At 35.3% G+C, this 60,948-nt stretch overlaps 3 protein-coding genes and 1 long non-coding RNA gene across 5 annotated transcripts; 1 reads left to right on the forward strand and 3 right to left on the reverse strand.

Moving 5' to 3' along the window:
- The first annotated feature begins 7,684 nt into the window (after positions 1-7,684).
- LOC127876138 (uncharacterized) lies at positions 7,685-21,950 on the forward strand. Its single transcript, XR_008047674.1, has 6 exons — positions 7,685-8,143; positions 10,159-10,333; positions 10,727-13,660; positions 13,832-13,929; positions 16,358-16,532; positions 16,713-21,950. It is a non-coding gene; the product is annotated as an uncharacterized LOC127876138 (long non-coding RNA).
- A 29-nt stretch (positions 21,951-21,979) lies between these two features.
- Positions 21,980-31,309, reverse strand: LOC127876088 (uncharacterized). Its single transcript, XM_052421003.1, has 13 exons — positions 31,134-31,309; positions 30,427-30,569; positions 29,240-29,380; positions 28,779-28,879; positions 28,476-28,525; positions 27,700-27,923; positions 27,421-27,456; positions 27,029-27,086; positions 26,302-26,504; positions 25,808-26,063; positions 25,141-25,268; positions 24,448-24,593; positions 21,980-22,952 (listed from the first exon to the last, which is right to left on the reverse strand). Exons 1-13 carry the CDS (start codon positions 31,192-31,194, stop codon positions 22,850-22,852), a joined length of 1,650 nt encoding a protein of 549 aa, XP_052276963.1. The 5' UTR covers positions 31,195-31,309; the 3' UTR covers positions 21,980-22,849.
- Positions 31,310-36,447: 5,138 nt separating this feature from the next.
- On the reverse strand, positions 36,448-41,093 carry LOC127876091 (uncharacterized). Its single transcript, XM_052421011.1, has 7 exons — positions 40,294-41,093; positions 39,354-39,550; positions 38,853-39,034; positions 38,377-38,496; positions 37,906-38,085; positions 37,537-37,725; positions 36,448-37,373 (listed from the first exon to the last, which is right to left on the reverse strand). Exons 1-7 carry the CDS (start codon positions 40,519-40,521, stop codon positions 36,952-36,954), a joined length of 1,518 nt encoding a protein of 505 aa, XP_052276971.1. The 5' UTR covers positions 40,522-41,093; the 3' UTR covers positions 36,448-36,951.
- Positions 41,094-52,063: 10,970 nt separating this feature from the next.
- LOC127876094 (uncharacterized) lies at positions 52,064-57,346 on the reverse strand. 2 transcript variants are annotated; one of them, XM_052421014.1, is made up of 7 exons: positions 57,049-57,346; positions 55,535-55,734; positions 55,052-55,215; positions 54,673-54,792; positions 54,225-54,371; positions 53,894-54,067; positions 52,064-53,450 (listed from the first exon to the last, which is right to left on the reverse strand). In XM_052421014.1, the coding sequence occupies exons 1-7, from the start codon at positions 57,238-57,240 to the stop codon at positions 53,008-53,010; spliced, it is 1,440 nt and encodes a 479-aa protein (XP_052276974.1). In that variant the 5' UTR covers positions 57,241-57,346; the 3' UTR covers positions 52,064-53,007. The 2 variants fall into 2 exon arrangements, with proteins under 2 accessions (XP_052276974.1, XP_052276975.1); XM_052421015.1 differs by lacking the exon at positions 57,049-57,346 and adding an exon at positions 55,831-55,923.
- Between the last annotated feature and the right edge of the window lie 3,602 nt (positions 57,347-60,948).

A 60,948-nucleotide genomic window follows, 5' to 3' on the forward strand; every position in this document is an offset into this window, starting at 1 on the left:
AACAAACTGGTACGTTGAGATTTGTTATGTGTTTTCACAGCTCTTCTCCTAGTCATGATCCGAGTACCTTATACTTGTCCATGATTTTGATGGTCGCTGAACAACCTCTAACATCTATATGTACAAGAGCTTTATCATCCCTAGCTATTACACATCCAGTTCCACTAAATTCCTTGAGAGCAAGCTGTAGGTCACGCATAGTTAATAGATGTACGTTTATTCAATTCTCTTGTTGATTTTCTGAGACTTGTATCTGGATTAATATTCATTCCTTAATGGTGTCTCTTTGCTTGGTGTGATTTTGATCTGTAATTTTCAGTGTAAGTACATGCAGATGAAAGTGAAATAGAAATTCTAAAAGTTTGTTGTAAGACTGAAACAGCACGTGGCATATCCATCCATGCATTTTCTTTAACAAACAATGTTTTACATATCAAACGCAGATGAGACTCTAATCCCTGTCCACTACTGTCAATCAGCATCTGTCAAGATCTGCAATTTCTTTCTGCTTACATTGATACTGGAGATCATACTTGTGAAAGGGATCAACCATTGCTGTATCAAAATGGATTTCCTTGTGCTTTATTTTTATCATTTATCATTTTATTTTTTGTCGCCCTGATAATTTCCAATTGAGCTGTTTGATTCCATCAATTAATTTCATTGACTTGCCCTGATTCACCAATTTGAGGGATTCTTCATTTCTAAATGTGTAGTATTCTTGGCGAAAGGTAGGCTGTTTATCAAGGAATTCACCCTCATAGACCTTGATGCCCCTTGCTATTAGTGGTTGATACCTGCAATCATAAAAATAATCATTGAAATAAAATTTCACGTCATTCTGACGTATGGTGACAACAAGAGCATCGCAAATAGGTGCCAAAGCTCGGCTGCAGGTGCTGTTTCGTATTTATATACACTAAGAGACTTAAAAAACGCTCCAGATGTACCTCTCACCTCTCGAACGATGCACTCTAACAAGTCCATCACAGTTCTGAACATTGAACTTGGATTCATCTGAAAAGAGAACTGTACCCCTTTGTCGTCGGGTCCACGGATGATGTATACGTACCCAAGAAATTCTCGCAGCTTTGTGTCTATCGGTCAAAATGTATCCCTTTTTAGATTTGGGACGGTTCGGGCATGGATTGGTCGCCTGAAAAATAAAAGTGACTGAACAGTCTCTAATTTCCGTGGATTGTCAAATATTGTACAGGCATCATAAAATGATGAAATATGGTGCACAACTTACCCACGGATACCAATTGTTTGTCTGGCACTCTGGGTGGCAGACCGAAAGCGGTAATGTCTGTGAACGCGTCGAAGGTTGGCGTCCTGTCTAGGCGTTGTTATCTTGGGCTGACCCGGGTGTGTACGGTCTTTTACACTTCCAGTGACGTTGTATCTTTCCTAAAGGCAATTAACCGTGGATCTCGCGCAATTAAACTGACGTGCGACGTCGGTTATGCCACTTTCGGCTCTCTGCATACCAATAGTCTCTGAACGCTCATGTTCTAGTAAGTGTGGCATGCCAGCGAACACGTTTTTAAACTATATTTTGTGTTTTTCTTGTGTGCGTCAATTACATACACATACAACAGGTTTAGATTTTATTTCGTAGATATAATCGTGAAGCACGTGCAAAATACGTGTTAATAGCGTATGCGTAGCCAGTTGTTTGTGACGTTCATCTTCCTGGTGGATTTAAGCGGGTATAAATTGTTTTACTTGTAAATATCATATTATTTTTAATAAAAAAAATCTAAATTATTTTTTAATCATGAAAAAATGTTTTTATAAAGTGGAGCGTTTTCAAAGTCCCTCAATTTTTGTAAAATTGTGATTTTCAATGTTAAGGGTGTTACCCCTTGATTTGTGATATTTCCTTTAATTGTTATAATTTTTCAATAAAATTTTCAGAAGTTGCTTGTAACATACCTTTGCTCATTATTGACAAATATCATACAATAAGAAGAATTGATACTTTACCATTTCGTTATTTTCACAACTGGAGCGTTTTTAAAGTCTCTCAGTGTATGGCAAAAAGTGGTAGTGGCATGTAGAAGTCATCTAGGGGCATCTACATGTGAAGTTTCAAAGTTTTTGATGGAAGCACTTTGATTTTAAAGGAAATGTTATAGTGTGTTTTTTTAAGGCACAATGACCTTTGACCTAGTGACCTCAAAGTGCATGTGGTGGGTAGAACTCTTCAAGGTGTATCTACATATGACGCAGATTTTGTTTCTATATCTCTTAGTCCCAATACCCATAATGTGCCATTAGAGTCTGCTGCATCATATCCCATGTACTTTGATGAAAACTTTGATGTTTCCTCAGTCAACAGTACTGTACTTGTGTCTTTAGAGAACACTTCACATAACTGTACATGAGCAATGTATAGTCTCTGAAGACTCATCTCCAACACTGTAGACCTACAAGGTAATTTATTTGCTGTCAAATCAACTAAACTTAACACAGTTTTAATAACAGAAGACACTTTTGATGCACTGACTTGTAGTTGTAACATCTCGTATACACACTGTTTCAGTTTATTTGTGTATGTTTTACTATGTTCATCAAATAATTCAACCTGGCAATTGTTTAGTTTATTGTCATTGAGTAAGTCCTGTAAATACTGAACACTTTCATGCAAATCAGCAATATCCTTTTCATGCACCTGGTTTTCTAAAAATGCTATTCTATTTCTACTTTCAGCACAACATTCTCCATTTGCATTTGTCTCTAAAATTCTACCTTTTGTTGCGTTATATTTTTCTCGTGCAGCAGTTCTTTTAAATTGCTTTTTACAAGCATGCACCTTTTGTTCATTTACATTTAACTTAACCTCGGTACCTTCTACTTTGTCTTTTAGGTGACTCACTTCATGTACCAGCTGTTGTTTTTCAATGCACAGTTAAAGTGATTTTCTCTTAATTTCTCTGATAGAACAGTTTTTGTCTAAATTTTCTGAGCTAGTCACTTTAAGGATGCATTTTCGGCTATTAGGCTTAGGGAAAACATAGCACTCATTCAAAAATTTGGAATCTGGAATCACCTGATCTGATGGCAGACCTCTTGACATTTTAGGCCTCTACAGCCTGTTTCTGAACAAATAATTCATATGCTCAATATGATTGTTGTTCATTACACAGTTTATTGGACTCAATCAAAAATTCAACACACTTACCTTACCATGCGTTTTATGAAAGTTTAACACATCCTGATTAGTAACTGTGTTGCCATTTTCACTTGTTGCTTGGAAGTAAGTAAGTGTGTAAGTTAGTTTAAGGTAGTAAGAAGTCTATGTAAATGAATCGCGTGCAAGGTAAGTAGTGGTTACATCATCATCAGTATTCTGGTTATCCTGATTTTTAGCTCGGCTGTTTTCGAGAAAACCCGAGGTCTGCCGGCGTCATGCTAAAACTTTATCATTTTGCTTTAAAATCAAAGTGCTTCCATCCACAACTTTGAAACTAAAAAATCTGACAAGGATTCTTTTATTTAAAAATGCACTTGCAGTTGAGCGTTGGCACCCGTTATGCGGTGCTCCTGTTATATTCAACAACACGTTCAGTAGTGGCCGAGATCACGTTTCCTATGAATACATTTGCTAACAGGGTATGGCTACACTGTGTCTCAGCTGCCTTTCAAAATCCACCACTTTAAGTGGTCTGAGTATCTCTGTATATGAGCAGAGGTGATGTCTCTTCAACTAGTGTGTTTTCAAGAAAAAAGGAATAGCAGATGGATAAGGGTACACGAGAAAGAGTCTTGTTAAAAAATTGAAGTGTACTTTTTTCCTTCACAAGTGTGCATTCTGTCTGTGTAGTGATGCTTCTAGCTATCTCGATGACCTGCAACAACTAAGTATTCTAAGAAGCATGCAAAACGATCTATCTAAGCACTGCCATACAGTCATTGGAATCTTTTATATATACTGTGCTGTACACAACATGTCTCCATTTGAGTGGAATATGCTATCCTTTATATTTTAATTTTGGCTTCAATGTCCAAAAGTATACAATAACCAAACAATAATTTGAGAGAAATTTCCAATGACTGTATGAATGGGTGTTTAGGAGAAAGAATAAAAAGCGGGGATATTAGAAGTAAAAGCAGTGATGCTACTACAAAGATTGATCTACCACAACACCAAGAATCAGTTATTTTATACGACACACAATGCTGGAATAGGTTCTCTGGTTATATATATATATATGCAGTATTATACACAAGCAGAAACACACTACTGGTTATTTTATACGACACAGAATGATATAATAGGTTCTCTGGTTATATATATGCAGTATTATACGCAAGCAGACACTATTAGCACTTGAACCTTGAAACTTACACACATGGTAGCTATGAGCATATGTGTGACGGTGCACTATTCGGAATTTTGATCTGACTCCTGGGTCAAAAGTTATGGGGTAAAATGAAGACCTTTTTCACTCATTTTACTGACAACATGCGACGCACATGCTACTAATTAAGAACTTCTTAACTGTAGTGTAATTATCCCCCGCCATAGGCGGAGGGATATTGTTTTGGCGTTGTCCGTCTGTCCGGCACTTTTTTGTCCGGAGCCATATCTTGAATGTGCTTTTGCAGATTTCATTGAAACTTGGTATGAGTATATATATGGATAAGAGGATGATGCAAGCCAAATGGCATTGTACACCATCGAATAATAACGGAGTTATGGCCCTTTGTATTTTGAAAAAATGCTCTTTTTTGTGTCCAGAAGTATAATGGCGGGGATATCAATTCAACAAATTTGCTTGTTTTTATTGGTACGTACTGCCTTGTAAACTTAACTGTAATGTTATGCCGTGTAAACAACCGTAACAAGTTTAAGTTTAACTCCTTTGTACACATAATAATTTTTTGGCACAAATATTTAATACAGAGCTATTTCTGATTGAATATTACTGTGTCAATATGTATCTACAGACTACAGTTAAAATTAAAATCGTAAGAATATCAAAATTGTAAAAGTAAGTTGAACATACAATGTCAATGGCACAATTAACCTAACATTATTTTTCAAAATGGATTAGCTCATACAAGTACTCTTATATGCATAAATTATAAACATGGTATTTTTATGTAATCATGGTATGTAATGTTGTTACATTTAACATAATAATATTGCTACCTTTCTAATGGCTTTCATTGGACATTTTCACTTTAAAACATACTACTTTCAAGTGATTAAATCTCACATCAGGAAATTTATGGTTCTTTTATGTCATAGTTATTTATTAATTATTTTCAGGCATTTTGTCAACAGCTCGCTAAAGTATTGTCAATAGTTTGTCCATTCATTCCATTTTGGCATTATGATGATCCTCTACTTTATTCAATGCCTCCTCTTGTCGTTCATCAAGTTTCTCTATGCGCTTTAGGAGCTTATCATTGTGAGATGTTTTACAGTTTGTTCTTTTACATTTTGCCGGACCAGGCAAATCTGAACCAACAGTGCTGTCTGTCACTGTTGTTTTCCTGACATTTCTCCTTCTCTGTTTCAACAAGTTTCATTTTATTTCCAGAATCAATGATAACTGTTGGTCTAGTAGACTGTTTATGACCAAATATTTCATCAAATGCATCCAAGTGCTTCCAATTAATGGGATTTGAGCCAGATTTTAAATTATTGTCCTTAACTTCTTTGTAGTTTTTGCTCATGTTTTTCCATTTCTTCATGACTTGCAGTTTTGTTACTTTAATATATGTTTCAATTGTTTTAGACACTATTTCTTCCCAAAGAACAACATAGTTTCTTGATTGAGCGAACTCGAAGTTCAAAGTGCCTCTCAGGTTTAGTAAAAGCTTCTCTTCATTCTCGGTAAAATTGTGAATCTGAATTAACAATTGTTTTTAACTTCTGAGCTAAGATGCTACTATTAAATTCCTGAGGTACTGACATTGTTTGAGATATTCTTATTAAGTTTTCGCGAAAGTCAAAAAATGGAATAGATCAGACACTGCAACATAAATGATCAGATTTCGATTCATTGTTGTCTTGAGTCTAAATAATGGTCAAGGCAAACAGTTGTTTCACAGGAGTTGCAGAGTAAGAAATCTATCTTATTTTCTCCAATGTCTTTCAAAATCTCACAATCCTTTGTCTAACTGACCTTGATGAACAATAAAGCTTAGTAAGATCTGGACCATTTGCTGACTTCCTTATTTCCCTTGTCAAAAAAATAACCCACTTTCATACCAAAATACACTTAAACCAACATAAAACTGTGTTTTTTCTGAGTTTTTCTCAGTGGAAGCTGGTTTTTGCTATTAAAAGCGAGTTTTATGTGCGCTAAACTGTGCTTAACTGAGTTTAAAGTTGGTTATTTTAAGAAGATGTGTGTTTAAGCGAGTTTTTTTCTGTAAGGAGTCAGTTTTTTGTGTGTCAAAAGTGAGCCTTTTTATTTATGAGTTGGTTTATGTGTGTTTAAGTGTGTCTTTTTGTTTTATAAGCGAGTCTTTTACAACAGAAGTTGATCCTTTTTAAACAGAAGTGGGTTTAAGCGAGTTTAAATGATTCACCGTTTAAATTGGTCTTTTTGTAAATAATTTGAGAGCTGAAACCAGGCTAAAAGACTCACTTTAACACACTTTTCAATAAGTTGGTCTTTTGTTTATAAATAATACTCATCAATAAAACAATAATTCTTCAAATAGTTCTTTGTTTCATGTTTATAGCCATATATAATACAAGTCAATTGTAAAGGGGCTTTTTTACAGTTTGTTTGCCATTGTCCCTATTGTAAATGTGTGTGCTCCCCATAATTTTTTAGTGAATATTGGATGAAAATGGCTCTTTTAGAACATCACAGGTTCACAGATGGACAACAAGTATCACTGCCAAAAACTATAAAAATGATAAAACTTAGTTTTATACCTGAAAATGAAAGAGTTTGTGTTTTCGCTTTGATTTTTTTCTTTATATTTGTTTTTATTATAAACAATATCTTATGATTGCTTTATGTCTTAAAATTATTTTTTTTTTTTTTAATTTTCAAACAATCTTATATGATTGTTTATATTTGTTTAAAACAGTATTTACTTGTTAAATCTGCATATTTAAATAATTATGGTATTGGAAACATTATTTTGGAAATAATCTATTAATTTGTGTTCATAAGTTATGCACGATTTTGATATTTTCATATGATACCATTATATCCATTTTCTTAATTTGCAATAAAATAATAAGATGCCAAACATGACCTGTGTTACATAAACAGTCAACAAAATAACAAGACAATACCTAAAAACACCCCTTTTCACACCACCAACAATAAACAGATAACAATCTGTCAGGCATTCAGAGCTAAACAGGGTACTGATTATCAGGGGCAGATAAGGCTACTGATAGGGTTTGCCCAGACATAAGGCTGGAATGAGGTATAAGACTTCTGATTGGTTCAATTTTTTGCACAGGAAATTATTTGAAAACAACAACTTTTGAAAAACAAGCTGGTGTCAGCAATTGAATTGAGCTAAATTAAATTAACATTAAGACTTATAATTGTTCTGTAAAATGTATTGAAATACTGTCAGCATGAAGTATTGTGTGATGAAAACAATGTGTATTTTACTACAATATGGAAATCAACAATAAGTTTGTTGGAAAAGAAGTTCAACTGGTTTTTTTTTTGGAATACTGAAGAACAGTTTTAACAGGTTTGTATTGTCATTTCTTCATCCTTTTTTATTAACTTTACTGAATTAATTATATTATATTTATGTATTGTCACTGGGAAATGTAAATTGATAAGTTAATGTATTGCAACTTAAAGGAAAAACAACACAATTTGATGCAAAAATAGATGAACATACACATGACAAAGTGTAAATGTTGTGTACAGTGAATTATTGTGGTTGTGTTTTATGATTATTGTCATCTTTATTGTTATTTATAGATATTTCTGGTTATTACTGAACAGATTTCTTTCCCTCATATTTGAATTTTGAAGGTTAAACTCTTGCCCCAAGAGCAAAGGGGTAATCATACTACCTGATGTATGGACTTTTACACCAGGCTTTTACCCTGCAAGAGCTGGCCAACTTGAGGGGAACTGAAGTGGGCAAACCTCGCCCTGTCCTTGAACAAGAAAGCTGGATTTGTTGAGAGGTAAAACTATACAGATTATTGCATTTCAATTCTGACCAATGTGACAAATATTTTTAGAGTTTGAAATGTGATCAAAGTAAATTACAAGCTTTGGAAAATTACCAATTGTAAATATTTTGTCAAAACTCCTTTTCTTTTTTTGGTTCCAGGGGTGCTGGAGGTTTCGGTAAATGACAAGTTCGGTAAATTGATTTATAGAGTAAAAGCCATGGAGGTTTCGGTAAATTGATTTTATAGAAGAAGTATACCTACAAGGAGGTGTTAATGACACCTATTATCGGCTTACAATAACATTGGGGGCATTTATTTGCAAACTGTGGATTACTTTTGAGTTGAGTAATTAATGCTGTGCCTAAGGTAAAGAATTAAGGGAAATGAATGAGCTACCTCTGAAAAACGAATTCTGTTAGGAAATATTTCTAGTTAATTTTACGATTTAAATAACGCAATACTGTTGTTTGTTTTTTAAATTGGTGCTTTTATTTAAATAACATAATAGTAACATAATAGTAATAAGAAATAATGATTTATGGCGGAATCAATGTAAGCTCTTCAATTAAGTTTAATGCTATTTTAAAAAGTTTCTTATGATTTAATAAAAATGATTTCATGTTGAATTTTATATTTATTTATATGTTTTATTATTTCTTTCTGGTTGAGAAAAACACAAGAAAAAACAATATATAAAATTTAATACGTGTACTTAATTAATAAAAAGTAATATAATGATACGCGTTATGTTTTATAATTATGTTAAGTGCGCGTGTCATTGAACGTTGAGTTAAGCGAAGAGATACACATAATTGAAAACTGATAAAAATGACATCTAACACAACGTCAGCCAAATGAATACACTGTGTAATAGCAAGCTGCCGTGATGATCATTATATTATCAAATTAATACACAGGCACTTGGCTACTGTACTGGAACAATGGGTTTTACGGCCAAAATAACTGATATCATTTTTTGCCTAAACAAATCGGTTCAATAAAAAAATAATAACTGATTTACTTTGTAATCCGTTTTATTTACCATATATTATAAATAAGCAACAACTAAACCTTGGATGCAATATATATATTTGAATATTTCATGTCATTTAAAAAAAAATGAGGGAGTAATCACATATTAATTAGATACATTTTTGACGCACTACAATATTAATAAGACACATTATTATCATTCAGATTTTCTAATACAAATGAGATACATGTACGACACTGTTCAATTTAATGTTACATTTCAACCATATTAGTCGTTCATCGTTCAAGACTCGTCGTCGTCGAGCATGTGGTGGACCGCTGCGGATGGCCCAAGGGCATTGATGAGGCTGATGATCCTCAGAAGTTCAGTGGTTGTCAGCTTCTCCTCTTCGTAGTCATCCCATGCTTGATGTAGTCTGCCGTGTATCGTAACATACTTCTTCCGTCTGATCTTCGTGAGAAGGTGCTGGCTCACCAGCCGTATATGTAGATCAACTGTCTCAGATTCCTCTCTGAGAAGGTTGGCCAACTTGTAAAGACCAAGGTTGGCTGAACACGCTCGTGCGTTGATGCGTCTATGCCATCCTGTGGAGGCCACCTCTTGTAAGAGCCACATTATTATATTTTTTTTAACTAATACTCTTTTATTAAGGTTTTTATCAACTAATTGTTTAAAAACATATATAAATTACAAAACGATCATGACCTTAATATATAATTTACCTCCATCGATTAGAATATTAATAGGTTGCAAGCCTGGATAATTAATAATAACACTTTGCAAACATCGTACATTTAAACATATAATTTAATTAGTGCCAAACAACTCAATTAATGTACATCAAAATTAATTCACAGTTTGCAAATAAATGCCCCTAATGTTATTGTAAGCCGATAATAGGTGTCATTAACACCTCGTTGTAGGTATACCTCCTCTATAAATTCAATTTACCGAAACCTCCACGGCTTTTACTCTATAAATCAATTTACCGAACTTGTCATTTACCGAAACCTCCATAACCCGGTTCCAGAGTATCATTTAAGCTGAAATCCAGCATGAAACCAGGGAGGTGATGGCCATCGCACAGGCCATGTGCCAACTATTCACTTTCCACCAGCTTGTGACTTGCTCCATGAAGGGAGCAACAACTACAACTGCATCACCAAGACCAAGCCTCCCCGCTGCTGAGAGAAATGCAATCATTGGTATTTTCTTCATCATAAAAATTTGAAGTACCAGTTATCCATATAGAAATTCAATACGCATTCTACAAATATTTTTCAGATCACTTACTGTTTACAGTCGCATAAATGATCATTATATTACATCATTAAATTTTGTGAAAAGGGGGAGTTTTTATAATCCAAGTGACAGTTAACAATAGTTTGTTTTTTTATTCATGAAGACAGGGATTGAAAAACTTTGTCCGTGTCTCTAGTCACTGTCTCCAGGACAATCAGTAATAAACTTCATTTGTGTTGACTTCCTTAATATGCAAATATTTAACCTCTTTTCTGGCTAGAGTATTTTCTATTTAAGATTAGATTTTGTTTTTTTTTGCATGATTTTAAAATGAATAGTCTATTATATTTTTTCAGATGTCATAGCCAAAACCTTTGACAAGCCTCTGGTTGAAGAAAAGATGAGAGGTTGTTTAAGGCATCTGCGGCTGATGCACAACTAGACTGAAGACTTTGTAAATAAAATGTGCTGTTAAAATGATTATTTAACCATTGTTTTCACTTTGTTCTATAGATTTGCACCTGTTTCAACAACATTAACTTATTTTTCTGCCCCCGGTAGGGTCTCATATAGCAGTTGAACTGTCCGTCTGTCTGTCTATCCGTCCGAAAACTTAGCATTGGTCATAACTTTTGCAATATTGAAGAAAGCAACTTGATATTTAGCATGCATGTGTATCTCATTGAGCTGCACATTTTGAGTGGTGCAAGGTCACGTTCATCCTTGGTCAGAGGTCAAAATCCAATGTAAGTAATAAGCAAAGAGAGATAATTTCTATACCTGCCAAAGAAATAGAAATTTTATTTCAAAGCGGCGCAGTAGAGGGCATTGTGTTTCTGACCAACACATCTCTTGTTTGTATTTATTCCATACAATCTTACTTTTTTCAGTTCTTTCTTTGTGTTCAATGTTATGTTATAACACTATTATATTTTATTATAACAATGCCATGTCTGTCAAAATAGTTTTATCATGTTGTATATATGGATATATATGTAAAGTTTTATGTTTTAGCGTTTAAAAAAGTAATTAGAATTTAATGTATGATATTTTTGTTCTTATCATAAAAAAGTTTTTCAGTTTTCAAGTGGGTGAAAAGTGGGTTTTTACTGAGCATTTAACAGGTTTTAAAGGTAGTTTTAACTGCGTTTAATCTGTGAAAAGCACACATTTAGCTCACTTAATGCTCAAATAAAAACCCACTTTAAACTCGCTTACAACAGGAAAAACCGACTTGATGTGTAGAAGCGGGTGTAAAAGCCAACATAAAGAAGGAAAACACACTAACTTTTAACCAACTTAAGTTGGTAAAACTCGGTTTTAAAGCGTGTTTTAACTGCGTTTAATCTGAGTTAAGCACACATTTAGCTCACTTAACACTCAAACAAAAACCCACTTTTAACTCGCTTAAGAACGGGAAAAACCGACTTGATATGAAGAAGCGGGTTTAAAAGCCAACATAAAGAAGGAAAACACACTCACTTTAACCAACTTAAGTTGGTATAAGACTGTTTTAAAGTAAGTTTAAACTGCGCTTAATCTGTGAAAAGCACACATTTAGCTCACTTAACGCTCAAACAAAAACCCACTTTTCACTCGCTTTAGAACAGGAAAAACCGACTTGATGTGTAGAAGCGGGTTTAAAAGCCAACAAAGAGAAGGAAAACACACTCACTTTTAACCCACTTAAGTTGGTTTAAGTTAGTTTTAGTTGGTTTAAGTTGGTATAAGAAGGTATAAGCGTGTTGGTTTATGTGAGTGAAATCCAGGTTTTACCTACAAAAAACCAAGTCGGTAAGCAAAAAGTGTGTTTAAAAGACACGCTTTAACCCGGTGCCAATACCGCAGGGTTTAACACGGTTTTAACACGGATTAAAACTGGGTTTTGCCCACTTTTTTGACAAGGGTTGGACCTTTTCACTTGAGGTTTCTTTTTGTCACTATCTTCACTACTTGACTTTCTTTAAAGTTCCATTTTGTCACTATCTTCACTATTTTCTTGACTTGCAGATGACATCGTTTTCATAGGCTGTATGACAGGATCTTTGGCAAAAATCTCAAATGCTGTTTCAAACTTGCAAGTCTTCAGACTGCTTCCAGATTTAGCATCATAGGCTTTACTTTTTGTAAGCCCTTGTTAGTGTATTCCACCTACCGGTGACTTGCTCTGGTGAAAACTTTTTTTCTTATTTCTTCAGCAATCTTTTCCTACGTGCTTTTTTCCGAAGTTTTCCCTGCGCAACTTTTCCCTCAAGCAAGCCATTAAAACTACCAAGCAGTTGTGTTTGCGCCTTGTTACATACCTGATTTATGTTATAGTCTTTAGCTTCATCCGAAAGAACAAACTTTCTGCAAACTTCTCTGATATGATACACAGGCATGGTTTTTGAACACTTCCATATCTGTGAAAAACTTTCACAATCCTTGCATTGAAACATGGTCTTCAAACTGTCTGTGAATTCAAACTCTTGAATACACTTGCCTAAAGAGAGACAATAAGGATGACAACCATAGGTTTGGGAACAATCAAGACAATATGAGAATAATAGGCCCCATAGAGCTTGTATTGCTCTACTGGCTCATGTAGTGCAAGTTTAACCATGTTTTTACCTAGTTGCTGGCCTGGCGTGAACCAATTTTCAAATGAACTCACTGTTAACCGCAACCAACATGAGCATGTTTGGTGGATTTTGGATAGAAAGGTGGGTTCTGTTGAGTTAACATGGTTTTTCATTGATTAGCCCCTATGACCTAGTGTTTGACCCAACATGACCCATTTTTAAAGGAATAAAAAAATCAATGATTAAAATCAATGTTATAAACATTCTGAGCACATTTGATGAAAAATGTGGCATCTATATTGTTCACAAGGTATTTCATTGATTTCACTTGGTGACCTAGTTTTGACAAAACATGACCAATTTTGAAAGCAACCTTAAGGTCAAGTGCAACTTTGGTGAAAATTGGATGAAGCATGTGGCATCTACAGTGTTCACAAGGTTTGTCGTTGACTTAACTTGGTGACCTAGTTTTTTACCCAAATGACCCATTATCAAAAAGCACCACCAGATTAATGGTGTAAACATTCTGAGCAAGGGATCAGAAATGTAGCCTGTACACTGTTCCCAAGCAATTGTTTACTGGCTGTTCTGTCTCAAACACAGGTTCTTCCTCCAGCCTAGGTCCTGCCTCAAGCCCAGGTTCAGTTTCTTCCTCAAGCCAAGGTCATGCCAGTCCAAACATCAATTCCATTCAAGAGGGATTATTCAGGGATGCAACAACTTCAACATGTGAGCTACCTTTAAATGCTGAGCGGCTATAAGAATATAATTTTTGGGAACATAAGATATATTAAAAATGTGATGGTGAATATTGAGTTGTGTTGTAATGGCATGATAAACACATTGAATATTGATTGGTTATACATGTGATGATTTGAATATTTCAATCTTCAATTTCAGACTGATGGGTCAATCAATGATTTTGCTGTCCAACATGCCATTCATGCTGAGAAACTGTGCGAAGATTGGAGGCAACAGTATCGGATCTTCTACTTAAGGTAACGCTTGTTATGATAGAATACATTCTGGAACACATTATTATACCCCCACAATTGAAGTTTAGGGGGGGGGGTATATAGGAGTGAGCTTGTCTGTCTGTCTGTCGGTCGGTCGGTCGGTCGATCGATCCGTATTAAGTGTCCGCTCTCTAATTCAAGTTGTTTTCATCCGATCTTCACCAAACTTGGTCAGATGTTGTATCTAGATGATGTGTAGGTAAAGTTCGAATATGGGTCATGCCAGGTCAAAAACTAGGTCTCGGGGTCATTTAGTGCGTTTTAAACATTAAGCATGATGTCCACTCTTAAATTCAATAATTTTCATCTGATCTTCACCAAACTTGGTCAGAAGTTGTATCTAAATGATGTCTAGGTCAAGTATTAATATGGGTCATGCGGGGTCAAAAACTAGGTCACGGGGTCACTTAGTGCGTTTTTTAACATTCAGTATGGTGTCCGCTCTCTAATTATCCCCCGCGGATGGATATTGTTTTGGCGTTGCCCATCCATCTGTCCGTCTGTCGTTCCGTCCTTCCGTCTGTCCGGCACTTTCGTGTCCGGAGTCATATCTTGCAACTGCTTTGGGGGATTTCCTTGAAACTTGGTATGAGTATATATATGGATAAGAGGATGATGCACACCAAATGGCATTGTACTCCATCGGATAATAACGGAGTTATGGCCCTTTGTATCTTGAAACAAGACCTGTCACCATAGGATGACTTATGCCCCCTATAAACGCTTGATAAAAGTTATGAGCTTTTTTTCGAAACTTAAACGCAGATTTCGAAACCTAAATGCCGACTCTAAGTTCAAGGTCAAGGTCACAGGGGTCAAAATTTGTGTGCCTATGGAAAGGCCTTGTCCATATACACATGCTTGCCAAATATGAAATTGCTATCTGAAGCTACAAAGAAGTTATGAGCATTTTTCGAAACCTAAACACAAAGTGTGACGGACGGACAGACAGTCCGATCACTATAATGCCCTCCTTTTGGGGCATAAAAATGCTTTTTGTGTGTCAGGAGCCATATCTTGGAAGTGCTTTGACGGATTTCATTGAAACTTGGTGTGAGTATATATATGGATAAGAGGATGATGCACGTTGGTGTTGTCCATCCGTCCAGAAAACATTTGTGTCCAGAAGTATAATGGCGGGGGATATCAATTCAACAAATTTGCTTGTTCAAGTAGTTTTCATCCGATCTTCACCAAATTTGGTCAGAAGTTTTTTCTAGATAATCTTAAGGCCAAGTTCGAACATGGGCCATGCCAGATCAAAAACTAGGTCACGGGGTCACTTAGTACGTTTTGCACATTCAGCATGGTGTCCGCTCTCTTATTCAAGTAGTTTTCATCCGATCTTCACCACACTTGGTCAGAAGTTGTATCTAGATGATGTGTTGGTCAAGTTCCAACATGGGCCATGCTGGGTAAAAAACTAGGTGACAGGGTCACTGAGGGCGTTTTAAACATTGAGCATGGTTTCCACTGTTTTTTGTGAAGACAATATGCAAAATATTCTGTATCATTGCGGCATGTGGGGGTATTCGTCACGTCTGTGACAAAGCTCTAGTTTATTTATGTTTCATTCGACATGGCTTCAAAGATTATGTATCCATAGATTTAGGATTTTATTTTGATTACTGACTTCAACACTTGTATCCTTGAATTTTTGTCTAAATTGCTATGGCTCTAAAGACATCGGGAGTTTTACACTCAAGGTCATATCTGTATGTTAATGACATAAATTATGTACTTTTGCCATTTGTTCATTAACCCTTTCCCACTCTAAGACAAAGTGAAAATGGCTAGGTGCAAACAACATAAAACCAGAACAGCCTGCGAGTATTAATTATTTGAATCTGATAAGAAAGATCTTTAATTAAATTAAACTTTTTAAGGGACTACAAACACGTCAAAATACGTATCTAAGTGATAAAGGGTTAAAACATTTACAGTTAACCTAGCAAATGGTTTGTCATATTTTTTTTAATCAACTCAAACTTTAACACACAGGTGTGTGCCAATATTTATGTACCACAGCTTTGAGCCAATTGTGAATTACATATGGTTGGTTAAAGATAAGTAAAACCTGCACATGTGTCATGCACACTTTAGTGTTTTATTCAGCTTTTTCCCTGAAAAACATAGCTAATTTGTGAATGATATTTTGTATCCCAAAAGTATTTATGTAATGTAATTGCAGGTAAGCTTGAAAGAAGGGCAAGAAAGAACAGGCCAACACCACGATTTAACTTGATCAATGACCCATATACAAGTATATTTTGTGACAATTCAGTTTTCTCCTTTTATTTTAGGAAATTACGCATTTTATTTACAATAAATAAATGTTAATTGACATGACCACAGTATAGTCTGATTGTAGAACATAATATTTTGATCATGGATTTTTTATGGATTTCAGGACGCAATCAATGCCCCAATACAACATGAAACAGGGAGGCAAAAGCTAAAATGAGGGCCATGAAGGCAGTCTTTACGCTACAACAACTAATGGACTGCTCAATGAAGGGAGCTGCTACCTTCCGCCATGGGATTCCTTGTCCTTGCCTTCCCAAAGCAGAGTCAGGGCATAGTTGGTATGTTTATGGCTATCAAAGTGTGATGATGTACTTACATGTATATTATGCTGATCGTATGATTACAAACATAACCTTTAACCATTAATGAGATATTTATGAATTCTGATCATCAAACGTATTTTAAGATTGATTGAAAAGTACACAAATCAGCATATATCAGTCAATACTTCATTACAGTGATAGTTGCAAACGCATTTCACTGGTCTGTGCCAGAGGTAGAGAGAAAAATGAGAGCCACGCTCCGTCGCTGTAAAGACCAGATGCACAGACTATATTGAGTTCTTCGATGTCTTTTTTATGTATATAGATTATTCAACATGATTTTACATTTTTCCTGTGAACTAGTATATACTGTTATTATTAGTATGGTTTCATGTTTAATTCACTAAAAGCAAAGTTTTCGACCACATAAAGGGCACATTTTGACACAGTCATAAGCATACTTTTTCTAATCTAGTGAAAAACGCACTTTTACCCATGTAAAGCGCACATTGGAAGCAGTTTCTTGTTTGTTTTTATGTCCCCCACCACTATAGTGGGGGACATATTGTTTTTGCCCTGTCTGTTGGTTTGTGTGTTTGTTTGTTTGCTTGTTTGCCCCAATTTTAACATTTGCAATAACTTTTGCAATATTGAAGATAGCAACTTGATATTTGGCATGCATGTGTATCTCATGGAGCTGCACATTTTGAGTGGTGAAAGGTCAAGGTCATCCTTCAAGGTCAAAGTCAAATATATAGCTTCAAAGCGGCGCAAAAGGGGACATAGTGTTTCTGACAAACACGTGCCATATCTTGTTGGTAAAAAGAAATTACTTGGTAAGAAAAAATGCACTCAAAACGCAGTGCCAATACCGCCACGTTAAATGCACGCAAAACCTACTTTAAACACTTTCAAGAAGGGATTTGTTAGTTTTTAGATTATGAATTTCTTCAATCTTCTATTTGCAACAATTTCACTGCAAAAATTTATCTAGTTACAAAAATGATAATACTGCTTGTATAAAAAAGTTCTAACAATGACACTGTTTACCGCTTCAAAGCTACTGATGGATAGTATTGCTTTAAAGCTACAGATGGATGGTATTGATTCGTAATTGCGTGAATTTGTGTGTCAATATTTTCTATGTGTGTTATCTTGTCTGTATTAAAATTATGTATGTATGTGTTAATACCAATCCTTAACATTTGCATGTTCGTTACATTTGTCATGTAATATTTAATATGCATTATTTTTATGCCCCCCTTCGAAGAAGAGGTGGTATATTGCTTTGCACATGTCGGTCGGTCGGTCTGTCCACCAGGTGGTTTCTGGATGATAACTCAAGAACGCTTGGGGCTAGGATCATGAAACTTCATAGGTACATTGATCATGACTTGCAGATGACCCCTATTGATTTTGAGGTCACTAGGTCAAAGGTCAAGGTCATGGTGACCCGAAATAGTAAAATGGTTTCCGGATGATAACTCAAGAACGCATATGCCTAGGATCATGAAACTTCATGGGTAGATTGATCATGACTCGCAGATGACTCCTATTGATTTTGAGGTCACTAGGTCAAAGGTCACGGTGACCCGAAATAGTAAAATGGTTTCCGGATGATAACTCAAGAACGCATATGCCTAGGATCATGAAACTTCATGGGCAGATTGATCATGACTCGCAGATGACCCCTATTGATTTTGAGGTCACTAGGTCGAAGGTCAAGGTCACGGTGACTCGAAATAGTAAAATTATTTTCGGATGATAACTCAAGAACGCTTTTCCTAGTTAAGTGTTATGTTCCTGTCTTATGTGCACAAGTTTTCCATGTTTAGATGTTGTTAAAAATAATCTGTCATACATGTTTTTAGCTCAAATGAGAACAACGTGCTCATAGTGAGTTTTTGTGACGCCGTTTGTCCTTTGTGCTCTGTGTGTTGTCAACATTTACCTTGTTAAAACTCCAGAGGTCACAATGGTTAACGTCCTGTGGCACCTTGGGCCTAAGACCCTCTTGTTTTCATATTTTTGAAAGCTTTTACATTTCTTTCTTATATTTTCTATAAATATTTTGATTTTTAATATGATTCTAAATTCCACATGTCAAAGTCGTGTTATATAGTTCATCACAACACTATGTTATTGGTATTTCAGGAAGTATTCAGTTTCTTCAGAATGTATAAAATATGCTCCGAGTTAGTATTTGGACAAACTTAAGTTAAATGTCACTTTACACATCAAACAGGTCGCAATTGTGTAGTGGATATTGTGTCTGTCTATTGACCACAAGGTCACAGTTTAATTTCCCTTGTCGAAGCGTTCTTTAGATCATTACGATAGTTACCACGTACTGGTTCTACCTAGGAAACGGACTCAATAGCATTTTAATACGCCTTAGACTTTGGAATCAATCAATATAATAAATATTGGTTGAAACAAAATAATTATAACCAGCAATGAATACAAACTGGACTGTTTCTTGAAATAAGATTGCATCTACCTTGTGTATACTTTATCATACATTATAGCACTTGCAGTACGGTACATTTGTATAAGCATCCAATCACTGCTTTACTTAACCTTTATATACTCTTCACCTGCTGTTTACTCAAAAACACTTGTTCCAGCAAATTAAATTAAATTGCTTATGGCAAACAGGTTCCTCATCATAGTAAATTTTCATTCATATAGGAAGAAGGCAATTCATGTTTCAAAACAAGTTCATTGACGGTTGTTCAGTTTTATTCCTCAATAATTGCAATGCTTATTGCATGAACAATTTTTTACATCTTTGTCTTTTTTAAGTATGCCCATTACGTATTCATCATAAATCAAATCTAAAATTACACGCCTTACCATTTGCATGTTTGTAATGTTTGTCAAATCATATTGAATGTGCCTTCCCTTTGCAATGTCCATGGTCATGGTCATGTCTTGTGTTGATATGCTTTCAATATCAAGACAGTTATGCAAAATATTTATGTTCAACATGTTTTTTTATATGTATGATATCCTTTTCATTGTTTTCATAGATTTCTTATGATTATTATGATGTGTTTCTGATTTTCACATTGTTTTCATATAAATGCAATGATTATATACATGTGTTTTTTTTAAATTTAACATTACACATCTATTGCCATATTCATAACAACCATGTATTATTTGTATTTCCACTATTTTAAATGTTCTATATTATGCTTAAATATTTTGTATCAATAAATACAAAGTTTTATATCACAGTACAGTTCATTTATACTAACTAAGTACCCTTTCATTTCAGTTATGTGTAGTCTACTTTCAAAACAGCTGATTACACAATTGTGTTAATAATACTTGATTATTGTGTCTTCTGTAACAAAATACTAAACCCATGTCTTTATCAACAACCATAATCCTTCCATAACATTATGTTAAACCTAGTCTAATATCATATCGTTCTTTTTAGCTCACCTGAGCAGGGTGTTCTCATGGTGAGCTTTTGGAATCACCTTTTGTCTGTCTTGTGTTTACCGTCGTGCATCATCATCGTTTTGACTTGTTCAGACTCAAGAAGCCACATTTATCTTCTGATCTTCATGAAACTTGGTCAGAAGATTTATCCCAATGATATTTTGGTCGACTTGGAAAATGAGTCATGTGAGGTCAAAAACTAGGTCAAATTAAAGAACATGTTTGTAAACACTCTAGAAGTCACATTTATAGTCCAGTCTTCTTGAAACTTGGTCAGCACATTTGTTCTTTTAATAGCTCAGCTGAGTTCAAAAATGGTCCTGATCCGTTGAAGCGGCCGCCAGTGGTAGGGCAGTTTTCCTTATATTGATTTAGTAAAACCTTAACACAGTAGAAGTCACATTTATAGTCAAATCAACATAAAACTTAATTTGGTCAGAACATTTTTTCTAATGATATCACTGCTGAGTTCATAAATGGTTACAGTTCGTAGGATTACATGGCCACCAGGGGTCGCTGCAGTTTTTCTTATTAAGTTGTATTAAAACATTGTTATCACTCTAGATGTAATCAGGATGAGGTTTCACAATGGTGATGATGATAATGATGATGAGGATGACGATGATGATTATGGTGACGATGATGATGATGCTTATACAGGTAATGGATTCAGAGCCCTTAATAACAAGCCATATATCTAATTATATAGCCATAACTTAAGATTATTATCTATATTTTTCCGAAAATCACATTTTACTAAAACCAGGAAAACAACTAAAATTGTTCATAAGATTTTTTTTACCTATCATATCACCTATCCTTTCCTCTTGCCCTAAACTTATTTATACATTATTGTATTGAATGACCTTCTTCAATGGCCATCTGATGATTGTGTAACAGGGGTACAGCTCAAACTCTCTGGTATTTTGCCATAATTAACTGGACACCTAAATCAAAGGAATTTGATTGATAAGATAAGATAGATAACAGCTTGCAAATGTTTTTTGCATATTGTTTATTGATGAGATCAAATGCAAAGATTTGTGTTTTTAGGTTTTTATTGTTGTTTAGAATGGAAATATTATTGCAAGGTTAGGCTAAGAAACATCTCGTGTCGGATGTTTGGTTCCTTAATAGAAGATCTATTTTGAATTTCTAGAAGATTTGACCATACGCATTTACTTCTTTATAAACATCTTTGATATATTATAACAATTCAACATGGTATTCATTTATGCCAAAACTATTTCATAAACACACAGTCACAATCTTATGAAAAATTAAATTGTTTTTCGTATCTAAAGCTGTTGTTATGCACCCACATTACATAATGATTAATCAATAATTTTATTAAAGTTAAAATATTATTTAGTTATAATATTTAAGTGTTATATAGTTTTAGCTTAAAGGTTTTTTGTTAATACAAAATGTTTTAACTGCTAAGTTAAAATATAATTTAGTTTCAATTTAAAAGTAAAATAGTTGCATTTGCTGTGTTATTAAAAACTAATTAAGCCAATTTAAATAATATTGTTACATCGATCATATCCAGTCATCTCAACTTGAAGCCTTTAGCCTTAAGCAAACAATGAGAGCTTATGTTACATAATATTATTTCATATTACCCAAGCAGCCTATTTAATTGTCACCTTTTATCATAAAATTGACATTTCTGATTGCATTTAATTGTTAAGATTAATCATTTGTCTAGACAACTGTTAAGAAATATGGGTATATAACTGAAGATTATTGAACATGAAAAATAGATAGAATTTAGCCTTTCTTAGTGACATTAGACTTTGTGATTTTCTGTGTGATATAAATTTACTTTGTGAACGTTATAGGAAAATATTTATTATAAGCAAACATTACATTAACATAACAAGTTAAACTCTGTGTCAGAACTGTGTGATATATGGACTATTGTTATCATTGCTGTTGAACAAAATACTTTGTGAAAATAAACACTAAAATTATTAACACTTTGTGAGTTGCCTTTGCGTGTCTTTCCAAACAACGTGGAACTGTGTTTCAAACACTAAATCATCGCAGCTGCATAAAACTGTTCTTGCAAAAACATGTTGTAACTAGTTCTACCGAATAACATCCAAGGATGCTGAGAAGCTTATCTCAATATGTTGCTTATGTTCAAATAACCGGCCTTTGTGTAATTGATAAATCATTGGACATTCACAATTCGCACTTTGACTTAAACCAATTGCCTAATTTTACTGAGCAACGCCACTAAACAAATTGTTGTTTATTTCGAGACGCGTATAGAGATTTTGAGACCGAAATTAATTTGAACATAAAGTGCACTTAATTGTGTGCGTTATTATAAGGGAAAACGTGAATACTATATAGCAGCATGTAGTTACCTATCTACAAACCTATACAACTCGAATACTGAGATTAAAGTTATTGCGAATAGTTTATGTTGTTATTTTTACTGCTTTTAAATATACATTTATGTAAACACTACAATAAATTAAAACATGATATACTTCTCAAAATTTGCTAAGTACCACTTTTTATAGTATGTGTAATTTGAAGTTCACCCCTAGCTAGATTCAGCCAGCGTCACGAACCAATGATAAATCAATACATAAAAATAAAATCAAAAACACATATCATACCAAAACCTGCAAAATAACAATTTAAATTAAATTCCATAAATTGAAGATTATGTGAAACTAAAAAGTGACCCTTAGGAAATTTTGAGTAGTATATAAACTTACGAGTCAAATAAAGTATCACGAAGTATTGGTAATATCGGTAAGCAGTCAATAGGAGTTACATTGTGAAAATTTAAGAAGCTCCGCTCAAATCATGACGTTATAAAATCCTTAAATATATCTAGTTTTAAGTAGACTATATGATCATTCTCTGTCCTGAGATGTTTGGTGGTGGTAGAAGCTATTGGCGTACCGATAGTAGTCCTCGCTAAGATAGAAACACTTATCCAAGCTGCCAAGCGTCCTCCTGTAAAAATAATATCACAGAACGTCTGAGGCACGCTGAAAATCTCTTAAAGTTCGAATCCGAGACCTCTTGAAGAAAAATGCAACTAGGCTTTAATATTGTGATGGTAACTCAAACACTTTTTGTGCGAAATAATCGATTAAATGCGTTAGAAACAATTTATTTGTATTTCTTTGTATTACTATAAATGAACGAAGATATTTTTAACATTGTATAGTTAAGATTTTTATTTTGGGTGTTTGATTTAAATGCGTACCTTCTTTTACGAATATATGACCTTTTTTTCGAAATATGTCATTTTGCGAAAGTGTAAACAAGTCCTTTAAAAGGCAAAAGACACACTTTACCAGCATAATTTGCATACTTATGATGTTAGTATTATATATACTATTGAACGTATGTAGTTTTGTTATAAAATACAATTGGAAAATGAACCAACATTACCATTTGAAAAAAGCGTTTATCTGTCTTAAAATATATCAGAATTTTTCTAAAGACATATAATAAGACAATGAATTGTAAAAGGGTCGCGTTTGTAATTATTTATAATTTTTTAAAAACAAGGCATGGAACACGGATTCACCCCACCCCACATTCCACTATCGTCTTATAACTTAAATAATCTGTATGAAAAAGATGTTGTATGACATAAGTTGAACTTTGACATCTAAGTGGGATCGTAACCTTTAAGACAGGGAGACGGTGATAAACGTGTAAGTCTTTATGGTAGTCATAAGTGGTACAATGCAAGATGAATGACAAATATAAAGTCAAGGCAACCAAGTTGTTGTATTGACAAATATGATCTTTTTCCTCCAAGTGTGACATTGGCCTTTGAAAGAGGAAAACGGGTGTTACACGCGACACGTGATACTATGATGTTTGACGTTTGTGCCTAATTATGTTAAAATGCATCAATACATTGCAAAGTGAAAGCTTAGACAAGAATGTTCAATCTGTTTTGTTGCCAGATTTTACCGTTGATGTCTAAGTCTGACCTTCACCTTTGAAGAAGGGTACGAGTGTTTCACGCGACACGTCGTCCTGTGATGGTGGTGGTTTTACAATCCATCAATTTATGGCAAAGTTTGTCAGAGTCACGACTCTTCAAGCATTTTACATTTATGTGTGACCTTGACCTTTAAGGTAGGGGACAGGTATTACAAGCGACACGTCGTCTTGTGATGAATGTAATTTGTGGATATTTATTAAAAATCCATCAATATAGGTAAAGTTTATGGCTGGGACAAGACTGTTTTAGCTGTTTATGGCAAAATTTGCTCTTTGACCAAAGTGTGACATTGACCTTTGACGGTATGGAGACAGTTGTTTCACATATGTCTTGGTATGGTGATGTAAACTTGTGCCAAACTATTTCAGAATGCACCAATCACGAAATTACTTATCCCTGCGACATAAAGCTTCTCAGAGAAATACATACGTACAGTGCAACCGCTATATGACGTCTTCTTTGGAGGGTCAATAAATAACTTACACAGTCCCATCGCAGAATGTGAGCGAGTACAATGACGTATTTGTTTCTTGGTTGTCTTCAGTTCGTTGAGATATGTGCTTATGGACCTCTGCGGCAAGGTAACGTGTACATTGCTCATCTTTGGGTCCAAGAACATAGCGGCAGGTCTGCAAAAATAAATTCCGATATCATACATCAATATCAATACCATGGACTGTTTAGGCGTATTGAAAGAAAAATCATGTATTCTAATAATGGGCTTTCAGTATTACCATTTCATTATTATGTACCAAAGTTGTTTTGTTAACTCTCGAGAGTGGATGCATTCTAAAGTAAACACTATTTCCCCATATATTTCACCTTGAAGGATGATCTTGATCTTAACCTTTCCCCGCTTAAAATGTGCAGCTCCATGAGATACACATGCATGCCAAATATCAAGTTGCTATCTTCACTATTGCAAAAGTTATGGCATATGTTGAAGTTTGCGCAAACAAACAAACCAACAGACAGGGCAAAAACAATATGTCCCCCCACTATAGTGGCGGGGGACATAAAAAATAAATTAATGATAATGCGCTTTGCGATTGTTACACGAAAACACTTCTATGTATGGCATTTTAACTTCGTATTTTAAACTACATTGATCAGATTTTCATATCTTTTTACGGTTGATGGTTAATATGAAATTTGACCGCCATATGGTTTATTTACCGGGATGTGATGACTCGATACGCCCATATGCTTCACAGGGAAAATATGGATGGCTTTCTGTTTAATGTAACTGCTTTGATAGCTGGGTACAAAATAGTGCTGCTTGCCTGCTTCCAACTCGATTTGGACTGCAAAATATATAATACGGTTATTTATTTTATGCTTTCCGGTGGTTTATAGAGAAATATCAGTGAATTAAAACTGATAATTTCACGGTTTCAAACAGTTAAAATTATCAGTGAAAATTATCGATAATTTTCATTGTTTACTGTGAAATGAGGTCATTTTCTTGACGAAATGACGTCATTATCTCAGCGAAATTCTTTAGTTAAACTCTTTAACACTGTATATAAACGGTGAAAATAAGCATAAAATAAAAAGAGGATAAAATAGAATAAAAAGTGGCTCCGCCACTCGTGAAAATATTATTTTCTATGATCACTCGTGAATTAAAATCGATAATCCACCGAATCCAACAAATATCCTCTATACAATGTATGATATGGCACCTAATTATCCATTCCGTTGAAGTAAAAGAAATTTAAATATATATGTATAATTTAAGTGATAAACACACATACTAAAGCAAGCACGCATATATGAACTTTCTTCTTTCTTACAACCACATACAGTAATGGTGTTAGGTTTAATCTACAAGTCAACGTACCTAGCTTATAATATTCACTCGATTGATCCAATGCAATAGCGTGTAATGCAGTCATTTTCTTTTCACATTGTTTGATGTGTTCTACACATTGATTGAACTTGTCTTTCGTAATCTGGAAAAGTTCGGACCAAGGACGTTGGCACGCCTCCTCGTCGTAAAACCTCACATGAGCTCCGTGTGTATACGTGCTCTTCACCATGGCAGGGGCGTAGCTGTACACATACCTGGGATGAAGTGCAATCACGTAGTCTTTCGGCTTGAGTTTTAATACATGATAAATTATTAAAACACCCACTAATATAACATTCCTTATACGTTTTAATAATAAGGAAAAACTGATACGCGAGCACGATAAGCCTTGTCCTAGTGCTGGGCAAAATATTGAGCAACATTGTATGCGAGCGACAGTCGCCTACAACGAATTTAACCAGTGATTTAATAGCACTTAAGCTGTAGCACGTCTTTGTTAAAGACAAAAAATGCGCTTTGCTGACCTGAATTGCCTGAAACTTCTGTTGCTCCTCAGTCAACAAATCTTCGTCTGCTATTGAGGCCACAAAGCCCGTACTGTCCCGTACCATGTAGCAATCTCCAGTCCCCGCTGCCCTTCCATCCACCCGTCCCCAGTAGTACCAGCCATCGTCAGGCCAGCGGGCCAGCACGTCAGTTCCACGACTCAAATTGCCTATTTTAGTATCTGTAACGTTCATGTTGATACCGACCTTAAGATTAATATAAATAAATCGCGTCCGTCTTTCGACTTGACATATTTAGTTCTTTTTTTTTCAAGCTTTGAATTCCATAAATTGACAAATATTGTATGAGTTGCATCATGCGAAAATGGGTCTTATGCCATATGCGGGCAGCTTATCTCGATACCAGCCTGTGCGAATAAGGAGCCATTCTATTTCCTATAGAGACATGCAAGGTTAAGTGGTCTCATAAGCGGGCAGAGTAGCGCTTGAAAGGCGTCACAAATGCGCAGGTTGGACCGATACAGCTATGGTCACATATGACATAAGACCCATTTCCACAATAATGCTGTTTTCATATTGGTTAGATATCTCGTCTTAGTAGGTGTATGAGACGCGCATATCAAATAATGGAAACCGTACCGTAATTGGGTATTATTTATGTAAAGGCAACATCGAGTATTTACCTTAAGCGATTTTTAAATAACAACACGATGGAAATAGTTGGTATCTCTTATTAAAAGCTTACATATTTTTGGTGTAACAGTGTTTTCTGACAGACTGCTTGCTTGGGAGGATGATGTGACCTGTAAAGTAATAATAGGTGGTGTGTTTTGTATACAGATATGACTTCTACCGTTTTCTCTTTTGAAGACAGTCATTTTCACCGGGATAAGCGGAATTAGCGAAATGATCACAAACATACGATGTTAAATAAATCAAGAATACACCATTGATTCGAAGTTGTATTATTCTTATATTTAGAAATAGGGGCTTTTTTCGTCAAGCATGTGTGACGATTATAGTTATTAATAAGTTAAGCGAAATTCATGCTTAGTTACTAGGGAAATCATTATTTATATTGACGCTCATGAAATGAAAATTCAACCTTACACTTTAGGCTACAAATATTATATATACCTTCGTTAATGTTCTGGATGTTGAGGATGATGTCACCTGTAAAATAATAAAAGTTTTAATCTATGAAACAGATATAAATAATTCGTCTTTTTTCTACTTGAATGACATGCCGACGATGTTCAATTAATAAGAATACAACATCGCTCCGATTTTATGTTACTTAGTTAGGGGTTATTTTTTTAAGCCCGTGTACGATGAAAATTATCAAAAGGATAAGCCAAAACCAAAGGAACTAGTGAAATTTTTATTCATGATGTCGCATACTGATATCTTTCATACCTTCGTTGATGTTCTGGATGTTGAGGATGAAGATATGGATGGTGTTCGTTTACCCAAAACATCCAGAAAGTTCCTCTTTTGAGTTTCTCTCGACACTAAACTGCGACTAGACGTTGCTACATAGCTCGCACTTTTTCGTGAAGACGTTTTTGAGGAGTCAGATCGCCGTGAGCTGCTTATGGAAGACATTGAGCTGAACGGCCGTGGTCTGCGCCTGAACCTCGCTGTACACATCCATAAAAAATAAGAACTGTTACAAGGGGATTCTGACTTCTATAGACATCTTTAAATCTTCAGCTTTGTTTTGACAAAAGCAAGCAAGAACAAAAAGTGCATGTTCTACGTAAAGAGCCTTTATATGTTTTCTGCTCTATAGTCCATTGTTGTTGTTTTTCGTGCCCATTGGAATATACCGGTATATATTTGCAGACGTCAATCTTAATACAAGAATTGTTAAATTGTTAATTAAGAAACATAATTACGACTTCCGATGGTGAACAAAACATTATTTCATGACTTGTTACCACGAAACCGCATTTAAGAATTGGATTGTTACTTATTGCAATAAACATATGTTACATTATCAAGCCTATTCATGTTCTGTATACGTTGCGTAAGAACTGACTTAAATAAAGAAGTGTAAGTCGTTAAATTGCGAAAAATGCCAGTAAGTGATTGTAATCTGTCGGCGAACGGCGCCAGAAATATTAGCTGTACCAAATCATAATGCTAGCGTCATTAACCGCATTAGAAATATTGGCTATTCGCACGTTTACCTTGTTTACCCCGCTCGCATGCTAATGGTGGATTCACACTATCCAGGAGCCTAAATAAAACAATATATATCACATAACAACCTGATATTTATGGCCGTAACGACTCATATTAATATCTTATTGTTTTGAGTTCAACTTAAAACAATCAATAAATAATTGTTATATATTCTCTTCAAGTACATGTTTAAAGATTTGAATATATTTAGCATGGCGTTGAAAATTGTTAACAGACTGTTAAATCCTTTCTTTCTTGTTCGCATAAGGATGATGCCTGTCAAGTTAGCGAAACATATACATAGGTACATCTCTTTATATCGTATTTTCCTCTGGTTGTTGATGTAGCTCACAATTCTGTCGTAATGATCCCTGCCGATCACTACGAAATTTCTTCTTGTTTTGGTTACCTGCGATATCAAAAAAATAAATTATGTGAATTTGTTGAAGACTCATTCAACACAAAACTTGTAAGTCCAAAATTGGTAAGAACATGATGGGTGACATGCATTTTACTGTTGTTGTTTTAAAGTAAGTTGTTAAGTAATCTTACCAAGTTCTGTTTATAAATGTACACGTTTAGCTTGAGAATTGTGAACTTATAACATTGAATGAATTTTTTTACCAAAAATAAAAGGCTGTGCTATTCAAGAATACCGAAATTGTATGTTTATTTTAATTGTAAACTCAAAAACATCAAACACTTTAAGTAATTTTCAAAAGTCTTTTTTTTTTTATTTGGCGAATATAATAGTTGTAAATATACTTACTCTGTTTCCATTGAAGAGAAGAATTGTGTAAAACCGATGTTCTATGCTGAGACTTATGGGTAGAACCGCCACCATCCCGGGTAGATAGCAGTCAATTTGAGTGGATCGACATTTCACATCCACTAACACACACGTCCATTTCTAAAAAGTGTATTAAAAACGACATTCCAAGCCAAAATCTGAATTTAGCAACGACTAATTAAAGCAATAATATATTATATAAAATATTTGCTTCATACAACGTGAATGAAAATAAAAACACGCACTTCAATACAAATTCAAAAGATTTGATACTTCACCTTCAACGAAATTATGAGTTGTATACAACTATATTTGCAAATACATCTCGTTTAGTCCGTCGAAAAACCATTGATGCATCCAACTATTATTGTCAAATTTGTAAATACGAACTTGTTGTCACAATGGTTGGTTCTGCGTGCAGTAAGTGTGTCTTTATTGGCGTAAGCTTGCTCATTAGGAATTTTTTCAAAGATGAACAACATTTTATTTCAGTCACAATTAAGAAATAATTTCATTTAGGACTCCTCGTTTATATCTATGTGTAGGTTTAGGAATGGGAAAATAAAATGTTGATATTAAAATACATAATAGAGTGTACACAAACTGTACTCGCATCAAATTTCACTCAAGCGCCATATGATTAAAGTATTCCCTATCCACGCAAATTGCACAAATCACCACGCAGTAATAACAAACATTTTGACAAGAGGTCATATCATATCAAATCAAGCGGAAATAGCTTATATTCAGATATCAGTTCAGACACATCAGGAAAAGTCGCATACTGTCTGTGATGAGGAACTTTGAATTCTAGTACTGGTATTAAAAAGGACGGATCAGGAATCATAGACAAACATGATATAGACACACGCCTTGATAGTTACTAGTAAATCGTGTTGCTTGGAAACACATACACATATACCTTTCTCTACTAATGTTTCCTTAAGTTCGCCTTCGCTAAGTTTCCATGAGAATTATATTTCCTGCTCTAAAAATCGATCTTTTCCAACGGCACAAAAACGTATACAAGTCTCATATCGACTGCTTATACGGTATTTTATGCGTTCATAATTCAATGTTTATTGCTTATCATTGCAGACAAACAGTACGGCGAGACGAGCTATGTTTGCATGCTTGTTAATTATTTATAGACTGATAAAACGTACCCTAGGTTCGGGGCATGGTAAAGCCCCGCGGATTGGTATCACTTCAGACTCGGGCACAGTATGAGGGCGAATAGCCCAGAAGTTGACAAAAACTTCACTGTCTGCAGTCACATCCACGGGAATGCGTGGGGATGTGGTATACCCTGTAAATTGAGCAGGAACACATAATACAAAACGGCTGTTAACTTTTGGTTGGCTTAATCGAGCATTGTATGAAGGTAATCTGGCGATTTAACGTTGATCTGAGCTGAACATTATATTTTGAATTATAACATACTGTATATTCAATTTGAAACAGCTTGTTGATACTCACATTATCTACTATACATGATTACAAATGCATATAAATATTCATTACCAGTAAACGCTACTTGGATCCGCAATCTAAGTCACTTACCAAAAACACGTTATATAGTACTCAAAATGGCCAATACAATACTGGAATACTGAACGTTATTTTTATTTTAAGTCATTTTTTTAAGATTACTCTACTTTACGAACTTTTAGGTCAAAGCTCATTCAAACACAAAACAGTTTCAATAATTAAACGTGTTCTTCCTCTGTACCCTTAACATATTTAGCGCGTGTTTATATGACGAGGGAAGGATATTCAAATATATTATTTTTATTTATAAACGATTTATAGTGCGATTGTTGTACCATCACTATATCTGCATTGTATTTCATAGATACAATATATAACTCACCTGGATAATAAAACCCATCGACCGAGTTTCTCGCAATCACTGTTAAATCTCTCGAGACCATGTTACATATACATCCAAGCAGGCTCTGAACAACTAATTGTCCTTTAAATTAAACAAAAGCATTTAAACTAACTTTTGAAAATTTTAATAGCAAATACACCGTGTTAATCTTTTGTCGGGTCAGATAACATTGTACCATGTGTGTGTTTTACCAGAGCGCCCAGATTAGGTTACATTGAACGGTTTCACAAGGTTTCATTCCATATCAATCGATATCATAGAACCAAACATAACGATTGAAAGCAGAAGTTCTTCGACTAATTCTAATTCGTTTGACAGTAATTTTAAAACAAAACACTTTGCTTGAATATGCGTGTTTTTTTTAATGAATGTATTCTAAAATATTATATTGCATTTGTGAATTACACTATTTCCTGGCACCGTAAATTTCTAAAGATTTTCGTTCATTTATACAATAAATACTCGCTTCGATGGATATCAATAGACACACGGACATGTGCTTTAAGACAAATATCGGAGGGTAAAGAGTAGTTTCGAAAAGCTTGCTTATAAAGACCAACGTATTCCCCATCAATTTTGCACTTTGGATTTACTCAGTTCTTTTAATCAGTGTGAAGAAAACAGAGACCAATATTTATTTTGCTGATTTGCATTTTCGCATTTAGAAGTTCGAGAATAACGACAGTTTACTGTCGTTTGCTTGTAAAAACTACACTTTATTAAAAACTTCAATACCATCACAAATTTATGGTGATTTTCTGAAAAAACAGATCTTTCCTCCAATAGTGAAAATGTGTGTATTATTTGGCCGTTTTTTCTGTCCTAAGTGATCGATTGATATTGAGTGAAACCTTGTGAAACCGTTCAATGTAACCTTATCAATGCGCGAGGGTAGAGCATACACTAAGTAGAATGTTATCTGACCCAGTGAAAGTATCCCGGTATACTTGCTTTTGAAATGCAAACAATTTAATTTTCGAAAATAAGTTTAAATGCCATTTTCTAATCTCAAACTAAGATAATAAAGCGGTTCAACGCTTTTTTGGACGTAAAAGGCAAGAAAATATAGTTTCCAGAAATTTTACCGTGTTTGCAAGAAACTTGGTCGATGGGTTTTATTATCCACATGAATAATGTAATGTATGCATGAAAATATAATATTGTAGCTATGAAATATATAAAGTGCACAATTAATCGTTTAACTAGTATATCTATACATTCTACTCTTATGCATCTAAATGAAAATTCAATTTAAATGTTGCATAGGTACACAGTATAGCGTGCCTTCTAACAATTTTCTTTGGAAAATTCGTACACATGAATATTAACTTAGTAGTCTTGCAATAATTGTCCTTTAGTTATAATAAGTATAACGTCAAGTATTCCATAATTTTATTGACCGTTTTGAAAATTATTATGTGCTTTGGTAAGTGGCTAGGTATCGGATCAAGGTAGTTTTTATTGGTAATGAATATTTTAATACATTTTGTTTTGTTTGGTAGTTGTTCATTATTGTATCAACCAACTGTTTTCAGCGAGTTCAGTGTGGATTTATTTCAATAATCGTCTTGTATGCATATTAACGTCAAAAGGCCACACGACCTTTAAATATACAACGTTTATTTGTGTACAATGTGCTCATGCTGTATGAACATGGTACACTGCCCACACAAGTCAGAGTATCACTATGTGACTGCAGACAGTGAAGTTCTTGCGAACTTCTGGGCTAATCCGACTGTCAACATATATATCATTTCCGTTTGTGGTGAGTGAATTACGTAAGTCATACACCGCTGAAGTTGCGTTGGGTGCAAGACTGTTCGTGTGCACACTTAATTAAGGGTGTAAATTTAAGTTTTTAATCGCAACATTTTACTTCCGGAATTCTTACATAGTGAATGAAACTCGTAGCGCGAACCAACAGGAGAGGCAACTCATGATGTCACAAATCGGCAGTAAACAAAACGTCGCACTTTATTATCTCGCTTTACATAGATCTAAATAACGTTTAAAAGCAATTTCTTGATCGGATTAAAGTCAGAAATCATCCTATGAAGAAAGTCGAGATATTTAATTTTCAGAACATTTAATGTCGTGCCGCATGCAAGCTATTTAGAAAATAAATATCGTAAACCAAAAAGTGCGTTATGTTTTTTTTTACTTTTAAATAATTTAACAAGAAAGTGGAAGAGTATTTGTGAAAAACATAAAATTTTGAATCAAACTTGTGTCTGCTGTATTTTTTTCCAATTGTTACGGAAATTACCGATCGTATATATGTATTGAAAGACACATGCCAAAAGACAGAATAGCATCATATTTCAAGTTTATCAGCCTGGAAATCACCAATTTATGATAATCAAAGTCAATTATATATCAACAAGTAATAATCAGAAAAGCCAAGATCTTGGGGCGAAACCATCGTGTTTGGCGGAAACCGCGACTTTTTGTTTTTTGGAAACCGACGATCGGTAATAGTCGTATACTGTCGGAAATTTCAGCAGACATGTTTTCGTTAGTATTCTTATGTTTTTCTCAAATATTCTACCACGAAATTTTTGTATACCAGTACACATATGAATTAAAGTAAAATTTTCTTGATTTTGATGAGAAACACTGTAAATAAATGCTTATAAATACGCCTCAAGCACGGCCGTTTATCACGCGCGCCAACTCTTTTTTTGAAATGCATTAATAAATGAGCCAATGCAACTTCCGAAGTGGCGCTCAGGCCCGGATGTTTTGAAATTTCTTGAATAATTTTACAGGGTGATTAGGTTTAATTTGTTTTTCAACACATTTCGTGGCGCGCGTGATTAACGGCCGTGTCAAGGCTCAACGTGATTGCATAAAATATTGCAAAAAATAAATCATATTTCAGTTTATCCCATAGTTTCATAAATTCCCATAGCTCATTTATTTTGGAAATTATGACCCATATCTGATAAAACTTGAAATTCTTGATTTTATTTTGAAACTTTTATCACATGCATGTTGTTGTTTTCGATAAAAGCATAAATTTTATACATAGCTTGAAAAACATATAGGCAAAGATTACGCGTTTGATTTATAACGCCAATAATTTAGAAAATATTCCCTTTAACGCAGTATGTTGGTTTATTAGTCAATAACAATAACATACAGGAAAGACTCATCGAAATGCTGTTTAAAAATCCCCATGCCACAACTTAAAAAGGTTCTCACGTTTTTAAATGGGTTTTTAGTTTATTCGTTAATTAAAGTCTCATCAGCATACATGTATATATAATCACAACATATAATAACACATGAGCATAATAATAAAATGCTGCCACTCGAAAGTATCGAGTTATAGGAGACTAGAGTATTATATCAACACAAGAATCATCATATAATTATAGTGAAATTGAAGGGTCATAACCCCCGAATTTAAATTACAGAAAACTGCAACATGAACTACAGAGTTACCTCTCTTCCAAATACCATAACATTATATAGTTATATAGTCTCTACTTAACTCTGGACATCAGTTAAAACAGCTTTGTTCAATATAAGAGTTATGAGACTAAGTCACATATGGCAAAGTACAGTTTAAGACTATATTACATAATAAAATTTTGATTGCCCCACTGAACTCACCTTAAACATTTCCATAAGAAATTAACCATAAAATATTGAAAGCGAAAATAAAGCACTATGTCTTACAAAGTCATATGGGTTGAGAATGTATATTTATATGCATTTTTGGATGAATTTATCTTCGCTAAATCGCACTACATTTCCCGATTTTAAAAATAAAGCGATATAAGCTGAAAAAAACAACAGCATATAAACCCTTTTCACCCTGTAAAATTATTCATGAAATTTCAAAACATCCGGGCCTGAGCGCCCTCTCGAAAGTTGAATTGGCTCATTTATTAATGCATCCCAAAAAAGGTGGCGCCCGTGATTTACATTCGTGAAATAGCAACATAAAACGTTTGCCTGTTTTATCAACACAATCCAAAGGACATGGGCGTCACATGATGGGTTCTGGGAAGGGGGTTTCAGGTTATGAGGGATGAGTTTGTTTTTATTTTACTGCTGCCTATGCCGTAATTCGGCATTGAAGCATTTAAAATGCTGCACTGTTAGTCAGTGGGGTCAATCTTATTATATCATATAATAACGTTCGTTCCAATCGTTGTCGCTTTAATTCAGCAGACTTTATAGCATCATCTGACTAATCAACACCTTTGTATCGCTATGGTTGCAAACAAACCAATCCCATACCGCCCACGCACACTCTAGTATTGACCTAAGCAAGCGTTTAGAGCTTTCAAATGTCGAAAGTATCATTTACCATTTTAGATTGCTTCTACCTTGCCATTTGTTTAAGGTTGTTTATATTATACATCGAGACTCTCGCCAACGATCAGCTGTTTATGTTTCTTTATATTTCATCATCATCATCATCATTATCATCATAATCATCAGCATCGATGAATCATCACCATCATCATCATCATCATCATCATCATCATCATCATCATCATCATCATCATCATCATCATCATCATCATCATCATCATCATCATCATCGTCGTCGTCGTCGTCGTCATAATCATCATCCGCCGCAGCAGCAGCATCAACATCATCATCATCAATCCTCCTCCTCACCATCGTCGTAATCGTCATTATCATCATTACTACCACCACCAACAACAAAGCCATCATCATCATCTTCATTTTCTGTTTATTGTTATTGTTGTAGCTCGCGTTTACGAGCACTTATAAAATCACTCATTACAACGGCGATATGACATGACATGCATTCTTTATTTGTTATCTCTTACTCAATGAAAACTTTACGGCTCATAATCTTTGGGTATTAAGTTACGGCGGATCGTGACTTAATGATAATAGTCCTACGTATTTAGCACATTTTAAAAGGGATTGACACTTGCAATATTCATAAATCATGTGACGGGTAATTTCCCATGTTTGCGCCTTTTTTTGCACAAGCTACATTTAAATGGTGCATACATGTACTTGCATGTTTGACGTTGACTTTTTATAGTTTCCTTAACGCAAAATGTTGAAATGACGGACATGTTTAAAAACTAACGAATATTATGCGTGGTAAACAAAGTTACACACAACCTTATACTAGTTGCACTTTTAATTGCTCAGAAGCATTAGACTTAACGAAAAACATCCAATGTATTAAAATTAATGCCAAAAGCGTTACATATCGGATCTCACACCAATTATCGGTGCATACCATATTTTGTACAAGTGACACAATATATAATATATAAAACTCAAGAAAATAAACGATTTTGTCAGTATTTTCTTAATATCTTTTTTTAACAAACGAGTACCAGCCTCCATAATGTAAAAAAACAACAACAACAGCAACTTATTAATAAAAATAATAAAACATCAAAACACACTTATGACACCAGCGAACTATCTACAGCAATATCTGACATAATATCACTGGAATCAATAGCTGCACTGCTTAGAATGGCACATTAACGCGCACCTGATTCATTTCACATATTTGGCCTATGTAAAGTCCCGTAAAAAGAACTAATAGATACGTTCAATAGAATAAAGGCACGGGTCCGTACTCCACAAACAACGTATGCTATGTTGCATAATTAATCTTAAATATAGCATTTAATTAGGCGTTATCAATCTTTAAATGTCTTCATCATGACAGTTAATAATTTGTATATTTTAGTATGAAGACGATGACCTGTTGTATAAGTCTGAATAAACTATCTGTATGTCACCTTCTATGCACAAAACATTGCACTACGCCAATTCTTGTTCAGGCCATGTGTTTCAAGTTCGTTTCGGCATTCATATCTCTTGCTATGGCATTAGAAATGTCATGAAAGTTATTCTTACAAAGGGCATCTATCAAATCGGACAGGAACGCTGTGTCTCCTTTAATCTCGACCCATTTTCTAAGAACATTTCGGTAAGATTCCGCCCTTTCCTCCCGTCTATCTATGTCGACGAAAGTTTGGTAAAATTTGGAGTTAACAACTTTTAGACTTTGAAAGAAATATTTTGGGTCATGGCAGATGTGTCTAGCAACAATATCGATTGAATCCATCTTGTCAAGCATCTTGATGCGTTTTGATTGTTCGGAAAGGTGTTTGCAATTGCACTCTCTTCGTTCCTGGCACTTACATATCGTCCACTCTATGGATCGCGAAAGGTGTCGATTTATGTCGAGAGGCATAGCTGAAAAGGAAGGATGGTGTTTATGGCAAAATGTTAATATGTCACGAACATATGCTCATAATTTAATGGATATAGAAGAATAAGTATAATTTGCTACAAATACAAAAACAACGATTGCACAATACACGTGACATGACAATAGCTTATGAATACTTATATTTACCATTATGCTTCTCTGTAACGGTCGTCATTACAATGGATAGCTCTGGACGACAATAATTATTCGTCGTCGGCCTTCGAGGACCGTCCATTGTCAAGACACTAGGATTGCTAGCAAGGCTCATATCCACGCGGTTGGGGCGATCTTGAGGTATTGACATATGATGTTCTTCTCTCGCTTCTTTGAAATTTACTGAAAATAACATGTCAATAAACAGTCTGAATATTGTAATTTTGAAAAACAAGCGATATTGATCAAGCCTATGTCTTTAATCCGTTTGACTAGTTACTGCCAATGGGGATATTGTTGCTTCGAGTGTTAAGTGTTTGGACATTGCAATACAGTTTTACTCGTTATAATTGTCTTGTTTACCATTTTGGAATTCATTAGCCGCTGCTGATTGAGTGAGTAATGAGTAGCCTTCAATATTCGTCCGTCGAGGTGGACTGTCGGTTGTCATGTCACTTCTGCTGTCTCCTACTGGAATGGTCGCATTTTCCTGACGGCCTCCTATCATCTCAAAACATTCCTCTGGATGTTGTCTTACTTCTACTGAAAATGTATTATCACAAATGAGAGTTATTTTATTTAGATGGGCATACATTTTAGCCAATTTGTATATATTGGCATTATTTTCCAGCGAAGAGTAAAATGTTTGCAACTACTTTTCTTATAAAATTATTGGGATTGTTATTTCAAAATAACAAGACTCGCGCTCTGTATTATCTGTGAACGAAACGACGTTATGCGACCATTACAATCATTTTGACATAACATACTGTTCGATTTGCAATCACAACATCTTCGGAGCACAGTTTTGAATACAAGTTATGGTATACGTACACTGGCTCTGTTTCAATTTCTTCCAACGCACCGAAAGCACAATAGCCAAGCAACCAACGACTGCTACAACGCCACATGATATGCCCACTGTAAGCTTCGTAGCTGACGATGAGCCCTCATCTAGAAATGAACGAAGTGGCGGTTACACTGTATCAATTACGACTGACGCTTAAAATGTTCCAATTTTGAAAAGGACAAAACAGATTTCCATGTTTCCACTTACAATAGGTCGGCAAAACCACTTAATTAAAAATAATAGTTCGCAAATAAGATTGGTTGTAGCAGATATATGATTGAATATCTACTATTGAATACAGAAAACTTAGGGTCGGCATTAAAATGTCGGTCTGGCGATTGGTAATACACAACTTTTTAGGCTATATATTAACAACTGATTGCTTATTTGATCATCGTTACTTAAATCTAGTATCTCAAGCAAACACAATTCGTTTTATAACAAGTTGAGTGGAACATACCCTTTTTCGCTACCAACGCGCCAGTGCCGGTATCAGACGTAGGCATTATGTCGTTGCTCAACTGTTCTGTTCCATTGACGAGGTTGGTCTTAAGTGCCGAAGCTGTTGACTGCATGGTAGTGGTGGTGGGTGGTGTGTTTTTAATGCAGGCAAAGTCAGCATTATTCGTCTCTTCGCGATAACTACAGATGAAAAGTTAATGAATGATAGTTCATTTGCTTTAAAATATTATATTTGTACCTAATACTACCATTGGCAGATAAACTTTTATAATACTGTAACTTTTTGTTCTTATTTTGTTACGGATATGACAAGCCGATCTATCGAACAGAGAGTGATCTGAAAAATCATTATCAAGTTTCCAATGGCTTGCACGTGCGTTGTGATCCAAAGGAATGTATTTTAAAAAGGGACTTTACATGTTGATCAATTTTAGAAGGGAGAGACATACTTCCGTCTGATAAACTCTCGAGAAAAATGTTAGCAACAGAAAATACCAACCCCGCATAACAAGACCCGCATACGGCGTCACTGAAGTCCCCACACGGTATCTGCTGATGGCGGAAGAGGTCGGCGCACTTCTTCCCACACAGCTGGAAAAATGCATCATTCCGTAAGACGCGGATGTAATACCCAGGTGGAGGCCGTTGGCACGGCAGGCAGCCAGTATCACCTTTGCGCACAGCGGATCCAATGTACTATTTTTAAGAAGACAAAAAGCCTACTTTTCACACAACTTTATCCAGTTTATAGATCCAGGTCGACCAACCGATAGACAAACAGGTAGGCAGACAGTCATACCGGGACATACAGAGAGACAAAAAGACAGGCAGGCAGGCAGGCAGGCAGGCAGGCAGGCAGGCAGGCAGGCAGGCAGGCAGGCAGGAAGGCAGGCAGGCAGGCAGGCATGCAGGCAGGCAGGCAGGCAGGCAGGTAGGCAGGCAGGCAGGCAGGCAGACAGACAGACAGACAGACAGACAGACACACACACACACACACACACACACACACACACAGACACACACACAGACACACAGACAGACACACAGACAGACATACAGACATACAGTCAGACAGACAGACAGACAGACAGACAGACAGACAGACAGACAGACAGACAGACAGACAGACAGACAGACAGACAGACAGACAGACAGACAGACAGACAGACAGACAGACAGACAGACAGACGGACGGACGGACGGACGGACGGACGGACGGACGGACGGACGGGCGGGCGGTCAGGCAGGCAGGCACACAGACACAGAGACAGACGGTAAAACTTATAAGTTATAATAATAATAATAATAATAATAATAATAATAATAATAATAATAATAATAGCAATAATATTAATAAAAATAATAATAATAATAATAATAATAATAATAATAGTAATTATACAAATAATAACAGTCATGATTATAATAAAAATACATACCTTTTCCGAAAGATTCCGTGCTTGTCCATGTGCGCACTCTGTGCATTTGGCACAGACCTTCAATTTTCTATCCCAATATTTGTTTTCGTTAGCCGAACACTTACTATCCACAGCGGTAACAATACACAAACTTAAAGCAATCGAGAAAACTAGCACAAAATGCCAGGAGGCGTTTGCCTGGTGACCGTGAATCATTTTTTTTGTTTCTTTACAAATCACGATTTTCATTTGTTTATTTCCGTCTGTCGATTAAAAACGCTAATTTCAAAATGACAACCAATATCATGTAAAAAGCTCATGTGTTTCATTCATAATGTTAAACTTGTTATTCTTATTGCGTCACCTCCAGTGGTATTCCCCGTCACGCGATTTATGTTTAACTAAGATACGCTTGAGTATGAACAGAAGTTTACTTTTGTGACGAACTTGAAACATCCATGTATTTTATGTATTGTGTGGTATGGCAAAATTACACAATCCCTCTTTGAGTGATAGAGTGGGGGAAAAAGTAAAGGTAAGGTTGAACGAGCGAGTGAAAAAGTGAGTGAGAGAGTGATTTGAGTTATCCAGCGAATGAGCGAGTCAATGGCGCTGACTGCTTTATTGGACGAGTCGATCAATGAGTGCGTAGATCTAATCGATTGTAATCTCGTGAAACTTTGACATCGCTTATGATGTAATTTTTCTTGCGAAATTCATTTCTGATATGCAACTAATTTGATGTTCTAGAACGTTCCAGAGAAGCCGCGATCAGACCATATCGGTTAAATCATAGGTTATTTATATTTCGCTAGGAACCCTTGATGTCCGGAGTTATTTATATATGATCGCGTGACATAGACCAGAGAACTACGTAAATCTGAAAAAAAGATGATACAAATAAAAGAGCATGATATCAGTTATGTAGTAATGAAGACATTAAATTGAAATAGAGACATGTATAATTCTTCTCAAGTCTTCTAAATCTACAATAAATGCATTTACACAAATTGTGTTGCGAAATAAATACATTTTGTTTGAGAATTAATTTATTGCTTACTACTAGAACGAAGTACTAGTTATTTTTTAAGCAAATACGTAGTATTAAGTATATATTGAATGGTATAATATATTGCATTGTTAATATGTTCCGTAAACGTATGAATACTTGAAATCGAACTTTGAAACATCAATTAAGCTTATGTAATGGATTTGATATTGACTTATCTTTCTTTAGCATCGAAATCTTGAATGTGATAGGCTAATATATTAAAACCGTACAGCCAATAAAATTCGTCTTATCTATAGGATGTCACATTTTAAAGATTGCACTACAAGATAAGGAAGTGCACAATATCGTTTTTTTTTTCTTTTCTAAGAGTACGCTGCGATTCAAATATCGTAAGTACTTTAAACAAGTTGATTAAGAATGAAACGCACACGAAGAAACGATTGATGACTCACTATAGTGTGTACACCTCTTCCGTCTTCATGGCATAGCATTTAAGAAAGTTTTTGGGATTAGGGGAAAACACCGGCCTTTGTTTGCTTTACAGGTTTCCTATAATTATGAAGTGGGCATGCTAAATAAAGTATACGATCTATTATGAATGTTGATAAAGGAACCGCTGTTGGAAAGCGCTTTAGATAAATCTATTGTCAGCTTTTTAACCCATTTATGCCTAGCGTATAGAAAAAATGCCTTGACAAACAGCGTAGACCCAGATGAGACGCCGCATGATGCGGCGTCTCATTAGGGTCTGCGCTGTTTGCTTAAAGGAATTTGTGTAAGAAATATTCTAGATATAGAAATAAATATACAAGACATCCTTAATTTTGGAAATAAATTGATCCAATTTAGAAGGATGGGAGAGTCCACTAGGCATAAATGGGTTACCTTATGTTAGATTGTCTTGACCGAACTACTCGAAATGGTCTGCTCCCGTACGGGTAGGCCCTGCTTAGTTAACACATACCGATAGGATTGTTTTATTTAATGCTAATCCGTCCCTTTGGAAACAATATTTTAAAATGGTATCAAAAAACATAAATAAAATGTTTGTATGCGTCGAATTAAGTATAAAATGCACTTATGGAATACAGAAGAAAAATATTGCTGTTTATTGATCATCTACTAGTGTTTGTTTTATGTTTAATTTTTGTAAGCATATTTGCGAAATATGAGTAAAAAGAAAATGAGTTATTTTGCACTCAATAGTGGTATTACGTTAAGTTCAATATCTCGAAAACTAACATTGATAGAAACATTTTTTTTTTGCAAAATGTGAAAACTAACATTAATAGAAACATTTTGTGTGTGCTGAAAATGTGATTTTTGAGCCATAATACCCATTTTCCCTGCCACTGGCACATAGACATATACACGTATCGCATTACTTTTTCATCACAGCAAATACATGGTTAAACATTGCATCAGGTTGTGCATATAAATAGGTCACACTTTATCACAACCGGTTTTAAATGTTCATTACAAAGAAAAATGCGAATTCTACGAAACAGTTAACAGCACGGATGATCATGAATCATCAGATTGTGACGTTAATATTTACAATAACCAAAAACGCAATCACCGCATTGCATATTTCATCAATTTTCGACAGAATGCCAACAATTCTTGACTTTTGATCAAAATCAGTCATAGATATAACATTTTATGGCTGGTATATACGTAACCTTTGATATAACAGAGACGTTGTCGTTAAAACTGTCGATGGCATACCTACCTGTTTAACAAATTACGTAAGTGCAAGAAATGTTATTTGTTTTGTGGTATTCATTAGCTTATGCATCACTAATGGACGGTGCCTAAACATATACTAATAAGCGTATGCATGCATTACAACTTTATTTTTTTAGTATACAACGCATATTTAATATAGCCCACGCAAACATCGTGAATACCACGTGGTCTGCTTTTGTGCCAACACTTGTGGATACGTATCTTGCCCATTATAGACCTATATAGACCGTGATGCAGCTTCCAAATGGTCGCTAATTTAGGACCCGTTACGATGCCTATATTGTCACCATATGTTTATTTGGGACATAAAAAGTCTGCGTGTTTGTAAAACAACTAACACCGTTGATGTGCTGTGCACGAACGTACAAATTAAGTTCATCGTCAGAAAATTCAGCATAATATGGTAACGATCTTTTCAATTTTTGATTTATTTATCAGGCACGCGTTAAACAACTGTATCTCATTTAGACATGTTATAGTGATACAATAGTCTCGATATCCATTAACCCATTTATGCCTTAGCTAGTGGACTCTCCCATCCTTCTAAATTGGATCAATTTATTTCCAAAATTAGGGATGTCTAGTATATTTATTTCTATATTAAGAATATTTCTTACATAATTTCTTTTAAGCAAACAGCGAAGACTCTGATGAGACGCCGCATCATGCGGCGTCTCATCTGTGTCTACGCTGTTTGCCAAGGCCTTTTTTTTCAAGACGCTAGGCATAAATGGGTTAAACTGGGACATGAACGACAGTGTACGTACCACAATTTCATAAGTATTTCGCAATATTGTTAAGTTGCATAGTGGACGCAGTATACCGTCAGTTTTGTGATTTATGAGTCATTTAGCAGTGTGAACACTCAAACAAATCCAGGTTATGTTATCTTGGGTGATATTATGCACAGACAAGGCTAACTTTTCCTGTTATTTCAGTTTGAGATATCGATTTTCTCTTTCGCCGATAAGGACATTTTAAATATATTAACTCGTTTTATTACTCAAACAAAATTGTAACGCTCTGTGATTTTGGTCTTCTACCTTCATGTCATAATCGACCTTTATAATTATGTCATGCGAATGTACGTTTGTAAATTTAGGAACATAACCATCTTCAGTATTAGGTGCTGTAGGACCATGGTTAAAATGAATATGCCATTACATGAGGTTGTTTAGTTTCTAAAACGTTTTTTTTTCTTGACGTTGAGTACGCTCTAACAAAAAAGCGAAGAAAACTAAACCGTTTTCAACCTCTAAAGTCTACAAGTTAATGACGACGATCCAGTCTCGGAAATGGAAATGCGTGTAAAATCCACTTTGAAAGCTGATCACCACTTGGTCAAGTGTTGTGTTCGACTTGACGTATAGAAAAATACACAAGTTGTAGCTATACTCGTGCCATCAAATCTATGTTTGGCTTAAATTTGTAGAAGAAGAATTATGTTCAAATACTTACTAGGTTTGATGGATACACACAGTATCAGCGCCAAGGTTTAACAGAAAACAAGACATGCACATGTAACAGTAAAATGAATCAAAGTCATGGTGCAAGAAAAGCGAGTAATGTTGTTTTGTGTAGCGTTTTCATGGTTTTGCACTACAGCTCATTAAATAAAAAAAATTAGGTCAGCCTCATTTAATAAATTCAATAAAGTAACGTTTGACTTATTGTTTAGTTTAGTTTAAACCTATTTATTTTTAACTCGGTTGCATCGAAAGCCTCAGGGCTGTAGAAACGCTCTCGAGTCCGTTTCCTGTGCCCATAATCAGTACTTGGTGTCTTTGGGGAGATCGCTAGGCGGGCACCTTATCCATGACGCCACAGAGAACTTCGTATGAATGTGCAGACGATGATTTATATACTTATGCCTTTCAAGTTTAAAAAAGCGGTTTTGTATAACATGTATTATCTACACTCGAGTGAATGCTTTATGGAGCCGCAACTTCATGTTTAATGTGTATGTAATAGCTCAACCAAATACAAACGCCGTTTACTATTCACGTTAAGATTATATCAGGTTTAATTATTATGCAAATTATGTTAAACGTCAAACTGGCCACGTGCCATTTGAGTCGGTGAAATGGTTAACTGCTTAGCACCAGCGTAAAGAAATATCGTAAGTTAGTAAGAATAAATGTATATTAACTGCTCGTTAAAAATCTACTTCACAGCATTGACAAAGTCTGCACAACTTAATATTAACCTATGAGTATGAAAACAATATCGTCGAAATCCGGGTTACGTGCAATTTAATGTTTGAATCTGCACACACACGCACACATGTAGTTAGTGAATTAAATACGACACATATAGTGACAATATATGCATCTGTGTGGGTCCTTAATAGGCGGGCAAGGCGGCCCATTTGGGAATTGCATCACGGTTCCATATATCTCATGTCCATATAGGACCCAAATGGGTACGATACGTACCCTCATGCGTTGGCGATATTAAATGACTCATATACGTGTGACGATCACATGTAATAGTAGTACTTGTTTATATATTATGTTCAATGAAATAAGTTTTAAGTACTAAACACCTTCGTTTACATTACATCAGCCCTATGCTAGTAATGATACTGAGAAGGTCGACATACAAATGTACTGAAAATAAAATTCCCATATGGCGTGATTGGTGAGTCATTGCTTATACATTTCTTGCTCCGATTATCTGGCTTGGTAGTGAATTTAAATCAAATACTGCATGATTGATTGAAAGGTCAAGTATGCACGGACTGTATTTAACCACAAAAAGACCATGCACAATTCAATTGTGCTGTTCTTGTGATCTGTGTTCGAATTTTACGGAAATCAAATGATCAACTCTAAAGTATAGTTAAAGTTCCAGTCCATAGAAAACGCGTCAATGTATCTAATGATCTAATGACGGGATTGTGGTATGAAATAAACACAACGTTTACGTTTGGCACTGAATATCAATGAGCTGCCTTTTAATTTCCGTGTTTGTTAAAGCAGTTCATACGAATGCTCTACATGCGGATTATCATGAACTAGTACACCCATATGGCATGAATCTTTGACGTCAATACATACGCAAATGGTATATTATTCCCATGTATTACTTTATCAGCTGACTAAGTACTATAATTATCAATGCATGGTTTAACAACTTCACTCAGATCCGTTATGCTTGACCTTTGATCAAAATCGGCTAACGAGGGAAATAACCATTTGTCTTTTATGGTTGGTATAGACTTAACTTCTGTCAGCGATATATATACCTAATAAACAACTTAAGTTCGTTTTAATTTCATTTCGAGGATTTGTTTGTTTCGCGGTAGTTATTGACTTTGACCGCTTATGGGCGGAGCCTTACCGAGCACTCGTTAATGTGCACTCTCAACACATTATATATTTTTACATTACATTTTACTTCCTTCAGATATTTATATTCACGTGCGCGCGTGAAACAACGAATATTTCAGATTTCAACTTCATACCACCGCAATCTTTATGCACTGAGGTACATCTTTTTTTTCAAAAAGTTCGTTTCTCTGAAAGCTACATGTTATATAGTCGGTCGCAACGTATATTGAATAGCAACAATGCTAGCCCGAGGTCAAATGAACAAACCATGTGCCTGTCATGCGTACAAATGTAAGTGAACAACATGTTGCCGTGGTTTATCAATTAAGCGATTGCACACGTGATTATGTCTGGGTAGGTACAGACCATTGATATCAAATGAGTAATAGGTTGATGGGACTCACTAACATGACGCAGCATTTTCACACTGTTATCGGATCGTGTTCTCTTCTTTCAACGACTTTCATGCAAAAAAAGGCGTACGTTTTCGGAAACGTTAGTGTGTACTGCTTTATATTAGTCGTTTGTAATTTATTTTAAAAAGCTCAATCGTAAAACACACAATTTCTTACTTCCCCAGTAAGGGTGATAGGATTATGGCAATACATGTACGTGCGTTGATGCGTGTATCCATATTCATAGATTACATGCAGTCCGGCATTTCCCATTATGCAAAGTAGGCAACTGCCTATTAGCCCCGCGACCTTAGGCCACATGAAACCATGACGAAAGATTTGTTTACTTACTTACTTTGCCTAATCTAATGACTTAACAAAACCTTGATTACCGCTGTATATCAACGATATGTTTGATTACAAGCTTGACATTGTCTTACCAAGTGACAATCATGTATTACTTGCAAAGCCGTATTGTTTAGCTTGTGATTTCGTGTTCACGATGTTCATTAGTGGGTTCAGACTGGAGAAGAATTCAAAACAGTGCTCTTTCTGGGGCATCCCCCTGATGACATCACCCCACCACTACCATAGACGCAGAAAATATAATTTGTTCTTTGGTTGTGAAATATTTCAATTGATAATTTAAAATAATTTTTGGCTGATAAGGGGCCTAGGGGTGATCCCCAAAAGTGTAACTGCCAATGGGCCTCAACGGTGCTTAATCCGGCATTGGATGCATGTCACTAGTTAACACCTCGTACTTAAATATGTTTAGTTAATTTTACACCGATTTTATGAACTGACTTAAACATAATTACGTTTAGGGCATTTTCTGATCTTGCATATACCAAACTAACACGGGTATTTAATACTAGTTATATGATTATCGAGTTTCAAACAGAGCATTCAAATATAAAATTCAATCGCACATTTATGTAAGTAAGTCACGCGTCCAATTTCGAGACGTATAGTAGTATTTCAAAAATACGAAATACATTTTATGAATAGCGCAAATTATTAGCATACTTATTGTGCACCATGCTATATTTTGAACGATGTACATATTGCCGCGGTTCTGACACTTGAGATCAGAAGGAGAGTTACAAAATATCAAACGAAAAGAATACAAGTTTTTTTAAGAGCCGCATGCAGTTGTATATGTGTATCACTCATTAACGCGTACATATAAGAGTTCCTTATTAGTATTAAGAATATTCTACGAGATATAAGAACTTTTTAAGTGAAACTTAAAATATAGACGCACATAGCAACTGTATGCACGAATCGCACTTATCTCATTATGATACTGCAAAACAAATTTAGAGCAGCTGCACGTATGAATTTGTTTTTAAAAATCTGCTGAACTCTTCCTTATGAACGCATATAAACAATGAAAACAATTAATTCCCAACAGCGCACTTTTATGACACGTCGTTGCTAAAATAGTGCCTTGTATGAAAAATAGTTATTTCGGTTTTGGAATCTCTATGAAAAGGCACAAGACAAGGACAACTTGATGCTATCTCCCAGGTTTATTCATTGTTCTGACTATTTTGCTATATCATATGAATATGGCGACGTCAGAGCGAACATTTTCATTTATGATAGCGTTTCAGATTACCCAGGTATTTGAGTCGGGTTTACTCGAGTGTAAAAACAGCGCACCGGCACAGTTTACCAAATGTTATCATTGAATAATTAGACAAATTACGCAAAATGTTTTAGGTTACATTTAATTCGCTTCCGTTATCTGAACCAGTTTTTGAAATTAATAAAGCATTGTTTGTTATCAATTTGAAACACGAGCAGTCAAAGAGCTTAAAGATTATTATCGTTTAAGATTGTTCCAGGTTTCATCGTTGGTGGTTTCGCGACTAAACAGACGCGGGAAAAAATGGGCAAAAAAGGAGACTGAAGAGTGGAGTATTTCGCATACTAGTAGTCAATGTTTGGGATATTTGCAAAGAAAATGACGAAGTCGTATGGGGCAGTTTAACACCCACTTTCCATTCTCTGATAAAATTGATAGATTTAAGTCAAATACAAATGGAAAAACCATTAATTGACGAAATACCACCCATAAAAACACACGTTGCGCATATATTCTACAGCCATCGAAAACAAATTTAATCAAAGCGCTGAAGGCACTGACGTTGTTCGCTATTGCATAATTTAACACGCAACTCTTTTTTTTCAAAATTAATCGCAAGTTTTAAATCAACACAAGCCATTCAAATTTATAAAGAGTGTGTCTTAACGCACGGGTCGAGATATGTGTGCACTTTTTATCATCCTATTTATTTTATAGAGATAACTTAGACAAAATAACAACAACATGGTTCTTTTTTGACGTTCAGAAAGCATAGTAATTATGACGAAAATGGTAATGAGAACTGAATATAAAGACAATTTGCAATCACCATCATATTAAATGAATATTGTTGGAATATCGAATACCTATCTCATTAAGGATATAATTTAATTATGGAAATTACCTGTACAAAACTTTTGATTTTTGACACCATATGCAAATTCTAAATAAACAATAAGATAATTGATGTAAATAAATAAATAATATATCTGCGAGCAATACCTTTTACTCACGAATTAGGTAGTCATAAAGACAGCCCTGTTGACCCGTACTTTGTTGTTGATGCATTACTTGTTACCCTAGCAGTTCACACGGTGGCAATCAGTCTGTGACCTTAACCTCGGTATAGAACACTATTCCGCTTTTTCGGCGGAACTGTTTTACCCACCTTAATCTTTACATAACGCCAGCAGACACGAATGGCTGTATACGAATATTTAATAGGCTAATTCGAAAGAAATCCTCTGATCTTTGGCTACATCACTGTGTCCGTGTACAGCGTAAAGGATGTAGCACTGTTCAGTGTAAGGAATTCCGGAATTGTCTCTGCATGTTCAAACAACGCGAATTGTAGCCCAGTTAAAATGAAGTGTTAAAATCCATCTCGCAGAATTTCAGGGTCTGTACTCGGTCACTAAATCGTCATGGGAAGACATAAATGACTATCGATAAACACAGTTTTGCTTTCAATATGAGAAAACAAACACTACCGAAATAGTATAGTGTCACGATTAGAGGAAAATCGTTTAATTATCTAACCACAAATGATTGCCGTACTCGGTCAGCACGTCTGCAAATCATTCCTGAACGCCTGGATAGGCTACCCTACTTGCAATAAGCTATATTTGCTATTTTGAATTCATTTTTTTTATTATAAAGCATTGTGCTAAAATGTGCCATTTACAATTCGCAATGAGATTTGTAAAGACCCGCATCATGCGAAAATGGGTCTTATGTCATATGCGCCCATCATATCTAAAGCCCAACCAGCCTGAACATCTCTCAGTCTGGTCAGGAGATACGTAATGAGACCATAACACCTTGATTGATTTTATAGCGGACAGCAACGCCTCTGACCAGACTGCGCACAAGTTGGACTTGAGCTACGCTGGCCGAAATGCCATAAGATCCATTTTCGCATGACGCGGCTATGAAAGTGTGATTAACATGTTTCGAAAGAAAACTGCGTGATTATCAAATATTAACATACGATATGTTTATATGGTGAAGAAATAAACTCATAATGAGCCATGTGAGGACACATGATGTGAACTCCCGTAGCATATTTTTATCTACTTGCACTTATTTGTGGTTAGGTTTAAACATATTTATTCAACAAAGAGTTTTACAACATAAATAAACGCATCTAAAATTTTTAGGATTGGAACGATATCTAGGCTAGTAGGGTTCTTTTCCTATTTATATGTGTGGTTTGACTATAATAACACACATTTCATGCGATGAATATGCGCACATGTATTTAATTCTCGACCAAACCACATTAAAATATATTTAATAGGTTTCGCCTGACATTAAATGCTTCATTTAATGTATTTCCATTTCATTTTTATTCTGATTCATATACTGACATTAACGTGTCACTCCTCTACTCCAACCGTCACCAATATTTTTATGAACGTACCATCTACTGCAATCTTTATTTTCACAACTTACTCGCCATAAGTATTCAATTGCTCGCCATTTGCTTTTCACTTTTTATAAGTTACTAATGTTTACAGTTTAAAGGTGTGAGGATGATGTCCGACATTGACTTTAATGTACAAACATGTACTGTATTAATTACCGTTTTATATTACGTAAATGGTTAAACTGTAATTATGTGTTAAACAACCTGCGATAAGCGCTAACTTCATTGACCGACGTCAAGCAAAAATAAGAGTCGCCAGTTAACGCCGTCCATATATGCATTCTCGGCGGAAATTACAGTTTGGCGACTAGACAGTAACCTGCGAATTTCTCGAGACGCATCATTTTTAGCACACATGTCTGTCATGTGGCTTGTCAAATTGACAACGGCTGCCCGGGTACTCGCCAGCGAAATAATTTTGATCCAAATAGAACAGTGCACGGTGGCAAATGAGACCTTAATGTGCACTGGTAGACAAATTAACGACAATCCATGTCTGGTTGCCTTTAAAAAGACAAGGTTACTCTGCAAAGGGAGTGCTGAAAATTAAATATCTTCCCGCTGCTCGCGCGCTGCGCTGCTTGTATGGCCTCTCTAGACGCCAAAAGCTGTCGACCCGAACCCCAGAACGGTTTTCCGGTTTAGCGATCCTTCCAAGTTCTGGGAGTCAGGACGTCCGGGTCGATGACGGTACTCGCTTGATTAACAGAGCCGCCCGAGGAAGTTTCCCATATCCGATCCTCCTCAGGCGATGTAGTGAAACCACTATCTACCTACGGTCATTACCATTATGATAATCATCATATGCAGCAGCAGCCCCAACATCATCATCAACATTATCATCGTCGTCATGGCCATCATCGTCTTCGTCATTTTCGTCATAACTAAATCACGTATGACAATAAAGATAGAACAAGACACAACACTGCATTATATGTTATCTGATGTTCAATGAACGCTTTTCGGATCATAAACTCTGGGTATTAAATTACGGTGGATCGTGGGTTGATCATTATAACTAAAGGCTTACTAATTAACACGCACTGGAACGTGCAACATCGATGAGTCATTTGCGGTAACTTTCCAATCATTGAACACCTCATACTAGTTACACTATTAATTGCTGAAGTACCAGACTTAGCGAAAACATCAAGTTTAGCCAATGTCAAACGCGTAACCTGTGGGAACTGACACAAGCTGTCGCTTCATACCATATTTCAGTGACATGGCAATGTATTATAAGGACACCATATAAAATATGTAAAATACAACAAACATACATAGTTTTCAGCATTTGTTTTTCATAAACAATTATTGAAGAAACGAGTACCAGTCTCTATTATGTAAAAACAAAAACAGCAATAATGACAAACATCAAAACACACGTTTGATATAAGCAAATATCTGCTACATTATCTGACATAATGGCAATGGGATCAATATCTGCACTAAATTCTTGGAATGCCACAGAAACGCCCACCTGATTATTTGACATCGTTGCCTTTTTGTAGGTAACGCTACATTTTATATTAAACCTTACATTTTGCATTTAAGTCAACATTATCATTTGTATACTTTCTTCAAAACAGTACTTGTTACTTAATATTTATGAGACATTGATTTGACGAAAGTCAAATATTAGCTTGGAAATGGATTACTGTTAGTGAAGCAGTGATTGGATCAACATATTTATTTATGGTTTTCGAAATCATAATTATTATTATTCATGATTTTCAGTTATAAGTGTACTATGCTACGATTAAATTTAAGGTGACAATTATATGTAGACAGTTTACATATTTATTAGTTTCTGCGCAGTTCAATCACTCCGTTCATTCATCGGAATGCATATATTTGACACAAACCATGCATTAATGGGACCTTTGCACGTTTTGGAAAATTGACAAAATTGAAACAAAAAGTTTCAGATTTGCAAATTTTTGTTGTAGTTAAGATAAATCCGTGAAAACTACGAGGGTCGCTTGTATAAAGTATAAAATACACCTCTCACTGTTTGAACACGGATGATCGAGTGGTGTAGGTGCTTGACTTTTACCCCAAGGGTAAGTGATTCGAGCCCAGTTGAGGATAACTTTTCATATTTCTTTAATTTTAGTCAGGTTTTTATACTGGGCTTTAGTTTCAATGTTTACATTCTTCAATTTTTTGAATTTAATAACAAACTTTCATACATGCCAAAATCTGTAAAAATCTCCCTTTAAGCTTTACACCAAGCCCGTTTCTGTGTAGACTTTGTATTTTAAGTGCGTTTCATCGGGAAAATTATTAGCAATCACATCGCAAATGTCATGAAAGTTATGCTCACAAAGTGCTCCTATCAAATCGGAGACATAAGCTTGGTCCCCTTTTATATGAACCCATTCTTTGAGCATCTCGCGGTAGCATTCCGCCCTAAGTTCCCATCTATCAATAGAGACAAATGTTTGGTAATATTTTGAGTTTAAAACTTCGAGACTTTGAAAGAAACCTTTTGGGTCGTGGCAGATGTGTCTGGCAACAATGTCGATTACGCCCATTAGATCGAGCATCTTTATGTTTGTATATTGTTTTGAAAGTCTTTTGCAGGCACACTGTCTTCGTTCGCGGCACTTACATATCGTACATTCTGTAGATCGCGATAAAGGATGATTTATGTAGGACGGCAGTGCTGAAAAGAAAAAAACTGGTATTTATCCATGAGGCGCAATGTTCATTTTAAACTTATACATGAAAAAAATGAATATAGCCGAATGTAAATAATTTGCATTTCTGTAAAAAATTTATACATGTATCTGGAAATGTACCAAGCTGTACAAAACAAAGTTTATAAAAGTTGCGTATCGTTCTTTAAATGTAAACTGTGCTTAAAATATGAATTTTGTCAGTGCGCAAAAATGATTAAGCGCTAATTAGAGATGTATCAATTAAGTATATAAAGTGTTTAAAAGTCGTTCGACAGAACGATGCCTTTGAAACTACATAACCTATTACAAATGCTATCAAACAACGTTTGTAAAATACACGGACCATTGCCAAGCAACCAATTCATTTTAACTACGATTTTACACATTAAACGTGACATCACGGTAGCTTATGAATACGAATGTGTACCATTATGGCAATCTGTAACGAATACACTTTGCATGGACAGCTCTGGTCGACAGGGATCAGTCCTCGTCGGCCTTTTATCACCGTCCATTGTCAGGTCAGTATGGTTGTCTGCATTGTGGTTTCTGCTAACTATTTGTATTGACCTCGAGTGTTCTTCCATCGCTTCTTTTGATTCTAATGAAAAAAGAAGATATTATGATATTTTGAAAAACAAAACAAAGGGTAGGATCGAAGCGAATAATAAATTCGTTTCATCGCTAAATCGGGATTTAACTGCTGCGAATGTTCAGCGTTCAAACATGTGAGTAAAGTTTGCAATTTTTGGGTTTACCGTTTTGGTTATAAACAGCCTCCGTCGACTGAATGGGTGACGAGCAGCGTTCATCATTGTTCAGCCCGGTATGACATTCGCTGTGATTGTCAGCCAGCAGGCCTTGCTCTAACTCTGAACGCTTCTCTTTCGCTCGTATGACTTCACCTGAATGTTCATAAGAAACACATCGGGGATATCGTATTTTGTTTAGCATAGTCCTATAGTGAAAGAAAATGACAAAGATGCAAACAAAATTAAATACCTATAATAATAATGTTTCATACAAAAAAGTGCACACAATTAAACAAACAAAGAATGCATTATCTCTAAATTCAAGACACTGTGATTTTATCTTAATAATACGTAAAAGTTGAGCGGGATACATGTGAATACAGTTAAAAAAGTCAGTAGTAAGTAGAATCAGTTACAATACTGACAGTTACGAATTATCGGTTTTCGTACGAACATTTTCGTTGTGGCCGTTTCTTCCAACACACCAGAAGCACACCAGCCAAACAACCAGCTGCTGATACACCTCCACATGACAGGCCCACTATTAGCTGCGTTGTTGACAAGAAGTCCTTGTCTAGAAATGAACAAAGTGGTTTGTTTCACATAGCCTGAACAACAGTCTTTCTCACGACTGTCTCGTAAAATGTAACACTTTTGATTATCTCTAAACAAATGATATTCTTAACTAAAATAAATCCGTACGATCTTTCAACAAACTGCACGTTATTGTTACATTTATTGAAATTTGAGTTTTCTCTTAACTAATTGCACATTGTATCATCTTAAATGAAATTAAATCTTTCGTAATATGCTTTGATGCTTTTATGTCGTACCATCTGCAAAAGCTCCAGTGCGAGCATCAAACGTGATAACACTGTCGTTGCTCCGTTGTCCTGTTTCCTTGAGGGTAGTTGCAAGTGTTGATTTGACCGTTGTGGTAGTTGAGCGAATCATTTTGGTGCAGGCTAAATTGACATTGTTTGTCTCATCGTGATAGCTTTAACAAAATATTGTATTGACGCTAATGATGTTGTATGTAATACAACAAACATGTTACCAAAACGAATATCCGCACAAATTTAATGTATACGTAATTGTGCAGCTTTAAAATGTGACAAGCAATATAGACTTCATATTAAATTAAAACATTGAGTCCACATACACGGTCCAATGTATTAAGTTATTCCAAACCATTTTGTTAATCTAAGCTAAGTTTCTAAAAAAGTCTTCGTCTGTTTGTGGACAAAATAAGTGTCATTTTAAATGTTAACATTTTCGATATATAACTATAATTACACTCATGGGTTAAAACTTACCCTGCAAAACACGAGCCACAGACGGCGTCAGTAAAGTCACCGCACGGCGTTTGCTGACGTCGGAAGAGTGCCGTACAGTTCGTCATACACAGATAAAAGACCGCCGGATGTTTTCCCGAGACCCGGATGTAGTATCCTGGGGGAGGCCGCCTGCAGGGCAGACATCCCTCGTCACCATATCCTCCCTTGAGTCCAGTGTACTTTGAAACAATAAAACATAAATAACGGTCATAACAGAGATACTCTACAATCAAGCATAACATCTGTACAGACGCTCAGATCATTTATCCGCTTACTTTAAAATGACGAAGTCGACTTAGGTTGAACAAACATGTACATAGAATCCTACGCATTATCTCGTTGTTATAACTGCGTTATTGCGTTTACCCAATCTTATAATCGAACATTCGCGTTTCTACCACTCGTCAATTAACTCCCTTGATTGCATTATCATGAGTTGTTACCATCGTTCAGTGGCATAATCATTATAAAACTGCCGTTATATTACCAATGTGTTGTCGTATTATAAGATTGATAGCATCGATCTTTGTCATTCTCGTCACAGAGCCGCATCAGCGGAATATCGAATATTTTCGCAGTTGAACCACAGACACTCGGTAAAAGATGCTAACCTCTTCACCTTTTTAGCTCACCTGAGCACAACATGCTCATGGTGAGCTTTTGTGATCGCCTATTGTCCGTCGTGCGTCGTCCGTCGTGCGCCGTCAACAGTTACCTTGTTAACTCTCTAGAGGCCACATTTATTGTCCAATCTTCATGAAATTTGGTCAGAAGATTGGTCTCAATGATATCTTGGATGAGTTCGAAAATGGTTATGTTTGATCGAAAAACATGGTTGCCAAGGAGCGGGGCATTTTTCCTTATATGGCTACAGTAAAATCTTGTGAACACTCTCGAGGCCACATTTACTGTCCGACCTTCATGAAACTTGGTCAGAAGATTCATCCCGATAATATCTTGGAAAAGTTAAAATAAAATGATGCCGGTTGGTTGAAAAACATGGCTGCCAGGAGGCTTGGCATTTTTCCGTATATGGCTATAGTAAAACCTTGTTAACACTCTAGAGGCCACATTTATTTTCCGATCTTCATGAAACTTGGTCAGAAGATTTGTCCCAATAATATCTTGTTATCTCAGGTGAGCGACTTTGGGCCTTTCAGGCCTTCTTGTTTGTTTAGCTATTGCGTATAACAAATGATCACTTTTGAGGGTTTTTGAAAGGGATTAGCAGCGAGTGCCTGTGATTAAAACAATCGTGATGTTGCACTAGCGTCTTAGTTCTCGGGCGTTATTAATCGTTATGTTACATAAGCACCTAGGCTGCGTAATGTCGAATAACCTTTATCACACTACTACATTATCATAAAATGTAAACTAAGTAAACACATACATGAATATTTTTAAATAAATAAATAAATACAAATGAAAAAATAAATACTATGAATAAATAAATGTATACATACAAATATAAAAATAATTACATAATTTAATACCTGTTCAGAAAAGTTCCTCGCCTTCCCATTTCTGCATTCTTTACATAAGACACATACGTTCAATGTTTTATTATAATAGTTGTTCTCGATAGCCGAACACCAACTTTCCGCGAAAACATAACACGAACTTAAAGCAATAAAGAAAACAACAACAAAATGCCAGTGGGCGTTTTCCTGGTTACTGTGCAACATGTTTTTGTTTCTTCACAAATAACACATTGTATCAGCTTTTTTCCGTCATTCGATGGTAAACGCTCATTTCCAAATGTCGGTTCGTTATCGGGTTTAAAGCCATGCGTATAATTTGATATGCTTATTGCGTCACAGTGGTATTCCCCCATAGCGCGAACTTGATTCATGTATTATATGTACCGTAAGGTAAAATCACACCATCGCTCGTTGAGTGAATGTGATAGAGTGGGTAAATGGGTGAGGGAAAGATTGAACGAGCGAGTGAGAAAGTGAGTGAGAGTTAACTTGAGCTTAGCAAAGGAGTCAATCATTAACTAAGTGAATAAATCATGTAAGTTACAGAAGTTTTTTTCTAGAAGGTTTCATAGATCAAACCATACGGTAGGTTATGTATATTTCTTTGGGATCCCATGATACATGGACTTATTTAAATACGAATGCGTGATATAGACTACATATCTGCAGGTCGGACCATAAAGACTTCGTGAAAAAGCCTGTAGGACCTGTATATAAACTCTGATATACACTCACAGACTACATATCTACGTTAATCTGGTATATTACAAAGATGACAATAATGCTAAAACACGATATGAGTTATGTCGTAAATGAAGGCATATTAAATTAAAGTAGAGACCTTTGTATTCTTCTTAAGTCTGCTTAACGTAAAATAAATGCATTAACACGACATCCATAGCGGAATAAATAAATGGTGTTGCAGAATTTCATTTATTGCTAACTACCAGTAAGAAGCTTTCGTTTTATTATCCTTTTAACAAACTACATAGTATTAAGTAAATGTTGAATGTAATTATATGGTACTGTTAATGTGGTCCGTAAATGTATAAATGGTCCGCATTTTGTAAAAAAAAAAAAAGAGTCTGTACTGTATTTGAATTATATTGGCTTATTTTGATAACATTGAAATCTTCAAAGTGATAGGCAAAGAAATTAAAAAATACAGCCAATAAAATATATCGTATTTAACATTTTTAAGATTGCTGATGCGATAAGGAAGTGCACGATATTGTTTCTGGCTTGGATATCGCTGCAATTCAAATAAAGTAAGTTCATTCAGTTAAACTGTACTTAAAACAATGCGATAAAGAATGGCGCGCATACGAAGAAATGATTGTTGACTCGTTATAGTTTACAAACTTCTTCCTTCTTTAACGCATGGCAATTAAGAAAGTACCTGGGAGTAGGGGAAACACCGGCTTTTATTTTCTTTACACGTTTCCTATACATATCAAGTGGACATGTAAAATACAGTTTTCGCTTTTCTATGAATGTTGAAAAGCAACGGCGATGGAAAGAAATTAATATAAATCTAGTGTCAGTTGTTTAACCCATTTATGCCTAGTGTACTCTCCCATCCTTCTAAATTGGATCAATTTATTTAAAAAATCAGGGATGTCTAGTATATTTATTTCTATATTTAGAATATTTCTTACAGAAATTCCTTTAAGCAAACAGCGCAGACCCTGAGGAGATGCCGCATCAAGCGGCGTCTCATCTGGGTCTACGCTGTTTGCCAAGGCCTTTTTTCTAGACGCTAGGCATAAATGGGTTAATAAAATTGTTAATGCCCTTTTATTTTATTCCATGTAAAATTGTCTCGCAAAACTCTTCGAAGTGGTTTCCTCCTCTTTCGCCGGTAATGCAGATACTTGGATAACGGATGACACTTCGATAACAGAGAATAACAAAAGCCACGCGCGAGTGGTTAGTTTTTCAGCTTTTCGCTTTTATTTTCTGTTTATTGGTTTTTCGGACACGGAACATGGTTTGGCCAATTAATGGTATAGCATCTTGTATTGCGAAGAAAGAAATTCGCGGAAAGACTGTTGATTATATGAAACAAGAAATATCTTTTAAAAAGATATACGGCGTTGATTGTGGTTTGAGTTTGTGAAAGGTAAAGAGTTCAAAAAATGAGACCAAGGATAGCGAATGTCTTTTTCTGTGCAGTTCTTAGCTGGATCACACGCAATACGGGATGTTACGCGGAGTTTTCGCGGCTTATTTTACATAATTACATATTGCTGGTCATAAACCTATAGATACAAAACAGAAAACCAAATGAAGGATGGAAGTGAAATTTAAACATATGAGTCAACCGGCCACACGCGAAGTATCCGTACATATTTTAAATATTTATACGCGCGTTCTTCGAACAAACCTGTTTTAGTGGTTTGTCGGGCATTGCTTTTTGATTCGATTATTAACAGTATCGAGAATCATCGCGCTCATGCTTAATATATTAGGCAATATGGTGGAATAATTCTTGTTAAATTAATTAAAAATAATATTTATCATGGTATTGTTGAAAACACATAAAGAATCTATTATTGACATAACATCTTTTGTGGTCTAAAGAAAATCTCAGTTCACCTAGTTCACGGATAGGGTCTATATTATATAACAAACTAGCCACGAACTCAGGTGAGCACATAAGCGTCTTCGGACGCAGCGATTACCTGTAAATAAACCCTGATAACTCGCGGGTTGAAATGCAATGCATTAAAGTGAGGCCACGCTTCCACTGCTTTTTATACTTTTACATGTTAACATGTTGATAGGAATATGAAAGTCAGTACTAAAATGAGAACATAGCCTTTAAGTAAAAACGCTGTTGCCCCTGAAAATAAAAGGTGGACGCACAAACTGTATTGATGTCGAGATTGAGTGTAAAATTGTTCTATCTATTAAGCCTTTTCATTAGAGATAAAATTGTTTCATGCTGAACACGCAGTAAAACAGTGTTACAAAGACGTGGACTTGTTTCCAATGTTCTGATGGTATGCTCATATCAGCCTATGGGATAACTGAAGTGTATTCATTCTGAACTAGCCGCGGGAAATTTTATTTGAATTTTATTGGACAGTTACAAAGGTCAGGTAAGGTGATAAGCTGGCGTATACAGCTAACGCCGAAAAAGACGACAACATTCCATCGTAAATCAGCATGTAATGGATGAAGTACATACTTCATTTAAATAAAACTACTAAGAAATAAATCAAGAACGTGTTCACTACTCGAACTAGAAATGGCGCGGCAGAGGCCGACGCGTATCCCCACGACGCATGTTTGACACAGGGGCGCCCCAGGGTTGGTAATGGGGCCATGCATAGTTGAGATTGACCGTATTGTCATAAGAGATGTTCAGAATAAATTTGAAGTAATTTAATGTAGAAATGAAGAAGTTAATGTAAAATAACCTAAAAAATGAGTGAAAATCTATACCCTAATTTTTCCTCATCCTGCTGTCCTTACAAATCTAATAATGAATCAACTTCACTGTTGTCAATTAGGTACATGTCATCCTAATTGGAATGACTTATGAGATGACTGAACATGCTCTCTTATAGCCAATCTTCTTGCTTCTGTTTTGGAAGAGTTATGTTATGAGGTTATATGGTTGACTAAATAGTAGCGTCTCAGAAATTTTCTATCGCAAACTTGTACACAACAATGAATATGTTGAATTTCATGTCTGTCTTTGATGTGCATGTTCAAAGTCAATCTTGCTTTAAATTGTTTCTCTCATTTTTCCCCACTTGAACATTTTGACAGATTTTCAGTAATGAGTCTAAAATTGTAATTGCACAAATTGAAAGTTTCGGCCCTTTTATAGATTATTGAGGCTATATTCCATGAGTTTCTCATGCTTTTTATGCTTGACTGCATTCTATCTCTTCTCTCATA

The sequence above is a fragment of the Dreissena polymorpha genome, chromosome 4 (genome assembly GCF_020536995.1).
Source record: "Dreissena polymorpha isolate Duluth1 chromosome 4, UMN_Dpol_1.0, whole genome shotgun sequence".
Taxonomy (NCBI): Eukaryota; Metazoa; Mollusca; class Bivalvia; order Myida; family Dreissenidae; genus Dreissena; species Dreissena polymorpha.

Coding starts and splice junctions, on each gene's coding strand:
- LOC127876088 (XM_052421003.1), bottom strand. CDS start 31,194: ATGGTCTCGAGAGATTTAACAGTGATTGCGAGAAACTCGGTCGATGGG. Junction 30,570..31,133: donor CGATGGGTTTTATTATCCAG/GTGAGTTATATA, acceptor CTCAATTTACAG/GGTATACCACATCCCCACGC. Junction 22,953..24,447: donor ACATTCTGCGATGGGACTGT/GTAAGTTATTTA, acceptor TTATTTTTACAG/GAGGACGCTTGGCAGCTTGG.
- LOC127876091 (XM_052421011.1), bottom strand. CDS start 40,521: ATGAAAATCGTGATTTGTAAAGAAACAAAAAAAATGATTCACGGTCAC. Junction 38,497..38,852: donor CGCGTTGGTAGCGAAAAAGG/GTATGTTCCACT, acceptor GTTCATTTCTAG/ATGAGGGCTCATCGTCAGCT. Junction 37,374..37,536: donor CGTTACAGAGAAGCATAATG/GTAAATATAAGT, acceptor CTTCCTTTTCAG/CTATGCCTCTCGACATAAAT.
- LOC127876094 (XM_052421014.1), bottom strand. CDS start 57,240: ATGTTGCACAGTAACCAGGAAAACGCCCACTGGCATTTTGTTGTTGTT. Junction 54,372..54,672: donor GAAACGGCCACAACGAAAAT/GTTCGTACGAAA, acceptor ATGAACATTCAG/GTGAAGTCATACGAGCGAAA. Junction 54,068..54,224: donor GGCTGTTTATAACCAAAACG/GTAAACCCAAAA, acceptor TTTTTTCATTAG/AATCAAAAGAAGCGATGGAA.